This window comes from Sarcophilus harrisii, chromosome 1 (genome assembly GCF_902635505.1).
Source record: "Sarcophilus harrisii chromosome 1, mSarHar1.11, whole genome shotgun sequence".
Taxonomy (NCBI): Eukaryota; Metazoa; Chordata; class Mammalia; order Dasyuromorphia; family Dasyuridae; genus Sarcophilus; species Sarcophilus harrisii.
In genome coordinates, this window is record NC_045426.1 from 570,222,745 (window position 1) to 570,294,833 (window position 72,089).

General features: G+C 33.5%; 1 protein-coding gene across 1 annotated transcript; it reads right to left on the bottom strand.

The window, feature by feature from the left end:
* Positions 1–6,131: 6,131 nt before the first annotated feature.
* TMEM64 (transmembrane protein 64) lies at positions 6,132–39,491 on the bottom strand. The gene is made up of 3 exons (XM_031946961.1): positions 38,656–39,491; positions 18,023–18,178; positions 6,132–8,559 (listed from the first exon to the last, which is right to left on the bottom strand). Exons 1-3 carry the CDS (start codon positions 39,448–39,450, stop codon positions 8,368–8,370), a joined length of 1,143 nt encoding a protein of 380 aa, XP_031802821.1. The 5' UTR covers positions 39,451–39,491; the 3' UTR covers positions 6,132–8,367.
* Positions 39,492–72,089: the final 32,598 nt, after the last annotated feature.

The window sequence follows — 72,089 nt, forward strand, 5'->3', positions numbered from 1 at the left end:
TCTTGTGATGTTCTTTTCTTTTCAAAAGTAGTATCTCCTGTCTGTCTCTCTCAAATTTGTCTTTGTCTTTGTCTTTCTTTCTCTTTCTCTCTCTCTCTCTCTCTCTCTCTCTCTCTCTCTCTCTCTCTCTCTCTCTCTCTCTCTCTCTCTCTCTCTCCTTTCCCCTCCCTTTGTTTTTTGGTGAGATTTTCCAAGTAAAAGCTATGATACTGGGAGATAGACAACTGACTATCAGGGATAGAGAATTATACTTTATTCTGAACAGCAAAGTTCTAAATAAACATTTCCCCTGCAGGATTACAATTATATCCACCACACTTAAAGGAACTGTTAGAAAAGGAAGGTTCCTGTGTTTCTCCTTCCCAACAAGTGGCCAAGTATTGGGATTTGGAGGGAGATATAATTATATAATGCCATAAAGTTCAGTTACACACACACACACACACACACACACACATACACACATATACACATGAACTAATTCTTACAACAATTCACTATGGTAGGTAATTTAATATTATTATTTCTACTTCACAGATACGAAAACAGTTTTAGACAAGTTAAATAAATCTTGAAAGATTAAAAAAAGAGGAATCTTTTCATGATTCCACACCTTTAACTAAGTTCAAGACACAGATCCTTAAATGAACTACATTCCCAATCTACTAAAATTGTGTACATGATTGCTTAGTGACTATCAGCATCTTTGAAAATTGAATAAGAATGGGGACTACTTCCAGGAGTGGGAACCAATATGGCGGAGTAAAGTCAGGAAGCTGCTCCAGCTCTCTCACCTTCCCTCACAAACCACATGAAACCAAGTCTCTGAATAGAGTCTGATGGAATGAAAACCCTCTCCAACTCAAGACAGATTAGGGAAAACTTCAAGAAAGGTCAGTCTCACTGAGGTAAAAAGGGTGTTCCGTCCAGATCAGGCAGATTCTAGCAAAGCCGGTGAGAGGGTCTTAATCATAGCAAAATCAGCAATTGAGACCCTCAGTCTTGGTTCAGTAGAGGAGCAGACAAATGGGACAGCCTCCAGTCCCAGTTCAGAAGGCCAACCCTGGGCCACCAGGCTTTTCCTGGAAAGAGGATATAAAACTGCCCTCAGCAAACACAAAGGGGCCCCTGTGCTCAAAGGATCAGATCTGCACAGAGCCCTCTTTACCCCAGGAGCAGAGCTCCAAGTTAACAGTAAAAAAAAAAAAAAAAAAGAAAGAAAGAAAAAGAGGAAATACTAAACGGAAAGAAAATTAGCAAGAAACAGAAAAGAATCTTGACCATAGAAAGCCACTATGGTGACAGGACAGACCAAAACAACGAGGGCAAATTGTGCAAAGAAGAAAATTCAAAAAGTGATATGAATTGGTCTCAAGCCCAAAAGTGCTTCCTGGAAATGCTCATAAAACATTTTAAAAAGCAAATAAGAGAGATAGAAAAAAAATGAGAAAGGAAATGAAAAGTATGCATGAAAGGGTCAACAGGAAAAGAAATGAAAATTAGATAAGAATGAAGCTACCCCAATTTTCCTAATTTTCATAAAAGGGATTAATTAAAACTGCAAACACTTGGTCAGTAAACAGCATTCTCTAGCACTGATGTTTTAAGTATTATTCCAGAATAATCTATCAGACTTATTTATCATTTTGTTTCCAATTGTAAAAAATATATTAACTAATAATGAAACAAATTCAAATAAACTATATATTTTATTAAAAAGATTACATATAATAGATTTATTGTTATACTGAGTACCAAAGGGAAAGACCAAGATAAATAATAACATAGTTCTTATTCTCAAGATTTTACAATCTAGTGGAAAAATCAATATTTTTAAAGTTTTAAAGTAAGGAAATACCTATTAGTGGTAATTACTGAAAAATGTAAGATTTATATGAACTGATACATAGTGAAGTAAGCAGAATTAGAAAAAATTGTGATATCAATATTATAACTATGAATAATTTTCAGTAGTTATAGAATTAAATGAGTCAAACCAGAATGATTTATAAAATAACACTGTAATAAAGAACTTTGAAAACTAAAAAATATGATCAAAAGAATGACCATGCATGATTCCAGAAGCCCTACAAAGAAATTAGCTATGCACTTGAAAATTGCAAAGGATAGTGGGATAATAAGCACACTTAAGCAATTTGAGTGGAGCTGAGAAATGGTACAGCCATTTTGGAAAGCAATTTAGAATTGTGGAGCAACTAAAATACTCACATTCTTTGACTCAGTTTTCACTACCAGCTTATATCCCAAGGAAGTCATTGATAAATTTCTTATTATGCATTAAAATATGTATAGTAGCATTTTTTATACCAAAGAATTCCAAACAAATTACATGTCCATCAATTGGGAAATGGCTAAACAAATTGAGATACATCAATATAAGGGAATATTGCTGTGCTACAAAAAATGATTTATGAAATGAATACAGAGAAGCATATATTAAGTTCTATATGAACTCACGCAGAATGAAATAAGTAATCAAACAAAATATACGGTGCCATCAATGTAATTATTAAGAATTACACAAACAAAAAAAATCAAAAGTTAATGTATTAAAACTAAAAAGATCAGGCATAACTCAAAAGACATGAGTGGACATTACTAACAAACATACCCCTTTTCATGGAAATGGGAGGTCAATGTGTGTGGAGATGGAAGGTCAATGAATGTTACATGTTGTACATGGTATTGAACTTTTTCTACTGTTCAGTTTTCAATGATAAGTTATGCTTATTTTTCTTTTTTTGTTTTGTTTTGAAAAAATACTATGTTATATGGGATAGCTTTATGGAAAGGGAAGAGATACTGTGGAAAATTAGGACAATACAAAAATCAAAGAACTTCAATAAAAATTAGTTTATGCAGCAATTCAATGTGTGCTCTAGGGTACTTCATGAGCATTTTTAACTTGAAAACATTTTATAACTATATGCACCTAGAGATAAGTAACAAACATCATACAAGATGTACTGATGATTTCCATTAGTTCAAGCAAAAATCTACCCACAGGGTCCATTTAGCTGGCTCATGATCAGAGTAAAGTTCAAAGGTTCTTCAGTCCTTGAGACTACTGTTAGATCAGAAAATAGTTTAGCCTTACATGACCTAATAGTATATAAAAAGGCATGATGCTTCAAATCTGTATATAAAGATTCCTTTTCCCTTCTTTTCCAATTTTTTCCTAAATGTCAAATCACTACTTCTAATAAGTTTCCATTTTCAAACACTGAAAGAAAATTCTACTTTCCTTTACTATGAAATAAACAATGCTGCCAAGTAACAAAATTTATGCATATATATTCTGGACACTCGCTTTCCTTTATCCTAAAGACAAATAGAAGAAAGATCTGGAAAATACTTGGAAAAGATCTCGAAAATATTCCTAAGAATTCCTACTGGAGGGGCAGCTGGATGGCGCAGTGGATAGAGCACCAGCCCTGAAGTCAGGAGGACCAGATTTCAAATCCTGCCTCAGACACTTAACCAGCTTCCTAGCTGTGTGACCTTGGGAAAATCACTTAATCCCAATTGCCTGGAGGGCTACAATTCACCTACAATTGGATTGATTCTTTTATCCTTTTAAAGTGAAGCTGAGGTAGCCGGGCTGCTTCAGACACTTAAGTGGGAGACTATAGGCAAATCATATAATCTACTGAAGAAAGAAATGACAAACTACTCCAATATCTTTGCCAAGCAAACCTCAATGATAACAATGGCGTGTTATGGTCCACAGGGTCACAAAGAATCAGACATAAAATTCCTAGGCTTCAAATGAAAAATAAAGATAAAATTACTTGGGTCTTAAGAATACAAAAAAAAATTTACAACTTTTTTAGGGAGCAGTACAGAACAGTGGAAATGGCACTGGTTTTCTCATCAAAAGGAGCTAGTAGTTTGAAATCTGTCCTGGACACTTACATTATAATGTATGTTTGTTTGTTTGTTTGTTTGTTTATTGTGGGCAATTGGGGTTCACAGCTAGGAAGTGTTAAGTGTCTGAGGTCGCATTTGAACTCAGGTCCTCCTGACTTCAGGGCTGGTGCTCTATTCACTGCGCCAACTAGCTGCAACATAGTGTATGATTTTTGAGTTTCATCATTTTTTCTCCTTCGTCCTGGTTTGTCATTTGTATAAACATAAATCTTACTCCTATGCATTTTTATATGCAATTAAAAATATTTTTCTGAGAAGGATTCATAGGTTTTACCAAATTACCAAAGGATACCAGAACACAAAAAATTAAGAATACCTGCAGGGATTTAAAGGCAGGAAAAAAGCAAAACTTAGATATCAAATTAAATTGCATAAAGTTAAAGAACTGTTGGTACTTCTTTTGTTTTCAAATTCCACCCACAACCTAAATTTGCCTGTTTTCTGAACTTTATCACCTTCAGAAAGATTGAAAACTTATAGGCTACATCTGTGTGCTGTTTGATCCATATTATATTTTGTTCAGTAAAATTATTTTTCAGTGGTTTGAGTATATACATATATTGTCATTCTTAACAAATCATCAACTCTTTGAAGGGAGTGTCTGACCTTCTAACAGTCCCTTCAAAATAACTCTTTTAATAATTCCCCAGTGAATATCTTCTCTGACCTCTTTCCCAAGGAAGTTCAAATGAAGGTAGTTAATAATTGAGCTAATCTATACCAATCAAGAGATTGTTTCTTGATTATAAAATTAATCATTACCTCTTCATTCTTATTCCACCCATGTCCCCAACTAATCCCCTCCCTTTTAAAAAAAGAAAAACTTAGAAAAATATAACAAATCATTAAGATTCTTGACTCAACAATGAACTCAGCACCAGAGAGAATTGCCTCTATTAGTCAGGATACATCCATCTTTGCAGTTGTTTGAAAACAGAACTGTGAAACATGCTTAGAATTCGAAGTCAACTGGATGGTACTCAAATGGGTTTTAATTATGTCTTCTTTAGGCATAAATATGACAGGATGATTCCACATTCAAAATAGATGGAAAATTCAGGGGGGAAAATTAACTCAGAAAGGTAATTGCAGCTATAAGTTTAAGCAGGCTAACATACAATCCAAAGCAATTTCAATGGATATAGATTTACAGAAATAAAGGTAAAAAAGAAAAGACCTTTTTTACCTTCACCATTTTCAGAATTTAAAACATTAGTGACAATTTTGATCACTATCTTTATATAACAAAATGAATAAACAGGAATTAAAATAATGGGCCTCTCTAATTCTAATAATACTTAGTTCATAGATTTGTTTTTCTATTGGGCCCAATATGCCCTCCATTAAAACTTTCCCTTGCCTCTTATCTATTAGAATACTTTCTATAAAAATTACTCTTTCATTTAGTAAGTGATCACAAAAATAGAGGATAACATATTCTTTAACTCCTCTTATTTATTCAGTAATAAGTAGTTAATATGAAAAAACTAGCTTAGACCTAAATAATTAAATTGCAAATTGACTGCATATTCATGGTCACTAAAAAAACAAAAGCATTAATACCTTATTTTTTTGATGTTCATAATGAACTATTAGGTCTATTAAAGACTTACCTGCTTACAGCATATTATCTTCAGCAATGAGAAAATCTTTTCAAGTAGCCATTAATCAATTCAGAGATTTTGTGCTTGAATTTTTAACTGTTATTATGTTTGTCCAATAAATATATAATCTTATTAGAAACTCTGGGCTAACTGTAATAAAAGCAAGATTTCACTATTCCTATCTTAATGGGATTTTTTAAAGATTAAAGCAAAAACTATTCTTAGTTGTTTTCATTAAACTCTGCTATATAATAATTTGTTTAGTTGTTTCAGTTGTGTCTAACTCATCATAATCCCATTTGGGGTGTTGGGCACTTCCTTTTCTGACTCATTTTATAGATGAGGCAACTGAGGCAAACAGGATTAAATGACTTGCTGAATCCAAGGTTGCAGGTATAATAAACACTTATTTAACTATTATCCACATACTTGCTCTATGCTATGGAGCTTGAAAAATATCTTGCTGTGTTCATCAACATAAAATATAAAGGGTCTGGATTCGTGCAGAGGATAGAAACAATGAAGTAAAAAATAAATTTAAGATTTTAAAAATATTCAACCCAAGCTATTTCTTCATTAAGGAATCTGAGTGAATTTATTATATAAAATTATGATTGGCAGGATACAGAAAAAAATCTTTTTAAATGTACATTACTCTTTAATCTGTACACAGTATTACAAGTACCAATCAAAATGCAACTGGAAGAAATTATTTCAAACTACCAAAAACTTGAAGTTACTCAAGTTACAAAAATGTAAATAAATGCACTTCAAAATACATACTTTGTGAATTTTTAAACAATTTGCAATGTAAACAATTGTTAATGTAATTGTACCTTTATTTACTCAAAGAAATCAATCAACAACAACCAAAAAAAAAAAAAAATGGTTAAAATCTTTTACCAGCTCAGTCAAACTAGGGCATAATTTATGGCATAATGTCACTCACACCTGTTGAATAAACTCACTTTTTACTAAATGATTTTGTATCAAATCATAAAAGAACTTTCTCTTCTAATAGTGATTCAGAAAATAGAAAATAAAAATCAGAAGCCAGTTTTGTATTCTGTACGCTTCTGGAGCATTTGCACTGATTGTCTTTTAATTTCACTATTAGCTCTATCCAGTTTTGTTTACACATTCATAAGATCCAAAATGGGAGAGCTATATAACATATGAACCATTAAGTAAAACTGAAATTGGAAAATGGAAAAATATCAAAATTATTAAATGCATCCCCAGAATTAGGCTAGAATCTTTGCCTCTAAAATATTCTTTTAGAATCTAAGTCTGTTAAATCAGTGGCAAAATTTTGGCCTTAAAGGCCAAAGAAAAGGAGGCACTGTCATAAGACTGCTGACTCATCACAGCCAATAATATAAACCATAATTTTAAGTTAACACAAAAATATACAATCACTTTGTAAAAAGCAAATTATAAATTCAAAATCAAGCTAAAATATAAGTTGATAAACAGGTAAGAATGCATATCTACTGTATAAAAACATGTCTAAAAACAATATATAGTATCTACACTTGTAAGTGATATACACAGAATATACTAAATTCAGGCTACATAATGAAGAACCAAGACCCCGTGTTTATTCCAATTTCACATTTCAGAATTCCTGAGTGTCTTACCAAAACAAAACAAATAAACAAATAAACAAACAAACAAACAAAAAACTTTGTTCTTTAAAGAGGAAAGTATCCCCAAATTTGGACATGTAACTTAGTAATATAGTTATTTTTTAAAGCTGAAATCTGGGGAAAATATACTATAAAGTTTATTTAAAGCTTAATTTTACATGAAAAAAGGCATTGCTTTTATTTTTAAAGGCCACCTGTGTTATATGTATAGTATTAGTAATTCCAGCGTTTTTAAAGGGAGAAATTTCTCCTTTTTTTTTGAAAGCCTAATTAAATATATTTTATAAACTAAAAAGAAAAAAATAGGTATCTTTAAAAAAATTTTTTAAGTTGAATTGCAATGCAACAGCCCTTTTATGAAAGAACTTGTGAGGGTAATATGTCACTATAACACAATTAGATCATGAGTTTCAATTCCAACATTTTTGAAGTCATATACTCCATCAACTATTCTATAGCTTCCCTTTTGCTTTGCATATTACACAGTGTAAATAAAAAAGATATCTTAAGAGCACTTCAGTCCCACAATGTAGGATATAAGCTTGTGTGAATATGCATAAATGGCCCTGCAATGATTTGATGATATACAAAAATACATTCAACCAAAAGTCAATGTCTGTTTTTTAAAATAAAAAGGGAAGGGGAAGCCAAATGGTCCCATAATATATAAAATACTGTTTATCAATTCCAGAAATATTTCCAAAGCAAAGGACATTCAAGAATATTGTACACTAAATTGCATACTTTTATGGTTTTTTACCAATAAGAAAGATACATACAGTTATTCACAGATTTATAAATTAAAAAAAAAACTATGAAGAAAAATAAAGGGCTATTTCTCTATTTAAAAGATACACAGAAATAAAATAATTTTAAAAACAAAACAAAAAGTCACTAAAGTGCATACCTACAGGCCCAAACAGGCATAATAAATGGTAAAAAGGTACAGTCAAAATTACATCTAGATTTAAACTCTACCCTTTAATGGTCTTCCACCTAAAAACTAAAAAATCCATTGTGCAATTTAAGAACTGGTCAGCTGGTTGTGCCATAATACAATTTTAATTTTAATTTCTAACCTGACTTTGCCCACTACTAAAGTAATTTCTAGGCATATAGCAACACATCAGGTTCTTAATAATTATATACATTTTTTGCTGAGCTCAGACAATATTGATTCCACCTCCAGAAAATGCTAGAGTCCTCTTGTTGAAGAATGAAGAGCCACTGGTGTTTGGTTTATTGCCTTTAACAATGGAGGTTTTCAGTTCCATTTCACATGCTACAATTGCTGCATTCAATTCCACTTGAGCTCGATGTACTACATAAAACATGAGGCCTATACTTATAACAATCTGTGAATAAAAGAGAAACATTAAGAATTGAAAATAATGCTTATAAGGAAAATACTCAAAATTTTTAAATACTTAAATTCAAATGAGAAATAAATTTTTTTCAACAAATGGTTTAGGTGGGGTTTTTTTATACTATTACAGAAGAATTTTTAAGGGGGAAAATGGACTATTACTTAGTAGCTGGCACAGTAGAATAGACACAGTAGTGTGCTGGCCCTGGAATCAGGAGGCCCTTTCAAATACAGCCTCAGGAACTTATTAGCTATATGGCCCTCAATAAGTTACTTCACCTGTTTGCCTCAGTTTTTCAACTGTAAAAATGAGAAGAATAATACCACCTACCTACAAGAGTTGTTATGAGGATAAAATGAGAAAACATAACAATTTACAAGGAAATAAGTATAATTCATCATGTTGTTATAACTGTTGATATATATTCTCATCTTTCCTTAACTGCTTTCCTTGAGAGTACAAACACAATTCACAAATTATTGTTTTTAAATTGTAAATAAGACATACAGCTCCCTTTTGCCTATCCAAATTATGCATGTTTTATACATCAATAAGCATTTATTAATACCTACTATGTACCAAGCTCTGGGCAAAATGCTAGGAAAACAATTTTTTTTTTTTAAATCCATGGAGTTCACAGTCCAAAAGGAAGAGACCTTGCAAACAACTTTATACAAATATCTACATTGAAAAAATTGGAGATAATCACAAAAGAAGGCACTAGCAAACAAGGAGTGGTTAAGTGGCTTCTTGTAGAAGTTAAGATTTTAGTTAGGGTTGAGGGAATCCAGGGAAGCCAGGAGACATGCCTGAGACAGCAACAGAAAAGTCAGGAAGAGAGGAAAGTTTGAGGGGGAAATCAGGAGTTCACGTTTGGACATGATACATCCTGCAGATTTTGGCATGAGATGCCAATTTTCGGTTGGAGCTGTGAGACTGGACATCAGAAAAGAGACTGAAAGACTGAAAGAAGGAATCAATAAAGATCAATAGACCTAAAAATGATCTGCAGGGAAATGATAATTCAATCAGTGGGAGCTGACAAAATCACCAAACCAAAACAGTACTAAAGGGGGGGGAAAAAAGGGGAGTCATGACTCAGCTTTAGGACACATCCACTGCTACTGAAATAGCATCCCCAATTTAAATTGTTTTGCTATGCTAAAAATTTTTTTTCCTATAAGGAATGGTGTATTTCTATAAGTGAGGAGACTTTTTAAAACTATATTTTGCTATTACAATTAGTGAAGGCTAGACATGATTAGATTAAATTCTACATCTAAGATGTGTAATGAACCACAAAAAATGGTTTAAGTTTTTCAAAGAAGGATTAAAACTATGAAATCAAGAAAGTAACCAAATTTTATGTGAGATATCTGAAAATCTAAGAATACATTTGGGCCACTACATTAAAGTATTTGTGAGAAAGCCAGAAAGAAATAATTACTAAAAACCATGAGAATCACTAAGAAATCAAACCAAACTGATTTCATTTCCCTTTTTTTGAAAACCTTTTTAGATTGTTGAACCAGATAAACAACACTGTCACAAAATCTTCATTTAAAACTGGATTATAGTCATAAATTTAAAACTGGAAGGATCTAATATAATAGTCATTTCACATCTAAATCCCTCATCTTACATATGAGAAAGAGGAGCCTCAGACAAGTTCAGTGATTTACACAAAGTCATACAAGTTGTAAGCAAGAATACAGATCTTCTAACTCTAAAGTCTGTGATCTTTCTAGTATTTCTCAGGATACCTTTATAAGAAAAAAAAGGCAAATGTGAGCCATCTGTGAACTTAGATCAATCAGAGTGTCTAGTGGGCTATCAGGTTCTGTTTATTCTAACCTGTATTTTGATCAACTATCAGGATGAAATAAAGGATTATCAAAGTTAAGCATAACATGCTGATAGCTAGCCTGAAACAATAGATCAAAATGAGAAGTATAAAATTTTACAGAATAAATTAGAACTGCATTCAAGCAAAACAAACAACAAAAAATTGTAAAAGGTAGAAAATACGGGTATTTTAATAAGTGTAATAAACATGGAAAAGAGGTTTTAGTCAACTACAGACTCATGCAGAGTCACAAGAGTATAAGACATTTAACAAAAGAATGAATATTTAAATAGTACTGACAGAAGCAGTCATCAGATGAAGAAAGGTTTATTATGTGCCAGTCAAACAAAACCTGGGATATTATATATAAGTCAAAGTTCCATAAAGACGAAATGGAGTACATCCAGAAGAAGAGGACTTCTAAGACAAATAATAGGATCCAAAAGTCAGATTATTAAAAGCAGACAAATTTAAGGTATTAAGGATATTTAACCTAAAGAAAAGAAAACATGGGCCTGAAGGGGAAGGGCAAGTTAATGGCTCTTTTAAAACATTTGAAGAACTATGATAGAAGAATTATACTTATTCTAATTTTAGAAGATAAAACTAGTACTAATAGGTAGACATTATAGAGATGAAGATGTCTCCTCAAAAAACTTCCTAAAGATTTCCAAAACTAGAATTACCTACCTTATAAAGTTATGAATTCTCACCCTGGACACATTTCAAGCAGGTATTAAATAAGTTTTTGTTAAGAAATACGGTAAGAAAGCTTTACTTTCTATATTAAGTAAAAAAGATAGGACTAGATGACTACCCACATTTTCAAATAAAATTTCATTAGTCTTCTACAATGAAGTGAGAAATAGCTCATTTACAGAAATCCCTACTTGCAAATGGACTAGGTACCATACAGCTAAACAAAATTGATTTTCATCAACTCTAAATTGACCCATAAAACTACAATAAACAAAACAAGGTATAGGAGGCCATTAAAAAAAATACAATGAATTAGAATTAGAAGGGAAAAGCAGTCTCTAAACTTCAGTCATTTAATAGTTGAATTTTCTCATTAAAACCATTTCATAGCTTTTAAGTCTCCATTTTCTACAAAAGGTTAATAATATATTTTCACATATACATAATATGATACATAATATAAATAATTTATAAAAAAACAAAGCACTTCCTACATAATAATCTGTGATGTAGGTAGTATAAATACTATTTTCTCATTTTAGAGCCAAAGAGACTGAGGGTCAAGGATTACCTCTACTTCCAATTGGGATAGAAGCTAACATATAAATCCAGGTCTTCTAATTCCAAGTCTGGTGCTTCTTCTATTTGTTGTGTAATATAATTTAAACATAATAATAATGGTATTATTTTAATTATAACACTGTTTCAAAGGGAAAATATATTTAGTTTTAACTCAAAGAATACATCTGACCTTGGAGAAGGCACTAGCATAGCAACACAGTATTAGTTACTTGTTAGTTCTCTTCATCTAAGGAAGAAACATTTCTCTAGATCAATTACCTCCTTGTGTTCTGCTTTAGGGAACAATAGGTAAACTGTCCCTAAGGGGTAAAGAGGTGCTAAATGGCTCTTATTCCATAACTGAATCAGATTCTAAGATTTTGCCAAGGAGGTGTCTAGTTAAAAAGTATAATTAAAAGGGTTGTTTATCCCGCTAGTCTGAAATCCATCTATAATTCTAATGATTTTAAATGGTCCTACCGAGCTGAATTTTTTTTTTCTGAACTTGGATACAGCCAATAGTTGCCTTTATATTTAAGAGAAATATAAACTACAGAAGACATCCATTGTGCTTATAACTGTATTGTTCTGATTGACCTGGTAAATAAATGTATACACTTCAATATTTGTGTTGATAGTAGGAGAACATTTAGCTTACAATGTAAGCTAGCTTACAATGAACATTAGGCAATTCCTCAAGCTACCAATTTTTGTATTGGTTTATTTTCAGAAATTACATATGTATATGGTATAGATATTTTAATGGATATTTTATTTATTTATATCTCTATGTAGATATAATTTCAACAATACAAAATATAATATCGTAGAGGGCCACAGATAGTGAGAGAACTCTGGGTAAGGTATATGACCCTTCAGCCCAGAGGTAACCTGCTGCAATGTCTGGTTTGGCTCCCCACCTCCCTTTGATGTTCTCACTCTTCCTGAGAAGTCAAAGAGGGTGTGACCTCTTGTATTCTACTTGAAGCCAGGGATACTTATAGTAAAGAGAGGCATTTTCATATCAATAGCAGAGTGCTTATAGTTAGCACTTGCTCAGTGTGATGTGGTGATGTAATGGTTCTCTAGCTGGCACAAGCTTAGTGTGCTATAATGATGTAATCGTATCACAGTATTTAAGGGCTGAAAGAACTTGAAATAAACAGACTATCTTTGACCATCCTTATGGGTCTGCTGCCTTCTTCACTCCTCCACAAAGACCAAGGACTTTGCTTGGTCCCAAGATCCTCCAGAGAGCTAGTCTGGACAGTATTATTTTGGCACCCCAACCTGAGAATTCTAGAAGCTCATTACATTTTGGTGCCCAATGTGGGACTCTAAACATGAGGCCCTAAACATGAGGTCCTACACTTAGCAGCTCGAATGATTCGATAAGTGAATTCAATGGAGAAGTCACCATCAACCAGAGATAGGGTAAGAATAAAAATAGGCAAGTGGGAAGATTTGGTAAGGGCTACATTAGTCACTTTAATTTTTCAGCCCAAAATGGGGCAAATACTAAGAAAAGAGCCTCCCCCATCCCAGGGAAGTATGAAGCATGTGTAGTTAGGTTAATAGAGAAACAAGGGTTTGTTGGTAACTCAGAAGCAGATCACTGAGCTCTTAAATATATTAGAATGCACACTACACAATATAATAATGTGTTTACAGATTACAATATTTTATGTTCCTGGAACATAAAGGATCTTATAAATGTTTATTGGCTGACTAGAATGCTATATTTCATTAAAGCTTAGTTTTTGTTTTTTTTTGTTTTTCTCTGAAGAATTAAGTCAATTTTGTTGGGCATATTAACTCTCTAGAGCCAAATATCCTAGACAATGAAATCAAATGGGCCTTTCAAAGCACTGCTAACAAGAAGCCCAGTGGAGGTAAGAGAATTCCAGTTGAGTTATTTAGAATCCTGAAAGATGATCCTGTGCAAGTGCCATACTGAATAATCTAGCAAATTCTGAAAATTCAACAGTGGACAATGATCTTAAAAAGATTAGTTTACATCCCAATCCTAAAAAGAGCAATGTCAAGAAAGATTCAAATTACAAAAAATTGTGCTCATTTCATATACTAAGGTTATACTTAAGTTTCTGCAAGCTAGACTTCAGCAACATATAAACAAAGGAGTAGCTGAAATATATATTGATTTTCAAAGAGGCAGAGGAACTAGAGATCAAATTGGCAACATTTGCTGGATTATGGAGAAAGCAAGGAAGTTCCAGAAAAACATCTACTTCTGCTTCAATGACTAAATTAATGCTTTTGACTGTGTAGATCACAATAATATGACAAGTCCTCAAACACAAGGTTGTACCAGATCATCTTAGTTGTCTCCAGAGAAACCTGGATGTTAGTCAAGAAGCAATGGTTAGAACCAAACATGGAACAATAAATTGATTTAAGATCGGAAAAGGAATATGACAAGGCCATATAATCACCCTATTTAACATATATGGAGAGTACATTATGAAAAATGCCAGGTTGAATAAATCAAAAGCCCAAATCAAGGTTGCTCAGAAAAATATCAACAAGCTCAGATATGGAGACTAATGGTACTCTAATGGCAGAAGTTAAAAAAAAAAAAAAAAAGTCTTAAGGATAAAAGGGCCGAATGTAAAAGTTGGCTTGAAATTTAACATCAAAACGACAACAACAATGAAAACCCAAGATCTTGGGAATTGGTCTCATCAATATCTGGCAAATAGAGGGAGAAGAAATGGAAACAGTATCAGATTTTGTATTCTTAGGCTCAAAGATCATTGTGACAATGACTGCAGCCATGAAATTAAAAGATACGTGTTTCTTGGAGGAAGAGTTTAAGGCAAATGTGGACAGCATATTAAAAAGCAGGGACATCACCTAGCCAACAAAGGTCCATAAAGATGCAAAGCAATGATTTTTCCAGGAGCAATGTTTGGCTGTAACAGTTGGACTACTTGAAGACTTCAGAATCAACACTTTTGAATTGTAGTGCTGGAAAACACTTTTGAGAATCTCTTGGATAGCCAGGAGGTTGAATGAGTCAATATTTAAAGAAATTCATTCAGACTATTCATTGAAAAATTAAATATTAATGCTTACATACTTTGGCTAAATAATAAGAATACAGGACTCACTGGGAAAGATTCTGATGTTGGGAAAGACTGAAAGCAAAATAAGAAGGGAACAGCAGAGATGAGATGGATAAGCAATGAACATAAGCTTAGACAGACTTCAGGAGATAGTGGAGGACAAAGTCATCTGAAATGCAATGGTCCATGGGGTCAAGAAGGATCAGCCATGATTGAAAAAACAATGTTAACTCAATTATATAACGGTATCTTTTGCCTTTTTAAGTATCATGTTCCTATTCTCTGTTCTATTATAGCAGTCACTAAATCTTATGTGATCCTGATACTCCTCAGTAATGAGTTTTCTGGTTTTCTTTCCTCAAATTTCTCCCCATTCTAGTCCATCCTATACCCAGCTGACAAATTAATTTTCCTAAAGCACAGATCTGACCATGTAACCAGTCAATTCAATAAGCTCCAGAGGTTTCTTATCACAATCCGGATCAAATACATAATTTTTTTCTTGGTATTTGAAATCCTTCACAAGCTGCTCCATTCCCTCCCTCCACTCAAGTCTTCTTACACTTTAACATACGTGACACTGACTTTTCTGTTCTTTTCACAAGACATTCCATTTCCAGACTACAGGAATTTTTACTGGCTGTCGCTCATACTTGGAATACTTTCCCTCTTCATCTCTGCCTCCTGGCTTCTTTCAAGTTCCAAATAAAATATCATCTTCTGTAAGAAGACTTTTCTGATGCCCCTTAATTCTAGTGCCTTTCCTTTACTGATGATCTCTACTTTATCCCAAATATATCTTCCTTCACATGATTTGTTTTTGTGCTGTCTCTCCTACTGTGAGCTTCTTGAGAGCATGAACTGTCTTTTACTTTTCTTTGCATCCCCATTGCTTAACAGTGCCTAGCACATATTTGGCACTTAAATGTTTGTTGACTGATTTGACTCTTGGATTTGACTTCTCTTTTCTGCCACAAAGGATGCAAGAGTCTTACTATTTTGAAGAATAATATTAGTAAGAAAGCATTGTACTGCCCATCAGGAATTGGATAACATTTAATTATTTGTATAGCAGAATTTTTATGAAGCCTTATTTTCTGCTTTATATGTTATCTAGTGAATTTTAAGACTCCCTTTATCTCTAAGAATTATGCAAATAATAGTTCTAACAAACTCTAATTTCAGGCACTAAGTAAGGAGAAGTAAAGTTTACTCTTCAAATCACACACCTGTGGTCTGTAATTTGCTGCAGTCCTTTCAAGGCAAAAAAAAATAAAAACTGAAAACTTGTTTCAATTATACCTCTTAATGAGATAAAAAAGACAAACAGCAATTATACCTCAGAGGCATTTTGAATGTTTACAGTGACTAGTGATGAACTATGGCAGAAGACTGAGAGAATACTAAGTACCGGGGGAAGAAAAAAAAATTTTTTTTAAATCAACATGCTTTACTTGGTTCAATGAATAAATATTCTTTAAGTTTCTCTTTGAATATTTGGACTAAGTCTGAACTTCCATTTCCATTGGAACCTCCAAGTGTTTTCTTTTTGTTTTTCTTTTCCTGCCTTGGTATCCACCTTGGATGATTTCTAAGGAAACTGTAACATTTTAATTACCCCCCTCATCTAAAGTCTGCCAGTTTTCATTCAGCTTCTGATATTTTAGGGAATCACAACTCTTTGCAAATAATAAACATCAATCCTTTCAAGCTGTTATAGCTCCACTGAATAAGCCTGAATAGAAATGCAACAAATAAATTCTAATTTACAAATACTACAAGAATTGTCAGCCAATAAAGAATGAAAAATTCTGACCAGAGAATAAGTTATAGATGGTTTAGTAATCTTTTTAAGACTGAATAATATATAATTCTAAACATAATTGAATTTTTTTATGATTCAGAAAGGTATTTCTAAATCTTGTAGGATCTCAAAGACATGATCAACTAATATTAAATTGTGGATAAGTAGAAAATACAATTAATGAGGATTTGTTTTCCATGTATGTAAATTCTAGTAGAATATATCAAATCATATAATAACAAACTCTAATCCTAAAGTCTCATTTTGCTTAAATGAAATGAAATTCTGTAGAAAATTATGATACTCAAATAACTATAACAAAAATTCCTGCTTCAATAACAAGAATTTCTTACAAAATTAACACATCATTTTGACTAAAGTTTTAATTAATATACAAATGTAAATATCCCAAGACCTTCTTTTATATCAGAAGCACAAATTAACTGGCTCCACACTTAATTATCACATTTTCTGATATCAATATAATACTGAGAATTTATAAAGCTTAATACCAACTATAAATTTTCAATTATTGTTTCTTCTGTTCAATTGATGTCTATGTCAAAGCCACAAATCTACAAATGTCATTTAAAAGTTACTGCTACAGTTTTATTAGCTTATCCTATCAACTATTCAATTTGGATAAGCCTCAGGAAATAAAAGTTATCATCATCAAATGACTTTCTGACGAACTCTTCCTATGTGCAACTTAAAGATAGTTAAATTTACTTGTTCTGTTAATTGACAATGAATTGCAATAAAGTTAAATTAAAATACTGTTATTTTATTTATTTAATGATACTATCAAAGATAGTGAATAGAGGGATGGATAACCTACCTTTAAGTCAACAAGATATGGGTTCAAATTCTGCCTCTCTGTCACATACTAGAAGTGTGACCATGATCAAATCACTTAACTTCCTTCTCCAGTCAACTAAGACTAAATGCAGATCAACTACAGATCTACATTGATAGAAATAATTTCCACATTTGGAGGAGTTTCTTTGCATTACCACTACCACTCTTCTTCCCCCATATTCTCCAAAAAAAAATCAGTAGTATCACCATAATTTATGGAATGAAAATTGTTCTAAAGATTCCAAACTAGTTGCATACTCATGGTAGAACTCCAACTGGAAATGGACTGAAATACATTATATACAATGAATATTGTGATGCTTCCCAAGACTTATAAGAAAATACAAATGTAAATAGAACTCCATCAACATCCAACTGTGGTCTTTTGTTTTTCGTTTTTATCCTCAAGGAATTTGTTGAGATATAGAAGCACATATAAAATGTATATATTATATGAGGTTTAAATATGATTTCAATTAAAGTAGCATTACCCAAGCAAAAAGCAAAGGGGAAAATCTGTCAAATCATTTTTATTGAAGTGCCAAATTTTTTTTTAAAAATCAACATTAAAAAGATCAATTATTCACTCCAACTTACCTGTAAACAAAAAACAAAATAGCCACTAAAACTCTGCTCTGCGATAACATCTTCCATTGTACGTAAGGTGGTACCCAAATAAGAATTCAGGAGCTGAGTAGGAAGTAGTCCAACTGAAGATGCCATCAAATAGTTGGGTAATGAAAGGTCTGTAATCTAGAATAGTAGATTAAAAAGGAGGAATGCATTATTTAATATCATTTTGATTGAATAAAAACTTTTCTATAAGATAAACTAAAATATCTTCATATAAAAATATTTGGTTTCTTAAAAAAAACACAATGGTTGTATAAAATATACAAAAACTTTACTATTCATTTAAACTCTAACCATCTTCATGTTTCCAGTAAAACTATTATAAATATCTAAGTTTAAATAATTAGAACATCAGGTAGTATATGATGGTGAGTAACTTCCTTTAACAATGTATATCAGCATCTTCACAATTTCCACTCTTGGAAATTTTAAGTATAAAGTTTATATTTAAACTAAAAGTTTAAATAAGTAAAATACCCAGAGTTATATAGCCTTTTTTTGTCAGAAGCAAAACTTGAACCCACCTCTTTTTCTTGACTTGAGAAACCAGCTTTCTATTCACTAGGTAACACTACCTCTCAATTAATAATTATATTTTAAAATAAAACTTGTGTACATTGCTACAAAATGTAATCCAAATAAAAGGAATATGAATGTTATTAGGCTGTATATCATTTAATACTAAAAGTTATAACATAAAAAATCAGATAAAAAATTGATGTTTTAAAATTCTAAAATATCAATAAGCAAATTTTTAGTTAACACAACAGAAGTGATTATAACATACAGTTAGCATTCATCTATGAAACCAACAATATCCAATTGAATAATATTTACAATAGATTTCCAACACTTAAAAATAAACTCTTCAGTAAATACCATAACATAAGAATGACAATCAAGGAACAACTGCTGAACCTTTAAATTTGATCATCTGACCAAAAGAATCTTTGTTTCCCCTCATCCTCTATAGTTTGTATATCTTTCTCTTTTGAAAAACTTAATATGAAATATTTCTTAAAATTTTATTTCTTCTAATCACTAAAAATGAATTGGCCCTATTGTCCAGACTTCACCTAAGAATTAATCCTTATAGTTAAAATGTTTACATAGATGACTGAAAATAACACCCTGCATGATTTAATATGAAATGTGTGCTCACATTCCTTCTCCTAAACATACAGCCTATCAAATTTTTCTAAGGTGATTTAAGCTGAGCTCTTTCCAAAAATACCACATCTCCAAAAGACTAAATATCTGCTGTCTCAAGGCCAGATATCCCAGATTACCAGGTTTCATCAAGTGAAAAAAATATTTAGACATTTTGTGCCATGGAATGGGTAAAAATACAAGGGTCTTCAATTTTGGGTGACCACCTTTCACTGCAACTAATGGAAAATGTAAAATGATGAGGACCATTTATCAAGCAACCTAGAAGAGAGATTAAAACACATTAAAAAAAAAAAGGAATGTAAAGTAGGTCAGAAGTATATAAAATATATTTTTTAAAATGATATGTAAAGATGAAGATGGGAAAAAAATTTTAATTGATCTAAGAAGGTTTCATAGGAGTCAGTTTATATAAGTAATAATTTCACCAAAGCTGTACAAAGGAATGCATTTGAGATATAAGAGAATGTCATGACCAACTAGAAAATCCCAGAATCTAAATTGGTATGATTTTTCAATGCAAATTTATCCATAACAGAACAAAAAGCTCTTTTAACATATATGCTGAGAACTCTAATACCTAATGAAGAAGCCCATTTCACTTGGGAAAATTTCTATCATGTATTTCCACCTAAAATACAGCTCTATAAAACAATATGCTGTTATCAGTCTACATTGTTATGCTAAGCTAAAAGAAATCTAATCTTTCTTCCATAATATCTGGAAGGGGAGGGGGAGATTAGTTTCCCTATAAGCCTTTTCTTCACTCAGGCCCTTTAATTAATATTGTGACATAGTTTCTGATCATCTCACCATCCCTCACTCACTGCCTCTTTAGTTGGTATAGTTTGTCAATAGAATACAAATACAAAGTAATAAATGACCATAGTGACCTACAGTGTTTAAGAAACCCAAAGACCCAATTTTTAGAGCAACCCACTATTTGACAAAAATTGCTAGGGAAACTAGAAAACAATTTGGCAGAAACCAGGCATAGAGCAACATCTCATACCATTTACCAAGATAAGATCAAAATGAGTACATGATTTTGACACAAAGGGCAATATATGCAAATTAAAGGAGCATAGAAAAATAGATCTATCAGACTTACAGATAAAGGAAGATTTTACAACCAAGCAAGAAATAGAGGAAGATCACAGGAAGTTTAATGAATAATTTTTATTACCTGAAATGTAAAAGTTTTGACAAAAACAAAAATACATGTAAAATTGGATGAACAGCAGAAAACCAAGAAAGAATTTTTGCAGCAAGTTTCTCTGATAAAGGCTTCATTTCTCAAATATACAGGGAACTAAGTCAAATTTATAAAAAAAATAAGCATTATTCCCCAATTGATAAGTGGTCAAAGGATATGAAAAAATTCTCTAATGATTAGAGAAACGCAAATTAAAACAACTCTGAGGTACTACCTTACATGTCAGATTGACTAAGATGACAGAAAAAAGCAAGGACAAATGCTGGAGAAGATATGGAAAAGTAAGGACACTGATGTATTGTTGGTTGAGTTGTGAACTGGTCATTCTAGAAAACAACTGGAATATGTCCAAAGGGTTACACCATTGTGTATATATTACTTTGACCCAGCAAAAAAAAAAAAAAAAAGTATCCCTATATACAAAGATACTAATAGCATCTCTTTTTGTGATAGCAAAGAATTAGAAACTAAGGGGATACCTTTCATTTGGGGAATGACTGAACAACATATGATATATGACTGTGACAGAAAACTATTGTACTATAAAAAGTTATAGGCAGGATGGCGTCAGAAAACCTTGTAAAATCTAAATTAATTGATGCAGTGAAATAAACAGAAAAGATCATCGTACTCAATAAGAGCAACTGTAAATCAAGTCAATTGTGAAAGAGTCTGTTATTCTTATCAATATAATGGTCCAAGACAATTCCAAAGGACTTGAAAATGGTGAAAAATATTATCCACCTCCAGAGAGAGAAATAATAAATTCCAAGTGCAAATTAAAGCATAGCATTGGTTATATTCTTTATTTTTCTTTTTTTTAATAACATGACTCATATGGAAATGTTTTGCATGATTTCACATGTATAATTGATATCATATTGCTTGCCTAATGAGAAAGGATAAAGAGAATCTGGAACACAAATTTTTTTTTTTAAAAAGTTAATAATAAATTGTGTAAAAAAGAAATAAGAAAAATGAGGAGTATGAAATTAAACACAAATCCTCATATATTGAAAACACAGCAAAATAGAGGGGACTATTTCCCATTTTGGAAATTAAGCTTTTTTCATTAAGCTACTGTTTTATCTTTCTTCTCTACCTCACTGCTAAACTTTGGAAAAGCTATCTATATTAAATCTTATCAGTAACCACTCTTTCTTCAACTGTAATCTGTTTTCCATCATCATGATGTAATCCATCATCCTATTGCCTATCAAAAATTAAGGCCTTCTTCAATGACTTATTTGACCAATTTTTTTATTTCTCATCCTTCTTAAGTACTCTGAAATTTCTAACATGAGAAATCACTGTTTTGTACTGTATGCTCTCTCTTCCCTTGGTTTCAGAAACATTTATTTCTCTAACTTCTTTTTTTGCAAAATCTTCATAATCTTCCGGATTTTATAAATACAAGGGATAATTTGGCTGCTATACTCTTTCACTTGGCATCCTCATTTTTATACCACTATGTGTCCATCTCTTCTTCCATCTTCAACTAAAGTATTTCTCTATTTAGAAAGCCCTTTGGTACTTCATAATTAATATAATTAATTTCCTACATTCATAGGCTTGGATTATCTTTCACTTTTCCATATCTCTCACATGCCATATACAGTCATCAAATCCAATCAACCCAACTGCTGAAATTGTCTCTTCTTTTCATATTTCAACCAAGTACTCGTTATCATCAATGGCATAGACTACAGTAACAATCACCTAAAGGTTTTCCAACTTCAATCATCCATCCCCAATTTTTTTCCACAAGCTGTTTCCAGTATTTGTTTTCCAGGATTTGTTATTTAGAGATTTAGTCATGTCATGTCATTTCACTGCTCAAAAATCTTCAGCAACATCCTATTAATCAAAGCCTGTTATAATCCAACTCCTTCCTACATATATTATTTTTGCATTTGATCAGTTTTTTCCTGGTACTGATACTTGGTACTATTCTATCTTTCTATTCATTATCTCTCTCTTCCATTCTTTCCTTGATTAAGTAAAATTCAATTATTATTTCTTGAATATATTCTTTTGATTCTGTGGCCTTGCTTACATTGTTTTCCTAAATCTCAAGCGTCTCTCCCTCTCCCCCTCTCCAACTTGATCTGTTGAATTCTTATCCATCCTTTAAAGTCCAAATTAAATATTTACCTGATTTAGAGGTTCTTAACCTACTATTCCTGAATTAAAATATATGTGTGTGTGTGCATAGATAATTACATTTCAACATAACTGGTTTCCTTTGTATTCATTCAAAAAGCATTTATTAAGCACCTAGTATTTGTTAAGCACTGTAATAAATGCTGGTGATAAAGAAAAAGTTTGCTTTTTTCTAACATGAAAGAGCAAAAAGAAAATAGTTATTGCTCTCAAGAAGTTCAATGGAAGATATTACACAAAGAATTATGAAAAATAGTAAAAGTCTAAATTCTGAAAAATAGGATAAACTGAAGGTAATCATGTGGCAGGAACTAAAATGAAGAGTAGAATCAGGAAAAGTTTTTGTAGAGGGCAGGATTTTAGATGGAATTTGAAAGAAGCTAGAGAATCTAGAAGGAGAGGATTCCAGGAACCAGGGCCAGCCAATGAAAATACAAGGATGGAAAGATGGAAGTATCATGTGTGAAAAATAGCCATTGAAGATAGTATCACTACTTCATTGCCAAATACAGGGAGGAGAGTATAGGAGTTGGGAAAGGCAGGAAGGAGATGTTATAACAAGTTCTGAATGCTAAACAGAGGATTTTATATTTGCTTCTAAAGACTAAAGGGAGCCGCTGGAATATACTGAATGGGGGAATAACACAATCAGACTTTTGGTTTAGAAGATCAATTTGGCAACTAAATGTAGGATGGACAGAAATAAAGACTTGAGACAGGGAGACCAACCAGAAGGCTTCTACAATAGTCCAATCATAAGGAAATGAGAATCTGTACCAGGATGATAGCAATGTCAGAGAGAAAAAAGGTATAAAACATTAAAAAAGGTATAATTGAGAGAAATTGGCACTAGTTACACATGGGAGGGAAGAGAGTGAAGAATAGATGATAACACCTTGCTAGCCTAGGTAACTGAAAAGACAGGGTTACCCTTGACTGTAATGCAGAAGTTAGGAGATGATTTAATTCAGTTTTAGACATGATGAATTTAAGACATCTATAGTTTAAAATATCAAGCAGTAGGAGATGTGAAATTGGAGGTCAAGATAAAGGTCATAGGTGGATAAATAGATCCGAGAAACACCCACAGAAATGATAACTGAAATTGTGGGAGCTAGGGGCAACTAGGTAGCACAATGGATAGAGCACTAGCCCTGAAGTCAGGAGAACCCGAGTTCAAATCTGCCCTCAGACACTTAACACTTCCTAGCTGTGTAATCCTGGGCAGGTCCCTTAACCCCAATTGCCTCAGCAAAAAAAGCAAAAATAAATTGTGGGAGCTGATTAAATCATCAAGTCAAACAGAAGGAAAAATTATTTTATAAATTTAAAAACCTTATTCTGAGAAGAGGTATACTGCTATGTGTCAGAAAAACAAGTAAAAAAATATAGAGAGGTAAAATGAAGAATATTTTTCAATCTACTCCCTGAAGGGGTAATGGGCAGAATTGATTTTTATGAAGCACAAAATGTTAAACAATTTCATAGAACACCTACCTGATCATGCTCTCTGTTCTTCAAGATCCTGAAATGTAATATGGCAAGCTAATTAGGTCATTTCTACTTCTAATGCTAAATGCTATCATCAATTTTTTTGCAGCAAAAATTATATATTATGCTGGAAAATATGGTTTAGAATCTAGAAAGTTATCATTCCATGATGAACATTAACTTCTAAGAAGGGAATCAGAAGATGTTGGATATCAAGTATAGAATTACATCATTTAAAAACTATCTTAAAAAGCTGTAGATAAAGAAGTCATTTCTGAATCAGATACTTGTATGCAATCAGATATTCAATTAGTAAGAGAAAATAAAATAATTTAAAATAAATACACAGATATATACATCTGTAAATATACAGTTGTAAAACAAGTATACAGAAAAGATACTAGATGACTGAAGATTATCTAACAGGAGCTATTTAAATAGCATGACAACTCTTAAAAAATGAAAAGGATAAAAGTAAAGACACTATCATTACTTCTTAGAGAAGTTTAATTGATGCAAAAGGGTCAAAAGGAAACCAAAAGGGCATGGAAACCTTGGCCAGCAAGCACTTCACCTTCATGAAATGGCCAACAATGATATCAATAACACAAACTTATTTGTAAAAAAACAAAAAACAAAAAATCAGCACTAAGGAGGAGAAGAAACTGAGCAATATCATCTCAAAACAGAGAGGCAATTATGAAGAAATAAGTTTGTATAATCTTGGCATGAGAAGATCAAGCTAGATCATCTTGAAAACACAATTAAAGAAATTTCAAGTCAGAAGGAACTAGAGTTTATCTAGTTCAACCTATATCCAAACAGAATTTCACTCTACAATACTCCCAAATTGTAAATGAAATCAGAGAATAACAGTCACCCATGCTTACAACTAACATGTCATCCCCCAACTCCTCACTCTCTTGTGGCCCCCCCCTCCATGTCTAAACAATTAACACAACCTCTCAATTCTACCTTCACACTCTCTATTACATAAGCTTCCTTCTCTCCTGACATTGCTACCACCCTACTATAGGCTCTCTTCAACCCATTCTGGATTAGTGCAATGGCCTAGTAGTAAGTCTTCCTGATTTCAATCACCTCCTGTTTTTCTTCATCCTCCCCTCAGCTATCAAACTGATATTCCAGAAACACAAGTTCTAACAATGTCATCTCCTAATTCAATAAACTCTAGTGGGTCCATTTCACCTCTAGAATCAATTTTTAAATTCTTAGACATTCAAAGCCCTTTACAAAGCCTGCCTCTTATCTTCTTTACAGCTTTCTTAAACATTGCCTACCAGCCCACTATCCCAATGCAAAATGCCACAGAAATAGACATTTTATAGTAATTATCACTAGTAAAACAAAACACTAAGCCTCTACTACCTCATTATGCAATACATGAGTTAAGAAAAGAAAATAGTACTGAGAAATAAATAAATGCAGAAGAATATATTGTTAAAGGTATTATAATTTTAAAATACCTAGAGATCAATTTTCAAGATCTCATAGACTAAGATTTTTAGAGATAGCACCTTTAATAAGGGACTCAAGACAGAACTATATGATTACTTTCTCATTTTAGTAAAGTCTAAAAGAACATCCTAAGAATAATCAAAAATATTTTAGTTAAAAGGAAAAGAGTGAACTCTCACAGACTACTAAAGCAGACTATATCTTGAAAGTAACATTATTCAGTGAAAAGTATAAACACAATGGTACTCCACTATATTATTCATTTTTAAAAGTACTTGACTCATTAGAATATAATCCCTCCTTTAAATCTCATCTCAGTATTATATTAAAATTATATCAGCTTCTATGGTGGATGGAAACAAGTAAATAACCTTATTCAATGATCTGAGTATTGATTTGAAATAAGATGTAAAATACAAAATGATATTTTCTCCAAGTGTTCATCAGTCTGGGGAGATACCCTAAGTAAAACTAAAATAAAAGAAGATTCTGTCATTGATGCTAATAACTACCAAATGTTCCAGAAAAAGAAAATATATTATACTATCATAGAATCTCATAGTTCTACAGAGATGATGGAGCCCAATTTGTACTTAAATAAGAATTTCTCCTCTGCTTAGACTTTGCTTGAAAACATGAAGTGAAGAAATTTATTGCATCTCCCAAGGTACTTCTACTTTTGGATAGCTCTGATTTTTAATAAGTTTCTATCTTGTTGAATATCATGGTGAAATCTCCCTCTCCATAATTTCTACTCATTATTTTGAATGCTGCCCTCTGGATGATCAAAGAAGTAAAAGCCCTTTTCCAAAAGAGGCAATATTTGTCTCTAATTGAAGCCCTAGTAAACTACTATAAGTTTCTCAGCAAAACTCATAACAATGCCAAATAAACTCAAAACAGAATGAATGAAAATTCTTACTCATAATAGTACATGAAGTTAGAATAAGTTGGTTGGGTTAGTCTATCAATATATTGATATTAAACAAGCAATCTTAGTGGCTTAGACTGACAGATTGACTGAATCATGTTTGAGAAGTTAAACCAAGCTTTCATTGATTTCAAACTACACACTACCAAAAAACTAACATTACCCAACAAATTTACATAGAAATGAATTATGGAATATTGAAACTTTAGAAGAATAAAAACCACAAGCAACTCAAAAATCACAAATAGGTACAGTATGTAGCATGTTATCAATGAAAAATTCTTGTGTACAATTTTTTTAATGCTTTTTGGAAGCATACATGGCTATGAAAGAAAGAAGACTGCTCATAAACAAGGAAAATCAGAGATAAACTGAGTAAGTTACTATGATAATCTTTTTTTTAAAAAAATCTAGTGAGTTAGGTGGATTGGCAAAAGAATACAGGGGAAAATTGCACAAGAAATCAAAAGACATGGAGAAGCTGGTATCTATACATGGTAGGTGTTCAACAAATGTTTATTGTGTTAATGAAGCCAGTCTTTATATGGTTAAACCACAGATCCATTTTATCGTGAAAATATTCCTGGACCTAGGATTTTCTAGGGAAAACATCCCTGAATCTAGAATCTACTGGAACAAAAACACTGAAATTACAGCACAGGTTATGTCTCTCATATACTGTACAATCCTCATCATAGGGAATAAAATCTACTCCATTGGAGTTGATACAATGATCAAAGTTTCTCAAATGAAGGTTGTAAAGTTAAGATAAAATGTAGATTACTGTTCACTGTCATAAGATAATAAACACAGTAAGAATATATTAAATTCTTAATAAATATTTTTCTATTCCATACACTCATCCAAGTCATAAGGAACTGATTCACCGTATTACATGAGAACAAGTAGAACCTAACAATAATAGTCAATAACTCCATAAAACTATTTAATTTTCCACAGGAGAAACATCCTGTTTCATCTCTGAATATGATATTTAGGCAGCTGGCAACAGAAAATTTTCAGCAGAGAAATCTCTATCTTTAGATCTCTCACTGTTCAATGAGTCACTGAAGTTACAGTCTGCTATCTTTCAGGACACACAAAAAAGCAACAGAATGATTTGTAAGCACCTCTAGTTAAAAACTTTGTACAATTATAAAAGTGGGTTTACTCATTTTAATAAACTTAGTTCATTTTACATAGAATACCTAAATACTTAGACAGCAAAGCCCGTAAGTTCAAATGTTTTGAAAAGTATAATGCAATGTACAACTATAAAGTGACATTATTAAAAGTTCATGGAGGGGTGGAGCCAAGATAGAAAAGAGAAGCCAGGAAGTTGTGTGTGCTCTCCCCAATTTCTCTGGAAAACAATTTTAAATCAAGCCTCTAAGAATTTTGGAACAAAAGAATCCACAAAAAGATGGAGTTAAAATAACTTTCCAGCACAAGGCAACTTAAAAAGACTTCAGCAAAGATCTGTTTCATTTAGGAAAGAGGAAAGTGCAGGCTAGTGCAGGTGGTGCCCAGGCAAGCCAATTGGAGGTTCTCTGCCACAGTACTGATCAGGAATTGAAGACCCGCAGGTCTGGCTCAACAAACAAGTGGAACAGCAGCCTAGTTGTGAGGCCTCCAGGTCCAGTGCAGCAAACAAACTGCCAGCCCTGAAATTCTGGGCACAACAAGCTTGAGGAGGCTGGATAACCTAGCACAGTGGGCAAGCCTTTAGGGCCCAGAGACACCGGTGACCAGACCCCCTCTGGCTCCTGGGGCAAGAAACTTGGGACAGTACCCCTTGGAGTTCAGCTTTCAAAAACGAGCAAAAAACAATGAAAGCCCTGATCATAGAAAACTATTATGGCAACTGGGAAGATCAGAACACAATGAAGTCTCAAAGGAGAATATGAATTGGTCTCAAGCCTAAAAAGTCCTCTTAGAAGAGTTTAAAAAGAATTTTAAAAATCAGGTAAAAGAAAAAAAAGGAAAGAAGGAAAATTGGAGGGGGAGGATGAGAGCTATGCAAGAGAATTATGAAAAAAGAATAAATACATTGAAAAATGAAGCACAAAAATTTGCAAGAAAATAATTCCTTAAAAAAATAGTTGGGGAAAAAAAATCCACTGAAGAAAACAACTCATTTAAAAGAATTGGCAAAATGGAAAAAGGAGGTAGAAAAGTTTACCAAAGAAAACATATTCTTAAAAATTAGAATCAGGCAAATGAAAGCTAATGATTATGAGACATCAAAAACTAATCAAACAAAATCAAAAGAAAAAAAAAGAAATGTAAAATGTCTCATTGGAAAAGTAACTGACTTGGAAAATAGATTCAGGAGAGAGAATTTAAGAATCACCAGACTACTTGAAACACCAGACTACCATGATTTAAAAAAAAAAAAAAAAAAGAATGAAAGAAAGAAAGAAAAAGAATTTAGACAGCATCTTTCAAAAAATTAGGGAAAACTGCCTTGATATCCACCAGAGGGTAAAATAGTCAAAGAAACCACGAATCACTTCCTGAAAAAGATCCCCAAATGAAAACTCCAAGGAATATATTAGTCAAATTCCAGAACTATCAAGTCAAAGAGAAATTACTAAAAACAGCTAGAAAAAAAATTCAAATATTAAGGAACCACTATCATTATTACAAAGGAATTAACAGCTTCCATATTAAAATATCTGATAGCTTAGAATTTGATATTCTGGAAGGAGAAAACAAAAAACTTGGATTACAACCAAGAATCAATTACCCAGAAAAACAGAGCACATTCTTTTAGGGGAAAGATATACATTTAATGAAATGGAAGACTTTCAAGCTTTTCCTATTAAAAAAAAAAATGAGAAATGAACAGAAAATATGTTCTTCAAATACAAGAATCAAGGGAAACATAAAAAGATAAACAAAAAAGGAAAAAAAAAAACAAAAGAAACAACAACAATAAAAAATACAAACATGGCATTCAATAAAGTTAAACTGTTTACATACCTAAATGGGAAAGTGGTACTTGTCACTCTTAAAAATTATATACCCTAATTAGAGCAGTTAGGAGGAGTGTGCTTAGAGGGTATGGGTATAAGCTTTGATGTGATGATAAAACTAAGGAATGAAAAAAAAATTATACTGGGAGAAGAGGAAATGAGGAGGTAGAATGGAATAAATTATATACATCAAGAAACATAAAGACCTATTATAGAACACAGAAAGATGAAAGAAGATAAGCATAGCTTGAACCTTACTTTCATTGGATTTGGCTCAAAATGGAATAACATACATTCAGGCAGAGAAATCTGGAAAAAAAAAACTTATAAAACAGATAAACCTTAGGTTAACCTGATGAGAACAAGAAAAGAAGAAAAACAAGTTACTAATGAAAAGGGTCAATTCACCACCAATGAAGAGGAAATTAAAGCAATAAAGATGGGCTCTTTTGCCCAACTGTATAGCAATAAATCTAACAATCTAAGTGAAATGGATGAATATTTACAAAAATATAAATAACGGAAGTAGAAATAAAATAATGCCCTTGTAGAAAAAGAAATTGAATTAATTTATTAATGAACTCCCTAAAAAAAATTAATAATCCTCCAAGGCCAAATGGATTTATAAGTGGATTCTACCACACATTTAAAGAACAATTAATTCTAATACTATATAAACTATTTGGGAAAATAGGCAAAGGAAGAATTCTACCAAATTCCTTTTATACCAAAAAAAAAAAAAAAGTGCCAATACCTAAACCAGGTATGTTTTTCTCAAAACAGAGAAAGAAAATTGTCAAGCAATTACCCTAATGACTACTGATGCAAAAAATTAAATAAAACAATGTTAAATAAAATGTTATAAATAAAATAAAATAAATATATAAAATAATAAATAAGAATAAATAAAATAAAATAAATGTTAAATAAAACAGCAATTTATCACAAGGATCATATAGTATAAGGAACAAGGATTTTATACTAGAAATGCAGGGGTGATTCAATATTAGGAAAACACTATCATCATAATTGACCATATCAATAACAAAACCAACAGAAATATCAATAGATGCTAAAAAAAAAAAAAAAGCTTTTGACAAAATACAGCACCTATTTCTATTAAACACTAGAGAGTACACAAATAAATGGAATTTTCCTTAAAAAGATAAGTATTATCTATCTAAAACCAAGAGCAAGAATTATCTGTACTGGGGGAAAGCAAAAAGTTTTCCCAATAAGACCAGAAGTGAAACAGGATGCCCATTATCATCACTATTATTCAATATTGTACTAGAAATGTTGACTTTAACAATAAGAGAAGAAAAAGAAATTGAAGGAATTAGACTAGGCAATGAGGAAACAACATTATCACTCTTCACATATGATATGATGATATTCCAGCAAATCAACTAAAAAACTACCTGGAATAATTAACAACTTTAGCAAAATTGCAGGTTATAAGACAAACCCCCTAAAAAACATTAGCATTTCTCTATATTACCAACAAACTCAGAAAGAAAAGATAGAGAAATTCCATTTAAAATAACTTTAGAAAATATAAAACCTTTGGGAACTTACCTTCTAAGACAAATCCAGGAACCATATGAACACATTTACAAAACACTTTTTATGCAAACTATATGAACACATTTACAAAACACTTTTTATGCAAATAAAAGTCAGATCTACACAAATGGAAAAATCAGTTCCTCATGGGCAGGACAAAATAAAAGAAAAATGACAATTCTACCCAATTTAACTTACTTAGTCCCATACCAAACTATGAAAAATTATTTTATAGAGCTAGAAAAAAAAATAATTTATCTGGAAGAACAAAAGGTCATGAATATCAAGAAAATTGATGTAAAAGAAATTGTACCAGATCTAAAGCTATGTTATGAAGCAGAAATCATCAAAACTATTTGGTACTAGCTAATAAAAAGAGTGGTGGACTAGTGAAATAGATTAAAAACAGAAGGAAATGATTACAGTAATTTACTGTTTGATAAACTCCAGCTTCTGAGACAGGAACTCAATATTAGACAAAAATTGGTACATAAACTTAAAAATATTCTGACAGAAAGTCATAATAGACCAACATCCCACACCATACATCAAGATAAGGTATCTCACACTACATATGAAAATAAGGTCAAAATGGGTACAGGATTTATACATGAAGGGTGATAGTATAAGAAAATTAGGAGAACAAAGAATCATTTATCTGTCAGAACTATGGAGAAGGGAAGAATTTATTACCAAAGAAGAGATAAAGACCACTGTGCAATGCAAAATGAATATTTATATTAAATTTAAAAAGGCTTTACACAAAACAAATGCAAGATTAGAAAAATTGCAAAAAGATAGATTTTACAACTACTATTTATGATAAAAAGCCTGATTTCTAAAATATATCAAATTTATAAGAATACAAGTCAGTCTTCAACTGATAAATGGTTGAAGATATGAACAGGAATTTTCAGCTGAAAAAATTAAAGCTATGTAGTTGATAAGAAAAAAATTATCTAAATCACTACTGATTATGGAAATGCAAATTAAAACACTGAAGTAGCATCTCACACCTCTAAGACTAGCTAATAAGACAGAAAAGGAAAATGATAAGTGTTGAAGTTGTAAGAAAATTGGGAGGATAATACATTGCTACTGGAGTTATGATCCAACCATTCTGGAGAGAAATTTGGAACTATGCCCAAGAGGCAACCAAACTAACTATACATATTCTTTGATTCAGCAACTCCACTAGGTCTGTATCCTAAAGAAATTATAAAAAAGGGAAAAGGACCTATATGGACAAAAATATTTATACCATTTCTTTTTGTGATGGCAAAGAAATGAAAAATGGCTGAACAAGTTTAAGTATATGAAAGTAATGGAATACTATTGTGCCTTAAGAAATGATGAGCAGGAAGATTTCAGAAAAATCTGGACTGAATTACATAAACTGATGCTGAGTGAAGTGAGCAGATCATGATCAACTACAATACCCTTAGCTCTTAGCAATACAGTGATCCAAGACTATTCCAAGAGTCTCATTATGGAAAATGCTATGCACATTCAGAAAAAGAACCACAACATCTGAATGTAGATCAAATCATACTATTTTCATTTGTTTTTTGTTTTTATGGCTTTTCCCTTTTGTCCTGTTTTTTTTCCTTTCAACATAACTAATCTGGAAATGTATGATATGATATGTACACATATGATAGTACCCATATAACCTGTATCAGATTGCTTGCTGTCTTGGGAACAGTTTAGAAGCGAGGGAGAAAAAATTTGAAACTCAAACTCTTATTAAAAATGAATGTTTAATTGTTGGTGGAACTGTGAATACTTCCAATCATTCTGGAGAGCAATTTGGAACGATGCTCAAAAAGTTATCAAACTGTGCATACCCTTTGATCCAGCAGTGTTACTACTGCTTTGTTTGGGGTTATATCCCAAAGAGATCATAAAGAAGGAAAAGGGACCCACATGTGCACGAATGTTTGTGGCAGGTCTCTTTGTAGTGGCTAGAAACTGGAAAATGAATGTATGCCCATCAGTTGGAGAATGGCTGAATAAATTGTGGTATATGAATATTATGGAATATTATTGTTCTGTAAGAAATGACCAACAGGAAGATTTCAGAAAGGCCTGGAGAGACTTACATGAACTGATGCTGAGTGAAACAAGCAGGGCCAAGAGATCATTATATACTTCAACAACAATACTATATGATGACCAATTCTGATGGACTTGGCCATCCTCAGCAATGAGATCAACCAAATCATTTCCAATAGAACAGTAATGAGCTGAACCAGCTACGCCCAGAGAAAGAACTCTGGGTGATGACTAAAAACCATTACATTGAATTCCCAATCCCTATATTTATGACCACCTGCATTTTTGATTTCCTTCACAGGCTAATTGTACAACATTTCAGAGTCTGATTCTTTTTGTACAGCAAAATAATGGTTTGGTCATGTATATTTATTGTGTATCTAATTTATCTTTTAATATATTTAACATCTACTGGTCATCTTGCCATCTGGGGGAGGGGGTGGGGGAAAGGGGAAAAGTTGGAACAAGAGGTTTGGCAATTGTCAATGCTGTAAAGTTACCCATACATATAACCTGTAAATAAAAGGCTATTAAATTTTTTAAAAATGAATGTTTAAAACTATCTTTAAATGTAACTGGAAAAAATAAAATATTATTTACCAAAAAAAAAAAAAGTTAACCTAAATTATAGTCTCAGTTCAATTAAACTCAAATTCATTCCTTTCAGCAAACCACATGAGTTCTTTAACCATATAATTAAAATGCAAATTTGTTGAGCAAAAATTGTATAAAGTAGCTTTAAAGTACTTGACATAATGCATTTGGCTTTATAAGAAGTTAACCTAAAGGAACTGGATTTCTTTGGTTTAGAGAGAGCTAAGTGGCATAGCAGAAAAAGTACTGGAGTTTGAGCAAGGAAGACATGAGATCAAACAAAAAACTGTGACCTCTTGTCATATTATAACCTTTCTCATTCTCAATTTCCTCATCTGTAAAAACTAGGGATAATAATTACACCTACCTCACAAGGTGTTACAATGTAAATAAAATGCTTTGTAAACTAACTTTCTTGAAGAATATAAAGACACATCACATGAAAAACAGTTGAGACTTGTTTTATGGCCCCAGAGAGCATAACTAGATCAGTGAAGGCAAAGAAGCAAGTTTAACGTATGGACACGAGATCAAATATTTACAGCCAAAAAATACCCTCAGAAGTCATGTAGTCCAACCCTCTCATTTCATACTAACGAAAATGAGCTCCAGAGCAATTATGTGATTTTTTTTTTTGAGAGTAGAGATGGGAATAAAATAGTTCCTCAACTTCAAATCTAGTATTCTATCCATTACATAAGAAAAAAACTTCCTCAAAGTAACAGGTAATCAAAGTGGTTCTGTTAAAAATTTGGGAATGAATGTGCACCCAGTCATCACTGATTCCTTTAAGCTAAACATTCATAGACCTGTTAGGAGAGCACCACAGAGTCAGAGAACTCAAAACTCAAGTCCTGGCCTCCTACTCATTACTACTGTGTCCCTAGTTCACTTGGTCACTTAACTTCTTTGAACCCTGGTCTCCTCATTTGTAAGAAGATCTTATCTGCCTCATTGAATTGTAAAAGTGAGTGCTACATAAATATGAGTTTAGATCATTACTATCCATTTCATGTAGCCAAATCAGGTGAAGAGGAAAGCATTTCAATAAAAACTTCAAATTTTCTATTTCAGAATACATGATTCTTAGCTAGGATTTGATACATGATTCCAAAGTTCGATTTATGTTTTTAATTCTGACGACTAACTTATATGAAAGTAGTCTGCCTATGCAGCTCAACTGCTAGAGATTCTTCATCATCCATCCTTAATTTCCAACCTATTCCCCACTTTTCTCACAGTTTAGGGAGCTCAAAGCTCAGAAGAATCTGGGTAAATCTAATGGTCTTCTAGATGTACATTAAATATGTTCTTGAAGGCTTTGATGTAATGTAATAACTATTTTTGACATTTATTTAGAAAAAAAATCTTCCAAGTTCTCAAACCGAGATGACAAATGTATACTGCTAGGAAATTCAAAAACATGACTGTAACATTAGGAATTGAAATATCATACAATTTTAATTATCTATCCTCTTAAGATGTTGAAGTATTTTAGTTTTTCTATACAGATGTATGAAAAATTAAGTATTCTCTCAGAATCTTGGCAAATTATGATTAAGAGAAATTATGATTAATTTTCAAAGGAACATATTTTAACAGATTTTTCTTCCATAGCTCTTGCAGTCTTATTAAATATCCTATCAAAATTTTTTCTCTTATCAATATTAATGATTTGTTGTATTAGATTTTGCAACTTCCAATAGTCAAAGAAATAGATTAAATCAGAATTGACATTCTTCAAAGGTTTATTATGATAATCTTGTGAGAAATATATACATCATTTAATACAAAGAATAACTGTTGTTTATCTTTCATTTCAAAGAGGATCATGGCATCAGGAAGGTGATGTCATGACTTGCAAGTGAACTGAATTTAAGTGAGGCAGGGCCATGCAAAGTCACTAGTCTCACTCTTCCAGAGCTATCTGGGTCTAATGGTAAGATCTTTTCCAGGTCTCAGTTTGAAGCAATGTGCATTTAGTGATTCAGGGTAGATAAGAAGGAGGTGGTGAGGAAGACAGAGAGGGAGGAAAAAGAAAAGACAATTATGAAGGAAACAAAAATCAATGTGGAAGGGAAAATCTTTCCAGTTTAAATAAAATATTCAAGATTGGAAGAGAGGGAGAGGAACTACTTAAAACAAAAAGAGGACTTAGTCTTTTAAGGGGGATGAATTCATGCCTCTCCAAATGGCTTAGTCTAGATAAATTCTGAGTTTCCTTCTATCTCTGGCATTATAAGATTTCAATCTCCCCCTTCCCCAATCTCTTCCTAGCTATCCTGTTACTTATCAAAGCTGTTGCTGAGGATGCCTCTCGTAGCCCTTTTAAGTCTTTCCAATCTCTCCTGGGTTAGAAAATCCAGATGTCTTTCTCTACTAAATAAAAGTTAAAACAGAAGAAAGTATCATTTTGCTCCAAAGCATGGATGGCTAAATTTCATTTCTAAGTTATTACTGCCCTTTATTCATGGTTTTAAACACTACTTGAAGTTTGAAGTAAATATGCTAATACTTAAGACTACTGAAACACAAGCCACAAGAACAGAAAGTTGACACACTAAATGATTATGTTTTTTAAAGTACCATACAAAATAAACCACGCTTTTATTACAAAAAAAACTCATTTTGATTTTTTAATGGGAAGAATTATCATTGTGGAGGAAATATTTCGAGTATAAACTTTAAGAAAACTATAATACTTCCTATAATATAATCATATGCAAATAAAGTTATAAACATATATCAAGCGTTGGTAATCTTTCAGAAAGGAAGTTTGATGATTCCTTATTTTTAACAGAAATAGCAGCCAACAAAGTGTAAAAAAGCATTAGTATCCCTTCTCTTTCCATCCTTACTCTACTTTAAAACATTTTACCATAAAATGTGGTATTGAAAGACCACCAACTTTGAAAGAGAACCCAGTATTCCCACACGCTACCCTCCTATTTAATACCTGTAAGACCTTAGGCAAATCACATTAACTTTTCTCTAGGCCAAAGTAAAATAAGGTTGTATTATAAAGGACTTTTAAAGTTTTTTCTTCCTTAAAATGTCTGATCCTGCAATTGTCTGGGGATAACAGCTCCTTTTAAAAAGTAAATCTGCATACTAAAGTCTACTCTACTTCTTTATTCACACTTTAACAAGAATTTTTTTTTAAGTCTTCTTAAAATCTAGTGAACACTCAAACTCACTGGATGCTTTTCTGACAACTAAACTCAATCTCTTTTCTTCTTAAAGACCATCCCAATCCTGTTTCTTGTACTCAAGGAGATAAATAGGTTTAAAGGGCTTTCTAAAAACAAAAAAAATCTTGCCAGTAAGAGTAAGCAAAGTACTTCACAAAGGACTTCATCTATTTTGCTTAATTCATAAGAGTTTGAAAATAGTATTTTTAGTAAATATTTTAAAATTATCTTTTTTAAAAAAAAAATCATTGATGAGCAGGGATAAAGACACTCTTGAAGTTATAAAAACCATCAACTAATGTTTCAACTATTTTAGATAAGTAATTATTTAAACTGTTTTAAGACAGGATGAAAGACAAGAAAAAAAAAATGACTACCAATAACTAAACTCACTCCCAGTACCTCTATCTACACATTAAATAAAAAGACCTATATTAATGTTCTAGATTTCACAGTGGATTGATCATGAGGTTTGGAATCTGGTAAACCAGATCTTTACTATCTGTATAACCTAATGTAAGTTAAAGTATCTAATTTGGTCTCCTCAAATAAAAAAAAAAAATAGGGGGAGGGAGTGATAGTACCTACTTCATATGGCTGTAGAGAAGCTCAAAAGAGATATTTGTCAAAGTACTTAGCACAATACCTGGTACAGAGTAGGCACTATAAATGCTAATTCGCTTTCCTTATTCCTTAATCTCATTTTGTCCTGGAAATAGCCAAGGGTTCTTCACGGGTAATGAAAAGGGAAAGCAACCTCTAAAAAATCCTTCAAGTAGACTCAGTTGGTGATTGTTTCTATTTTTATTATCTAAAGACCAGCCAAACCAAGTATAAAGTTGATTACAACTTTTTCAAACAGAATAACTCCCCACAAACATCAACTAAAATGTAGAGGAGCTGCTCTGTGTGTCAGTTGAAAGAATACTCCCAATGATTAAATAAAAAGTAATTTTTAAAAATAATGAATATGAAAAATTAATATCATTCTTACTTACAGACTTGATATAGATTCCACCCAAATATAGATAGGTGATCTATACTACTAAGGGTGTCAGGAATGAAGCAGAAGAAACTCCAAAAATGTCAAAAATTATCTTTTACATTTCTAAATCCAGGAATAAAATGCGCAGAAGACAAATACAGTTAGAGGAGGAGACTAATTCAGGGTAGAGCAGTCGCAAAATAGATTAGGGGCCTGCATACAGCATAAATGTATGGCTGTCTCCCCCCTCAGAATGCAATCTCAAGAGCAAACACCGTTTTGTAGTGCCAAAGGTTGGTGCAGTGCCTGCACATAGGAGGTACTTTTAAAAGGCTTACTGACTTGAAATCTTACAAATATCCTCATCTTACATGTAGTAAGGAAAGTATGGCTTCTAAGAGCTTAATGAATTATCCAAGGTCAGTTAGCTAGTTAGTGGCCAAAGGCTTCATTCTCAACTCCCCGTCCCAGTCAATAAGCCTTTCTTAAGCACTTCCTGTCAGGTACCGTGCTAAGCAAAAACTGTATCACAATGATGCTTTTGGTCTATCACTTCCATTCCTAACTCCTTAATAGAGGGTGTTCCAAAATCTTTAGTGCCGTTTTTAAACTTTATAATGAAGACTTTTGGCCAAACCTGCACATTCGCCTGCAAGGAGGAAAGTTATTTCGATTCTTCTTTGGGGGTACCAGTAAATACTCAAATGCCCACTCCCCTGGGCCAAGCGCAAAATGAAGATAGCCCTGCCTCTATGCGGGAGTAGGGAGAAGAACTCACCGAAAACACTGCATTTTGGAGGCCAAAAGGTATGGGGGTGAGCCGGGCCAGAGCCACCACTTTTAGGCCACTGCCCCCTTCCACGACTCGGATGACAGCGCTCAGCTTCTCACTGCCTTCTATCTTGGAGGCGACCCAGTGGGCCAGCAGCTTCTTGCAGACCACGTGCGCAATGAAGGTGCCGATGAGGACCCCCACCACCATGAGCCCCATGCCCAGCACGAAGCCGTACAAGTATCCGGCGGCCACATTCAGCACGATGTAGCCCCAGCCGCAAGGGAAGGAGACCACGATGAAGCCCACCACGAAGAGGAGCACGCCCAACAGGCTGTCCAGGCTCTCCACCCACAGAAGAAGATGTTGCAGATAGTGGCGGACCAGGGCCAGAGAGAAGAAACAGAGGGCGGCCAGGGCGCAGACCAGCAGGAAGCTCTTGCACCAACAGGTGCCAAGGAGGCAGCAGTAGCGCCAGGTCCTCACCTCGGCGACTGCGGGGCCGCCGCCGCCGCTGCAGCTGTTGTTACTGTTTGCGGGATAAGAGCCGCCCGGGGCAGGAAGCTCCAAGTCCGACTGCAAACTGTTGCGCTCCGGATAGGGGCTGAGGAGCGTGCCCGCGGCCCCGGGGCTCTCGCCGCCGCCGCCGCCCCCCCGAGGGAGCCGGTCCACAGGGTCGCCGCCTCCTCCAGCCCTCGGCGGGCCCCAGCGGGTCAGCACCTCCTGCCGCCGGCTCTGCAAAGCCGCGTATTTGAGGAGCCTGGGGAGCAACTGGAGCATGCTCCCGGCAGAGCTCCACATGCCGCTGCCGGCGGCCGCCGCACACCCCGCCCCCCACCCCAATTTCACCCCCGAAAAATCCCGGCCTCTCAGCCTACTCGCCCCTCTGCTGCTCCGGGGGCCGCGAGGCAGAAGCAGCCGCTACTGCGACTCATGGTCCCCTCCTTCCCGCCCCCCCTCCCGGATTTCCTCGCCCTGCAGTCCCCTCCACTGAAGAGAAATCGAGCCAAGAAGCTAAGGGCTGGACCCACCGCCGCCGCCGCCGCCGCCGCGGCGTCAGACCGGCCCAGCAGGGAAACGGAGCAGTCCCGGCGCACCCCCCGCCCCCGACCGGGGCCAGCCCGCCCCCCAAGGGGGCCGGGCAAAGAAAAGAGGGACGGGGCGCCGTCAGGCCCCGCCCCCGTGACGTCGCGTGCTGCCGACCCAGCTGAACTCTTGGGGTCGGGAGCAGAGAGGTGGGAGGAAAGAAGGAGGGGGGCGCCTACTGGGGACCAGCCCCTGAGAACACTAGGCGGGGAGCGCCGACGGAAGAGGAGGAATCCCGAGCGAGTGCCTAGCCGCCCACTCCCCATGCCCTCCCGCCTTGGATAGAGAGAGGGGGGAGTCTCAGCGATTGGGTGGGAAGAGGTGAGGGGGTGAACGGGGAGAGCAGGGCGCGCGCGCGCCCCCTCTAGCAGAACGTTTCACCGCGGTGCGCGTGCGTGAGTGTGCGCGTGCGCGTGCGCGCGGGGGGAGTGGGCGCGAGCCCTTCGGGCCTTGGGAGTGGGCCACGCGCCCTTCACGTTTAACTTGAAGCTATAGTGGTACTTGGCTCACAGAGTCCGGCGAGAAGCTCCTGGAGTGTCGGTTGGCTACACGCTTGCTTCTAGGGAAGGGGAAAGGGGATCGCGGCCGTTCCTGGACCGTTAACCCAAAAGTTGATGAGGGGGTGGGACGGGGGCGGAACGCTCTGGGGAGTGCAGTGCCACCTCACCTCTCCGATCTGTAAATGGCCTTGGGGGGGGGGGGTTGCGCATCAGCCCTAGAGGGGGTGGAGTAATGATGGCCTTCGGCCCGGGAGGGGGCAGGGCCACTGTCTGCCTAGGGACAAGCCGAGCTCCTTCCAGTCCCGAGGAGGTGGGCAGAAATGCAGTAAGTTTACTCAGCTGCTCCCGGGCCTCGGTATTTCCCTAGGACTTTCCATTCCCCAGAAACAAACAGATAATGGCCCACCTTTTAGTCCCAGGGGTTAATTATCTAGTTTGTGGATTTCCCAGGTTCTTTGTTCTCTTGCTTCAACTCACCGCTTTTTAAACTCTGTAATTACTTGTGGGCATTCATGCTAAGTTTAGTGGGTGGGAAAGGTCGCTAGGTCAGGAAATGAAAATACATCGGTTTTTCAAATTTTGTTGTTTTATTCAACAAAAATTACAACTTTCCCCGAAATAATGTTGGTCAATTGTGATGTAGGGGAGGTTCTGTGGTTTAATGGGGAGGAGAAGGAAACAGATTTTTAGCACGCACCTGTTATATAGGCAAGGTAGTGTTCTAAATACTTTATAGAAATTTTTCTTGAGCCTCACAACCTTAGTAGGTAAGGTGCTGTTATCCCCATTTTTACAGTAGGGGAAACTGAGATGCAGAGAGATTCAAATAACTTGCTAGAGGAATGACTGAGACTGGCTTTGAGCTCACTTCTGGATTCCAGCCCCTAGCAGCTGTCCACTGTGTTCCTAACTGCCTCTGATCAGAAGATCATTGGCTAACAATAGAGACCCCAGGGGATTCCATGATGAAATACCTGTCTAGATTCAGTAAAAGGATAATGGAAGATATTTGGGAAATAAGGCATATATTTACAGACACAGGCAATATATTTATTTTGTTTGATCATACTGGTTTGAAAAAAAAGAATTCTTTTAGGAGAGAGAAATTTAGGAAATTGCACATTGGGAGGAAAATTTAAAAAAAAAAATATATATATATATATATATATATATATATATATATATTTGGAGAGAAATTTAGGAAATTGCACATTGGGAGGAAAACTTTTAAAATATATATATGTATATATATATATGTATGTATATATATATATATTAGGAGAGAAATTTAGGAAATTGCACACTGGGAGGAAAACTTTTAATATATATATATATATTTGGAGAGAAATTTAGGAAATTGCACATTGGGAGGAAAACTTTTAAAATATATATATATATATATTTGTAGAGAAATTTAGGAAATTGCACATTGGGAGGAAAACTTAAAATATATATATATATGTGTGTGTATATATATATATATATTAGGAGAGAAATTTAGGAAATTGCACATTGGGAGGAAAACTATATATATATATATGTATATATATATGTATATATATATTTGTAGAGAAATTTAGGAAATTGCACATTGAGGAACGCTTTTAATATATATATATATATATATATATATATATATATATATATATATATATATATTAGGAGAGAAATTTAGGGAATTGCACATTGGAAGGAAAACTTTTAATATATATATATAAATGATATAAATATATATAATATATATATATATATAAAAAGACTGGTCTTGGAGCTGCAGAATCGGAAAGCAGTTTTGAAGTAATCTAGTCCCTAGTTTCTTAAACTATGTATCCGGACCCCATGTGGAATCTCGTAACAATGTGAGGGTTGTGAAATTGAGTTGTATACCTATTTTATATATTTCTATACCTGGGTCACTCAAACATTTCTTGGATGAAAAGGGGTTGTGAGTGGAAAGAGTTTAAAAAGTCCTGATCTAGTCCAATCCCTATATTATTAAGAATTCAGACTATGACATCCCTAAACTGTTCATCCATTCTTCATTTAAAGATCTCTGGGGTCTGAGAACTCAGCTCTTTTGAGGCTGTCCATTCAAATTTAGTTCCTTTTTTTCGGAGCCAAAAATCAGTTTTCTACAATTTACACTCAATCTTCTCCTTTGCCTTCTGAGATGGAATCTTTATGGTGACACTCTGGCCTCAGGTTTTTGTTTTATCTGTAAGATAAATACATCACAGTGTGTTGTTAGGAAAATAGTACTTTGTAAATCTCAAAGTGTTATACAAATGTAAATTATTTTAGGAAGCTAAGTATTTAAGAAATTTCAGTGTTGAATTTATATATTTTATAAATGTAAGTTTCTCTATGGTTAGCACTTATATAACCTTTAATTCTTGCAAAACACTTTACATATGTTAACCCCTTTGTTCCTCACAACAGCCTTATGAACTAGGCACTATTATCCCCATTTTTCAGATAAAGAAATTGAAACACAGGGAAATCAAGTAACTCACACACTCACTTAGTATGTATCTGGAGCAGGATTTGAACTAGCCCCCAAGTTCTACATGCTATCCATTTTTACCTGTTTGTAAACTAAAGCTAGATGTATATATTTTGGTCACAGTTGTAGTAGAAGCAAGTGTTGAAGTTTATTAGGAAAATGAATTAGATATTAGTTTGAGAAATTCTGTCTCACATCTTTAACTAAAATACTATGAAATGTCTTTATGATAATATACTTCAGGTGTATTCTTTCAGCTTAGGATATTGGTGTAGCAATCAACATCTCATATCTAATCAGATTTCCAAAAGCTTTAAACTTTCCCCAGAAAGATAAAAGCCATAAAATATGTAAATTTCTCTTTCAAATATTGGGCCCTGGAAGGCTACCTGCCCAGAATCCAATTACCTTGGTTGGTGGGAAGAGAAAAGCCTGGGTAATGAGGAATTACAAAAGAACACTGCTGGTCTTCCCTTTGATCATTGAATCTGTAAATAGCAGGTTTTAAACATTCCCTTTCCAAGAAAGTAAAGCATTTAAGTAGTAAGTTTATTTGTAGAACAAGAGCTTTGTATTTGCAACTGGTTACCAAAGTTGAAATTAGTATACCTTGTGACCTTTTGTGAAATTGCTAACCAAGTTTCACCTCGTAACTATATCTAAATGATGCCTGTTCAGCTTAACCATTTATTTATCCATTCAACAGATTTAGTATGCACTTATTAAGCAGGCTATATGTGAGATACAAAATATAGTAGGAAGACTACCAATCCCTTCTTGAAAGTCAAAGATCTGGGTCCTGATCAGAATTATTTTGTTTTTCTATCCAAGTTTTTACTTCTTTTATTTCATTCCCTACAACAAACTCTTTCCGACTTCTCCCTTTTACTGGGCTCTTCCTCTACAAATTGGACATAGATGAATTGAGTTCTGATTCATAAGTAAAAGGAAATGATAGGCTTGAATTTGTGGAGAAAAGGGAAAAAATATTTCAATCAGATAATAAAAAATAACAGCAGTTGTATCTTATAATAGAAAATAGTAATAGACTAGTTTTACAAAGTAATAGAGAATTTTAGATATGGAAGGGGAAGATTATCAGTCACAATGGCAGTAAAAGCAGGGAAAAAAAGGTCTAATTTGTTGCAATTAAGTCACGTGATTCAGGAATCATAAAATGTAGCAGCAACTAGTAAAATTTGCAGATCTATTTAGATTTATGACAAGCTATTTCCATTATGCTGGCTCACTACCCACATAGCTCCACACATTTCTTGATTAGGGGAGGTGAAACACTACATCCATAAAAGCTGTTCTGAAAAATAAACAGAGCAGTATTCAGAAAAATCTTTAGTACCTCCTAGTTAGTTTTATTTTCTAATTTTGATCTTTTACTAAGCAAAAAATAAAATATAATCAAAACCACAGTTACTTATGTAAAATGAATACAAGGTGGCATAGCTTGGTGGAAGGAAGGAGATTTAATCTCATTATTTGGTAATCAGGTCAATATTTAGCTCGTAAATAGAACAATGGCATGCTATTCCAGCAGTCATTCTTTATGAAAAACAACTATAAATTTCAACTTTAGGGACAAACCATTGAAAAACTATTTAGTGGGAGAGTTTTAGAAGTCATATCCACCTTCAAGTAGTAGCAGTCCATGAAGCAATTGATTTTACCAGTACTATTCAAATAAAAATTCTTTTCGATATTGCCTTATATTTCTCCTCAGCTATTCTTGAAAAAGTCACCTACCCGACCTTCCCTTCTTTCACCTGCTTCTAATGCCTCTCCATCATCTTATCATTTATTAAAACAGTTTGTCTTTCTTTAATTGCCCCTTCTAATGACTTTTTCTCAATACTCATCCTTCTTGACTTCTCTGCAGCATTTGGCACTTGACTACACTCTCCTGCTGGATAATCTCCCTGGGAGTTTTGGGAACCCGTGCTGTCTCTTGCTTCTCCTACCTGTCTTACTTTCTCAGTCTCTTTTGCTGGATCTTCATCTGTCATGTTCACTAAATGTAAACCCAAACATCTTCCCTGGGCCTTCTTTTCTTTTTTATACTCTCTCCCTTGCTGATCTCATCAGCCTAATTGGTTTAATTATCATTTCAATATAGATGACTCATAGACCTGTATGTCCTATATTATGCTCTCTTCATATAACTTTCATATAACCGTCTAATGGACATTTTAAATGAAATGTCCCATTAGTATCTCAAACTCATCATATCCAGACTTTCTTATTACAATTGAGGGAGTCACCATCCTTCCAATCACTTAGCTTCACAGTTATTTTCAGCTCCTTACTATCATGCAAGTACCCTATGTAGTCACTTTCCAAATCTGTTAGTTTATTTCTTCATAATGCCTCTAGGACATATCCACTTCTTTCCATTCACATAGTCAACAATATAGTTTAGGTTAACCTCATATTTCTCCTGGATTATTTCAGTAGTTATCTAATTGATTTCCCTACTTCAGATGTTTCCCACTCCATCTTTCATACTGCTACCAAAATGTTTTAAAAACATAACATTTTCCTAAAACATTTATAACCCCTATAGACATTTAATAAACTCAACTTTCAATTATCTACAACATCAAATAAAAATTTCTGTTTCACATTAAAACCTTTATACAAGTTAGCTCCTTCTTATCTTTTTAGTCACCTTACATATTGGGCAGCTAGATGGTAGTGGATAGAGTGCCAGGCCTGAGATCAAGAAAATCCGTCTTTTTATTAAAGCTTTTTATTTTCAAAACATAGGCATAGATAATTTTCAACATTCACCCTTGCAAAACCTTGTGTTTTCAAACATTTTGCTACAAACATTTTTTGCACATATGGATCCTTTTCCCTCTTTTATGATCTCTTTGGCCCAATAGAAACACTGCTGGAACCAAAGGTATGCACAGTTTGATAGCCCTTTGGGCATAGTTCCAAACTGCTCTCCCGAGTGGTTGTATCATTTCACAACTCCACCAACAATGTAGTAGTGTCTTAGTTTTCCCACATCCCTTCCAATATTCGTCATTATCTTTTCCTGTCATCTTGCCAATCTAAGAGGTATTAGTGGTACCTCAAGAGTTATGTTAATTTGCATTTCTCTGATCAATAGTAATTTAGAGCATTTTTTCGCATGATTAGAAATGGTTTTAATTTCTTCATCTGAAAATTGTTCATATCCTTTGGCCATTTATCAATTGGAGAATGGTTTGAATTCTTATAAATTTGAGTCAATTCTCTATATATTTTTAAAAATGAGGCCTTTATCGGAATCCTTGAATATAAAATTTTTTCCCCAAAAAATTCATCTTCTTGAATTCAAGCCTCATTTCAAACACTAATTGTGTTAAGGAAATTTTGAACCATATGATTGAAAAAAGAGTATGGACTAGTCATAGAATGAGCGACAATTTGTAGTGTGCTTTCTAGAGCCCCCAAGTTGGGGTGACAAAGCATATCATCGCTTTCTAGAGCTCCCACATTGGGGTGATTGAAATATCCTGCCTTTTAGAGCCCCCAAGTTGGGGTGACAAAATATACTGTGCTTTCTAGAGCCCCCATGCTGGGGTGCCAAAAATGCACCATACAGACTAGCTCTCTGGAGGACCTCGGGACCAGCCCAAGTCCTTGGTCTTAGTGGAGGAGTGATGAAGGCAGGAGTCACCATGAGACTGGTCAAAGATGGAGTCTGGAGTCTGAGATTGAGCACACATTCTCCTCTCCAGTCCTCTCAGCCCTAAGTACGATTGCATCACTACAGCACACTGAGCATGTGCCAAAAGTAGAACCATTACATCACCATATCATACTAAGTATATACCAACGAGAATGATTACATCATTACATCATACTAAGTATATGTGAACTAGAGAACAATTATCTCAATCACACTGAGTAAACACTATGCTGTAAGTATCTTTGTTTCAATTATACCTTCCCTACTATCTACAATAATTGGACAACAAAAAGTAAGTAATCTATCTTAAGTGTGATGTAAACTGGCAAAACTATTTCATTATTGTGTATTTGAATCCCCAGTGCCTAGCACATAGTAAGGACTCAGATTGAAAGTGTTTTCTAGGGGCAGCTAGCTGGCTCAGTGGAAGGAGCACCAGTCCTGAAGTTAGGAGGATCTGAGTTCAAATTTGACCTCAGACACTTAATACTTCCTAGCTGTGTGACCCTGGGCAAGTCACTTAACCCCAATTGCCTCAGCAAAAAAGAAAAAAAAAGTGTTTTCTAGTCCATAAACTGCTTTATAAATGTGATTTATATTGATTAATTCACTGTGAAATATTGGGAAGATATGGATGAGAATGCCCAGCTTAGAAGGTACTGAGAGGGGAGAGTATTCATATGGTGAAACCATGGATCATTCAAAATAGGAAATATAAAACAAAAACATCTCTTGAATTTTTACTTCCATTGTTTATAGATATAGAAATAGATTCTCTTTGGCAGAATGCTTGTCATTAGACATAAAATAGTTGCATTAGACAAGGAAAAAAGAGCAAGTCAGCAAAACTGGCCTATATATCATCCAAGTCAGTATCTGCTTGGTTCCACATTCGTGGTATTTCACCTCAAACCCTATTTTCTTCTTTGCAGAGTCAAGATTGATCATTAAAATTATACAGTGGTCAGTTCAGTTTGTATTGATGTTGGGTTTTTTGTTTTTTTATTTTCATTGCTGTAATATGTATTTGTTGTTTTCCTGACATTGCATTAATTCATACAAATCTTCCCAGTCTTCTCTGTATTCTTCATATTTATATTTTCAACATGGCAATATTCCTTTATGTTCACATGCCACAGTTGTTCAGCATTGTACCTACGCTCCTACACTGTTAAAAAAAAATTATTACAAATATTTTGGTCTATATGAGACCATTATTGCTTTCTTTGATTTGACTATTATTGGGATCCCTGAATCTAAAGTGTAAGAAAATTTTAATATTTTCAATAAGATATTTACATTTTCATTTTAACTGCTACAGTCTTCACATTTGTTTTCTATTAACTATAGTAACAATTTACCTATTATACCTTGCCTAAATCTGACTATTAAACATGGGTTTATTTCTTAAAAATGCCAACCAACCTATCAAAATTAAGGACATGTTTGAAGCTTCCTAAAACAGATTTTTAAAAATGCTGATAAGAAAATTTAAATAGTACATTATTTATTTACATTTTTAAAAAATAGGTGAAAGAGGAGATTCTTTGCCTCAAATGCTACCTCAGATGCCTTAATCACTGAATGGATGTGGCCCCAGTCAAACTGAGACCTCTTAAAGACCTTAGATTAAAAAGTCCAGGGTCTCCCACTGTATCCAGGGCCATCTCCAGTCATCTTGAGTTATATCTTATCTCTGGATCAGATGACTCTGGAGAGGAAAGTGAGACTGGTGACCTTGCACATCCCTCCCTCACTTAAATCCAATTCACTTGCTTGTCATGGCATCATCTCCCTGATGTCATGGTCTCTTTGAGAACAAAGGACAAACAACAAGACAATAAATGAGTAATTAGAGAAGAGGCTAATGCTGAAGATACCAGTATATAGATATTCCTAGTAACAAAAAAATTAAACAAACAAAAAAGTAAAAAAAAAAAAAAAAACTTATGTATTGATGAGAGAAACAGAGGTGACTTCTACTGAATTTTATGAAATATTTGCATGTTAACATTACTAACCAGAATATGGCCCTGAAAGTTTTGGATTTTATTTTTTAAAGGCTTAAATGGATTGAAGCCTTTTATTATTTTTTGTTTTGTTCTTTCAAGGCAATTGGGTTTAAGTGACCAGGTCACATAGCTAGTATAAGTGTTTGAAGCCAAATTTGAACTCAGTTCCTCTTAATCCAGGACTGATATTCTATCTACTGCACCATCTAGATGCCTCCCTCCTTTTATTATTTCTTACCTTAATTATTTCAAATACAAATTTGCTTCCATCTTGTTATATAAATGACTTTTGTTTGTTCATTCTTTTAGCCTGCTTTCTGACTGCACTTTTTGTTAAAATTAGATTGTGCACTTCTGAAGAAAATGTCTGAATCAATCCTGCTATATACTTACCTTTTCTGTGTATATTTTTATTTGAACAATAATTTCATTGGAAAGGAGGAAACATGGTTAAATCAAGGTTTCCTTTCTAAATGTAACATATTTATATTATATATATACATATACATATCTATCATGTAAATGTATACATACATACAAATATGTAGTATATAGATATATGTATACATTATTAAGACATATCTATTTTAACTATTCTCTTTTCCAAAACTCTTTGCACTTATCTTCAAGTATATTCCTATGCAGCTTTTCAGAGAGGTTAATGCCCATCAGCCTCTCCTAGTACAATCTCATATGGTACTTTTAATTCTTCTGTATTAGTAAAGACTTATGCCTATCAAAGATCAGACAATAAGTACGATGTGTATGTATTGAGACTTTACTTTAAAATCTAATATTTTGTTTGTCTTGATACAAAACATTTTTAAAAAGATAAGCCTTTCTTTTTACAAAAGATTAAACTTTTTATAAAGAATGAATTTAAACAATGTATTACTTTGCCAGGCTTAATGAACAAAACCATTTGTATATGCAACCTTTGTTAGTAATCTTTACCACAATAAAAGGATATAATTTTTATTGTTTTACTTAAAAGACCCCCCCACAATTAAATAAATAATTAGGTTGACAATAGAAACAAAAGCAAAGGCATAATTTTAGTATCAATGAATCTTTTAAGACTATATTTACATTAATGTAAATAGTATTGATATTAGAGGGATGTTTTGGGTTCTTTTACTCATTTTTAACGGAAATGCAAAAACACCAAAAATAATTTCATATATACATAGCAAAACATAAGAGAGGATTCAATGAAAAATCATGAAATTCCATTTCAGTTCACTTTAGAAAAAAGAAAATAGTATGTGATAAACACTACACATTGTTTTCAAAGCCACCCTGCTTATCTGTGCTTCTTTATAAGTTGGTTTTGGGGTTTTTTTTTTTGGTTCTCTGAAATGCATTTTTAATTTTTTCTCCCTCCCACTCCAGGGAAAATTGCAAAAACAAATATATTTATGTAAAACCATATTGTCCATACTTCTATTTATCAGTTCTTTCTCTAGGAGTGGATAGCGTCTTCCTTCATGTATCCTATTTAGCTAGTTGAGTATGATACTGAAGATGAATTAGTCATTCAAAGTTGTTCTTCAAAAAAAATTTCTAACAAGTTTCACTTGCTGCTTGCTGCTCCTTTCATTTTTCATTATTTTCATGGCTATCTTTCCATATTTTTCCCAAACTCAACCAGATCATTATTTCTTATAGCAAAGCTACGTTGGGTTGCCACCCCATCTGGGGTCACATACCTGAATGTGAAGGTCATGAAAAATTTGACAACAGTTAAAGGTTTCTGAACTAAGGACCAAAAATTAATTCAAAAATCAAATGTTTAATAAATCCAAGGGGTTTCTGCCATTGTCCATGTTGTATTGGAGAATTGTGCTGCAGCCTTGGTTCTGAACATACAACATGCGTACTTTGCACTGCACATGCACGAATGCTGCCAGAAACACCTCAGCTCAGAGATAAAAATTTCTTGTGTGAAAAGGTGTCACAGGTGGAAAAAATTGAAGAAGTCCTATTTTATAGCACAAATAGTAACCCATCACAATTATATACCAACTTGTTTAGCCATTCCCCAATTGAAGGACATCTATCATTTTAGTCATTCTGATAGGTATAAGCTTTCTCAAAGTTGTTTTTCTAATCAATTTGTAGTTTTCTAATCAATATTGATTGAGAGTATTTTTTCATATTACACATTACAGTTTTTTTATTTCTTTATCATAAAGCTACCTGTTCATATCATTTTGACTATCAGTTGGGCAATGACTAATATTTTTCTTTGTATATGTAAGAAATGGGACATTTATCTAAGAGACTATAAGCTTTTTTTCTAAATTTTAGAATCTTGGCTACCTTAAACATTAACGTAATCATTTAACTATAACACACCTCATAATGCTTTTTATCTCATTCATTTATATTAATATTAGCTAAAATATGGTAAAAATAAGAAAATCCTAATTAACAAGAAAAATATTCACAGAAGGTAACAATTATATAACTTTAAGCTAATATATATGTGTGTATATAACATATATATGCACATACCTTTATATATCAAAAATTTTCATTTGTTTATTTCATTTAGCAATATTTTCAACAATAATACATTATAATCAATGTAGTTTAATTCACTTCAAAAATATTCAATGCCTGTTGTATGTAAAGCACTGTGGTAAAGTGAAAATGTCTGGAGAGAGAGCAATAAAAAATTCAAATAAGAAAGGTCCCTCCTGACCTTATGGAGTTTATATATATATATATAGAGAGAGAGATAATAGATATAGACATATAGACATACTATAGCTTAGTATAAGAATATGGCAAATATAAATATAATCCAGAACAATATATGAAAAGGACTTGAGAGATGAAAACAAAGTTCTGTTAATGGTTACAAAAGAAAAACATCATTACTGATCTGTGACATTAAAGAATGTTTCCTAGAAGAGATGTTTCTGAGTATTGTTTTTAAGAATGATTAAGAATTCAACAGGACAATGGGAGCCAAGAGCAAAGGCAATGATATGAATTAAAGAAAGAGGAAGAACATAGGAAAAACAGACTATTTGCTTCTAAAATGATAGAACACTGGGATTGGGGAAGCAATATGAAGGAGGTTAGATTGGAGTGGCACACTGGCTGTAAAGGACCAAGACTACTTATTTAATGGAAATTAGGCAATTAAGAAACTCATAGTTAGCCACTCCCAGAGTTCTAGTAGAATGTGGTCAACTGAGATTTGGGAGTTTGTGGGTGAATCTCACATCTATACAAATCTATACAAATCTATTTCAACTGAGCTGTTCTGCCCATGTTGATTTTATCTGTGAGCAGAGAGTAGAAACCAGCTAATAAATGTTATTTGTCTTTTTTTTTTTTGTTTGCTAGCTTGGTTACTTAATAGAGGGTAGAGACCTGCTCATGAATGCTATTTCCTTTGTCTTTTGTTTGTTTGTTTTGTTTTTTTCTGAAGCAATTCTGGTTAAGTGACTTGCCCAGGGTCACACACCCAGGAAGTGTTAAGTGTCTGAGGCTGGATTTGAACTCGGGTCCTCCTGACTTCAGGGCTGGTGCTCTATCTACTACACCAACTAGATGCCCTTCTTTTTGTCTTTTTTGTTTGCTAGCTCAGTTACTTAAGAAAGAGAAAAGCATCTGGCAAATAGTATTTAACAATTGCTTGTTGAGTGACTGACCAATTAGACCTGTGCTCTAGTTTTGTTTTTAGTATTTACTAGTCTTGACAGTTTAAAATTACACTTCATTTGAAACTTGGTTTTCCCATAAACAAAAGGAAATATTTGTATCTGCACAATCTTATAGGATCAAACATGGACACCCAATTCCATATTGTTAAACATTACTGTCATCCAAGATTATGTCCTGAGTTTTTTTCTTTTCTGTTTTGGTAATTATATTCATTTCCATGGGTTATATTATTTATACACAACTGAATACCAAGTCAATATATCCCTCCTTAATTTCTCTTCTAAACTCTCGTTGTGCATCTCCAAATACTTCCTTATGAATTAATTTGGATGTCCTATTAACATCATCCTCTTCTTCATTAAATTTTCATGAATTCTAAACACCACCATTTCTATTGAAAATAACTATTCTCCAAGTAACTCAGATTTATAAACTCAATGCCATCTTTTTTAAAAAATTATCATATATATCTTACCTTGAATTTAACAAACATCAAATAAAATGAATATTTTATATTAGAGATTTTTAACCTCTTTTGTGTGATGGACTCCTTTGTCAATCTACTGAAACCTATTGATATGTCAGAATAATGATTTTAAATGAATAAAATAAAATATATTGGATTACAAAGGAAACCAGTTATAATGAAGTATGGTTATAAAGATGTTTTTTTTTGTTTTTTTTCAATTCACAAGCTTCTTGAAATCTATCCACATATCCCTCCAGAATCTGAGGATCCTTGATTAAGAATCTCTTCTCTATTCACAGTGGAAAAGATAAGGAGGATTGTATAAAAAAAAAATTAAATCTCTATTGTATGTAGCTTGCTTTTAAAAAGAATAATAATGAGATTAAATTTGATTAAATTTCATAAACAGTTATCATATATCCTGCTCTGAAGAAGATATGAAAAACATGACATGGAACCAGAAGCCTACCACAAGCATTAGAAGCAGTTTAAGAAAATTATTGGGGAGTTCCAGGGGTGGAGCCAAGATGGTAGAATGAGGTAAGGAAGCTTTCAAGTTCTCCCAGTTTCCCTCAAAAACCACATGAAACCAAGTCTCTGAACAGATTCTGATGAATGAAACTATGCTCCAGTTAAAGATAACCTGGAAAAACTTCAAGAAAGGTCATTCTCTCTGAAGTGAAAAGGGTGTTCAGCCCAGCTCAGACAGACTCTGCACAAGCCAGTGAGAGGTTCTTAATCACAGCAAATCAGGACTCGCAGTTCTGGCTCAGTAGGGGAGCAGATCAGTTGGGCAGCCTCTAGTCACTGCTCAGAATGCAAACTCTGGGAAACCAGGCTGTTGCCTAAAAAGAGCAAGTAAAGTTACACAAGGCTCAGAACTGAACAGGAAACTTTGGAGAGCAACTTCTTTACCCACGAGCAGAGCTTGACCATAAAAGTAAAAAAATAAAAATTAAATAAAAAGAGGAAATAACAGAAGAAAAGGAAAGAAAATGAGCAAGAATCAGAAAAAATCTTGACCATACATCAATTTAGATGAGCTAAAAATGTCCACAAAGGAAATCTCAAGAGTGATATGGATTGGTCTAAGTTCAAAGAGGCTTCTGGGAACTGCTCATAAAAGACATTAAAAGGCAAATAAGAGAGGTAAAAGAAAAATGAGAAAAGAAATGAAAAGTATATTAGAGAAGTCAACAGCTTGGAAAAGGAAGGCAATTCCTTAAAAAAAAAAAAAAAAAAAAAAGTGGCTAAATGCAAAAAAAAAAAAAAATCCATTAAAAACATTTTCAAAAGTAGAATTAACCAAACTGATAAAGAGATACAAAAGCTAACTGAAAAAAATTACACATTAAAAACTACAGCAGGGCAAATGGAAGCTAATGACCCTCTGAGACATGACGTATCAGTCAAACAAACTAAAAAGAATGAAAAAATGGAAGAAAATGTGAAATATCTCATTAGAAAAACAGCTGACTTGGAAAACAGATCAAAGAAGAAGGCATTAAAAGATGGGAAAAGGTCTGTACTAGAAGAGAAGGAAAGGAAAGGTATAATGGGGTAAATTAGTCTATATAAAGAGGAACAAAAAACCTATTACAATCAAGGGAAAGAAAGGAGGGGAATGAGCATTTTCTGAAACTTGATCAAGCGGGAATAATTTAATCATTCAGTTGGCTATAGAAATGTAACCCTGTAAAGAAGTAAGAGAAAGAGGAAAGAAAAAGGAAGGGCCAGATAGAAGGGAGGACAGAAACACTTGGGGAAAAGATAAGAGAGAAGGGATGATAGGAGATAAGGTATTGGGAAGGGTGGGCAGTAAAAAAAAAAAAATACAGGGGAGAAAATAGAATGGAGGGAAATACAAAGCTGCTAATCCATAATTGTGAATGTAAATGAGATAAACTCTGCCATAAAACAAAAGTGAATAGCAGACTGGATTAAAAAATGTATTGTTTCAGCTGAAGTAAAAAAAAAAAAGATCACAGATAAAGCAAAAGTAAAAATAGATGTAATTAAAAGAGATAGAAGGAAAGTACTTCTTGAAAAAAGGTGCCATAAACAATGAAATAGTAATAATATTTAATATATATGCACCAAGTGTTAAGAGCATGCAAAATTCCTAAGCTAGTTACTGGAAGAAATAAACAGCAAAACAATATTAGTGGGGGACCTCAACCTTCCCTTCTTAGAATCAGAAAAATCTAACCACAAAATAACAAGAAAGAAACTAGGGAACTTAATAGGATCATAGAAAAACTAAACATGAGAGACCTATAGAGAAAACTGAATAGACATGGAGAGAAATTAACCTTTATCTCAGCAGGACATGGTACCTACCAAAAATTGCCCATGAATTAGGGTATAAAAACCTCACAATCAAATGTAGAAAGGCAGAAATAGTAAATACTTCCTTTTCAGACCACAGTACAATAAAAATTATATAAATAAAGGACTAGAGAAATACAGAATAAAAATCAATTGGAAATCAAATAACCTAGTTCTAAAAAATTAATGGGTCAAACAACAAATCACAGAAATAATCCATAATTTCATCCAGGAGAAAACCAACAAAGAGATAACATACCAAATACTAAAATACTAAATAAAATAAAATACTAAATAGCTACATGAATAAAATAAAGAGAAAATCAATGAATTGGGCATGCAATTAAAGAAACTAGAAAAAGAACTAATTAAAAACTCCCAATTAAATACCAAATTAGAAATTATGACATTCAAAGGAGAGATTAATAAAATTGAAACTAAGAAAACTATTGACTAACTAATAAAGCTAAGAGTTGGTTTTGTGAAAAAAATGCATACACCTTTGGTTTATTTGATTAGAAAAAAGAAAAGAAAAAAAAAATCACCAGCATCAAAAATGAAAAGAGTGAATTTACCACCAATGAAAAAGAAATCAAAGCAATAATTAGGGCTTATTTTGCTCAACTCGATGGCAGCAAATTTGACAATCCAACCAAAATGGATAAATATTTACAAAAATATAAATTGCCCAGATTAGAGGAAGAAAAAATAAATTACTCAAATAGTCCCATTTTAGAAAAAAAGTGGAAAAGCCATTAATCAATTCTCTTAAGAAAAAATCTACAGAGCCAGATGGATTCACATTGTAAGTTCTACCAGACATTTAAAGAACAATTAATTCCAAAACTATGTAAACTATTTGGAAAAATAGGTAAAGAAGGAGTCCTGCCAAATTCCTTCTGACACAAATATGGTACTCATGCCTAAACTAGGAAAAAAACCAAAATAGAGAAAATTAGACCAAATCTCTCTAATGAATATCGATGCAAAAATTTTAAATAAAATATTAGCAAAGAGATTACAGCAACTTGTCAGCAGGACAATGCACGATGATCAAGTGATATTTATGCCAGGAATGCTAGACTGATTCAATATTAGGAAAACTATTACCATAATCAGTCATATCAATAACAAAACCAACAGATATCTTATGATAATCTCAATATATGAAGAACAAACTTTTCACAAAATACAGCATCTATTCCTATTAAAAACACTAAAAAATATAGGGATAAAGGAAGCTTTTCTTAAAATAATAAGCAGTATCTATTTAGAACCAACAGCAAGCATTATGTGTAATGGAGCAAAGCTGTATGCATTCCCAATAAGATCAGGGGTGAAACAAGGATGCCCATTATCACCACTATTATTTAACATTATACTGGAAATGTTGGCATTGACAATAACAAGAGAAAATGAAATTAAAGGAATTAAAATAGGCAATGAGGAGATAAAACTATCACTCTTTGCGGATGATATGATGATATACTTAGAAAATCATCCAAAAACCTACTGGAAACAATTCACAGCTTTAGCAAAGTTGCAGGATATAAAATAAACCCATGCAAGTCATCAGTATTTCTATATAATACTGATAAAGCCCACCAGCAAGAGATAAAAAGAAAAATTCCATTTAAAATAACTATAGACAAAAATAAAATATTTGGGAGTCTACCCGTTAAGACAAACCCAAGAACTATATAGATATAATTACAAAAACTTCTTACACAAATAAAGTCAGATCTAAACAATTGGAAAAATATCAGTTGCTCAATGAATTGGGTACACAACTAAAAAAACTAGAAAAAGAACAAATTAAAAACCCCCAATTAAATATCATAGATATTCTGACACTCAAAGGAGAGATTAATAAAATTGTAACCCAAATTAATATAATGAAAATGAAAATTCTGCCTAAATTGATCTACTTGTTCAGTACCATAACAAACTGCCAAAAAATTATTTTACAGAAAAAAAAAAAAACAATTCATCCGATACAACAAAAGGTTAAGAATATCAAGGATGAATTAATGAAGAAAAGAAATACAAAGGATGGTGGCCTAGCAGTACCACATGTAAAACTATATAATAAAGCAGCAGTTATCAAAACCATTTGGTACTGGCTAAAAAATAGAGTGGTTGATCAGGGGACTACATTAGATACACACAACACAATAATCAAGGCCTATAGTAATCTACCATTTGATAAACCCCCCAAACTCCCCCTTCTGGAATAAGAACTCACTATTTGACAAAAACAAAAACACAATAATATACTATAGTTTTCAAGAGTATGTGCTTATTGAAGTGCAAAGACTTGTTTAAAAAAAAAAAAAAAAAAAGACCAAGCTGGGGCCTTAAAAATGAATTTTCCTTTATGCCAGAGTTTTTTATCCATTCAGGAACAAATAAGTGTTTTCCCAGAACTTTTTCTTATTCTTTTAATTGGATATATGAAATTCAGTTCATAATTATGTCATTATTTAAGATTATTAACATAATTTCTCACGCATGGTACATTTTCCTTGAAAAATTTCTTTGTGCAGTTACCTAGGAACTTTTCAGGATTTAGCAGATAATAGAAAATATGCTAAATGCCTGTGATAAGCAAGTCTAGGTGTTTAAAAATGCCACCCACAAGATTATACCTGATGTTAAAAGGTCAAATAAAATGTCTTCTAAATATGTATTACTTTAGTTGAAATGAACATAGCATGACTCCTTAGTAGTGCTTATTCCTTTGTGGCTCTTATGAATTTCATTAGATGAAAATGTCTTTTTATAATTAATCCATACAATTCATGTGATCCTATATGTAAATAATTACCCTTGAATGGAGATACTATTTGTGATTAGTACTTTACAAAATCCTGTGTATTCTTTAATGGGAAATTGATATTCAATATAAATGGATATTCAAAATAAGTAAGGCAGGTAGAAGAGCACTTAACTGTCCTTGGTGAATTTAAGTCACTGGGCCCAGATGAGTTACATCTGAAGATATTTTAAAAACTGACATGGAATTACCAAGCACCTGTCTGTAATTTTTGAAAGATGCTAGAGAATAGGAGAGATGGTATGAATATAGGATGACAATGGTGCCCTAATAAAAAAGAAAGAGAATTCACTCTTCAGATTATAGGTTTATGAATTTAACTTCAATTCTTAACAAAGTCTTAGAATATATTATCATATAGGATGATTTCTGATAATATAGAAAAGGGAAGTGCCACTGTGGTTTTATTAACAACAGGTCATATGAGATTAAACATTTAATTTTTGATAAAGTTAGTGATTTTTTAGTTTTTTAGAATACTTTAGATGTAGTTTGCCTAGATTTAGCAAAAATTTTGACAGACTTTCTCATGCCACTCTTGTGGAATGGTGGGCAGATATGAATTAGGCACTAGAACAATCAGATTAATTCAGAATTGGTTGAATAACTAGGCACAAAAATAATCATTAATGATTTAACATGAATATGGAAGGATATTTTCAGTTAACTGTCTTAAGCATCTGTGCTTGGTCCTTTTATATTTAACATGGCATGATTGACTTGGATGAAGACAAAGCATGTTTATCAAATTTTCAGATGACTAGTAAGATGTTGGGTAAGAGTCTGAATCTAGAAAAACTTGGCTATTTTAGATCACTGGGTTTTATCTAATAAGATGAAATTTAATAGAGATGAATGTAAAGTCTTATGTTTGAATTATATTGAAAAACTTCCTAAAAATGAGAGCTAATCAGAAGTGGAATAGATTGCTTTGAGAAATAGGTTGTTCTCCCTAGAGGTCATCAGATAAATAGGTAGATGACCACTTGTCAGATATGGTGAAAAGTATATTAATTTTCTGGAATAAGTTGAAGTATGTAGTCTCTAAAGTCCTTTCCAACTCTGAGATTTTATGACTGATTTTGTGAAAGAATTTGTGCAATTAAAACCACTTTGTGAGCTTGTATCCAGTAGTTTCCAAACTACTAGGGCTAGGGTTCCTTGGGGAGCTATGGAATGACACCCAAAAGTCTGTACCTTGACCCCAAGGCATGTGTAACCAACCAATCAGATTGGAAAGATGGGTTACATCCCACTTTCCCCTAATCCATAGCCAATTGGGCTTATCTCCAACAGAACAACAATGCCCCTTCAATATTTCTCTACTCTTTCCCCTCCCACCAGACTTACAGCAGCTGCATAGGCAAAATTCCAATTCCTTGGGTTCCCCACATCCTGTCATTTACACACACACACACACACACACACACACGGCTGTCAGACACCCTTTGATGGGAAGGCTGTGGACTTAAATGGGACCAGTAAGCCTCTCCCTCCCAACTATAATAGTTAATTTTAATGGAAGTGAATAGTATAGGAAGAGCAAACCTGTCTATCTTTTCTCTACTCAAATGACCACAAGCCTAATTAGGCCTTCATCACCTCCCACTTGGAATTATGCAATAGCAGCCTAATTGGTTTCTCTGCCTCAAATCTGTTCCTTTTACAATTCATCCTCCACATAACTGACAATTAACTTTCTTAAAGTGAAGTTTTGGCCATATTGGTCCTCTACTCAGCAAATTTCAAATGTTCCTTATTGACTTTAGGATCAAGTATTTTATCTTTTATCTCATCCCTTTTAATATATTTTTTGTGTATTTTGTAATGCACATAAAATCAGAGTACTATATGTATATATCTTATCAAAAAGTATATACATAAAATTGGAGTATATATTCAAAACTTATCTGATAAGGTATATGATAAAAGACATAGGGAGGCATGGTCCTAATCTTTTATAAAGTAGATAAATTAACATCCTTTTTCAGCAATTCAACCAAACTTTAGAACTGGAAGGATATTTTATTTGTGATCATAATCTAGTATTGTTTTTAGGAATATGGTATAATAATATTTGTATTACAGTTTAATAATCCTGACTCCCATATCTCAGGCTAAAACTTCATAGGAAATTTCATTTCATATTTGTAAAAAAAAAAAAAAGTAGACTTCCTATGTAACAAAGTGAATAGAACATTAGATCTGCATTCATAAATACCTTTATTCAAATCCAGCCTAAGATACTTATTATTGCAAATCACTTCATCTATCTTCCTCAATTTCACTATCTGAAAAATGGCAATAATAATGGCACTTAACTCTTGGGTTTCTTGTGAGGATAAAATGAAATAATATTTATAAAAGACTTTGCAAATGTGAAAATGCTACACAAATACTAGCTATTTTTATTTTTTTTATTAATAATGAAACAGACTAGGAAGGAAGAAAGGAGGGAAACAGGCATTGTGGCTAAGAGCTTTACAAATATCTCATTTGATCCTCACAACAGCACTAGGAAGTGCTATAATTATCACTTTTATGGTTGAGGAAATGGAGGCAGATAGAAGCTAAGTGATTTGCCCAAAGTAACAAAGTTAATAAACATCTGAGCTGATTTTGAATCCAGGGCTTTCTGACTCTAGGTCCAACTTTTTATCCATCTAGTTGCTTCTACTTTTCATTTTTGTTAAAAACTTGTACAGTATACTCAGATATTATAGCAATCCAAAATTGATGGAGAATCTGGTAATACAAAACTCTAATTTAAAATGGAAATAGGCCATTTTTAGTTGAAAAAAATAAATACATAAATATGCTACAGTGGATGCTGAGTCAGTGGTGTAGTAGAAAGACCTGGGTCTAAGGTCAGAAGATTTGCATTTATCTTACATTTCTGATGCTTAGAACTTATCTGATTCTGGGCAAATCACCTATCTTACCTTGTTTCCAGTATCCTCATCTGTAAAATGAGAAGATTGTACTAAAAGGTCCTTTTAAATTTTAGGTTTCTAGTCCTGTATTTGAAACTGAAAGAAGAAAATAACTATTAATAAGAGATGGGAAAAGATTGATTTTATGGAGATCTGGAAATTTTAACAAATCATAGTTGAATAAATGAATATGATTGTTAATCAACAATTACTGGTTTAATTTAATAACCTACCACATTATATAATCTGGAAATATAAATACTTCTCTTTAGCATGTATACATTACAATGATTATTTGCATTCAGCACTAGGCCTTCATTAAAATATTGCATCAAATTTACTACACTCCAGATGAAATTTTTAGGGGAATAATAAAAACATAAAGATTAGAGAAGTCAGTATTTTGAGAATAACAATAAATTTTATACTTTCACTTGAAGAAGAAAAAAATTGAGAGGGAATTCAATTGTACAATGGCCTCCAATTATTTGAAGGACAGTTTTGATGGATGGGAGTGTAGCTTAGTATGTTGCTATTTCTACACAGTAAATGGCTAAATGAATTGTCAAATATGTCCACTAAATGCACATTAAAAGACAGCTGTACAAATTTAGGACATACAAAAGACATTCCCTCTTAAAATTGTTTTTTAGATATTGGATATGTTACCAAGGAAAATTATTCAATCTTTTATTTCAGTAAAGTTTTATTGGATTAAAAGCAAGACAAAATTGTTACCTGTGATTTTTTAGATTCTTATAGCTTTGTGAATCTATGCTACTTAGACAGGTTCTATGTTTAATTTGTGTCCATTATGATTTTGGTCATAGGTCAGATTTTTCAGTCAAGAAATTACTATATGTTTGGGGAAAGTCATGACCTAATAATTGGTGGTCCTGAAGGAGTGATAAAATATAAATAAGGAAAAATGCTCCTCCTCCAAAAAAAATTCTATACTTTGTAGATGCCAAACAAAATAAAGCCAACTTCATACCTTAATCTTACTTGACATTTTGCCTGGGTTAATTAGGGGATGCTTCCCAGAGAGAAATAGGTACCTCTCTGGTGACTTGAAAATATTGAATAATAGCATCAAGGCTGATTTGAGATCTATTCTGTAACTAAAGGTTAGTATGGAAAAAGACATGATGGAAGAAAAAAAAATTGGAAGAAAAAAATGAATTAGGTTTCTTTGACCAGAATAAAATCAATATGAATAGAAAATTAAAAACTATATTACAGGATCATAATATCCTGAGCTGGAAGGGACCTTATCTGATTGGATAAGGAAACAGGCTCAGAGACAGGAAGTGATCTATCAATATTCATAGAACTCACCAATTAGGATTTACAATCTGACCTTTGATTCTAGAGATGCTCTTTTAGGTTGAGATAAATAATTTAAACTATCATAGAATACAAGAAAGAGTCATTGAAGCCAGATGAGGCCAAGAATGATAGTCATTCTTGAGTACAAAATGTTTTAAGTTATAATATTGTAGATTTATTGAATCATGATGTTTTTATTAATCCAAAACATTTATGAAGGAGATTAGCATACACAGATGTAGAGCAGGTACTTTTAAAAAAGATATTCTGCATGAAGAAAATATTATAAGCATTAGCATCTTTTGGACAAAATTTTATATGGGAAGAATATACAATTAGCTTTTGTCTGTGACTCAACCTCTAACCCTTTACTTCTTCCTTATTGCATTTTAGCTCTTCAGGTATAAAAAAATGGTGGGGGGGGGTTTTAAATGACCAAATTGGTTTATTTTCAAGATATCATTGAATCCAGGCATTTTCATGTATTTTTTATGAAAACCTTGGAAATAAATATAGGCATAGACCTAAAAAAATTAATTGTTCATAGATAAAGTCAATATAATACAAATGACAACACTACCTAAATTAATTTATGTATTTAGTGCTGTACCAATCAAAATCCCCAAAGAGTATTTCATGAAGCTAGAAAAAGTAATAATGAAATTCATGTGGTAAAACAAAAAGTCAAAAATTTTAAGGGCTATAATAAAAAAAAAAGAAGAAACAAGGTCTCTCAGTATTAGATCTCAAATTGTGTAATAAAACAGTATCCATTAAAATAAATTGATACTGGTTGGGAGGAGAGAGAAAACTATTTTTGGAACAGATTATGTACATATAGAAATAAACCAACACAGTAACATCTTCAGTCACTGGGGCAAGCACTATTTGATTAAAAAGTGCTGGAAAAATTGGAAATTAGTTTGATCAAATTAGATGTAGGCCAACACCTCACACCTATGATAAATTCTCAGGAGTGAAGTGAAAAGCTCAGTATTTATTATGTAGTCACAAAAATCAAGTATCCTATGGAATAGGCACGTGCTTACAGAAGCAAGAGCATGCATTATATCCCTATTCCTAGTCACAAAATGGCTCTCATATGTTCCCATTTACAGGGTACTACAGAGTGTGCAACTTCCTGGTGTGCCTATTATACATTTACCCCTAGATATGTTCCCTCTCCCACCCCAAACATTTTGTAGACCATTAAGATGAACTTTTGTTCCTCCAAAGGAGGAGAAAGTAATATTTATGAGATTTTTGTGCATGAGTATTCCAAGCAAAGTTTAACCATTACCCAATTAATTATATTCACTTCTTGAGCAGGACAGAACCAGTTACATCCTGTTTTATCTGGTGCTTCTGCTAACTACTATTCTGAATTTATGGATGAGAATACTTTTGTTATATCTCTCGTACCATACATCAACAAAAGATCCAAATGGCTACCTGACACAAATAAAAGAAAACATTTTAAGCAAATGAGAAAAAGAAGGAAGAATTACATAGTTACCTTAAAACTAAGAATAGAACTCAGGACTCTTAACTCTAAATACATTTTCCCCCAGCTGCTTATCTTCCCTAGTGAATTGTAATCTTCCTCAATTGTAAGTATCCTTGTTATATTTTTGAGTTCAAGTGCTAACCAAAGGCGTTCTCAAAAAGGTCCATTGTGAGTAATAACAAAGGAACAATGCTAAACAAAAATCATTTAGATTTCTGAGTTGTTTGCTTTTCTAATAAAGCATAAATTCTTAGCAGGGTAAGGGTTCTTCATTTTTCACTTTGAATTCCCGGTGCCTAGAATATAATGAGTACTGAATAAATCACTGTTAATCATTTGCTATTAGAAGGTCTTTTTGTAACCTACATGAACTATAGAGATGTGGTCTGACCACTTACCCAGAATTGTTGCATCATTCTCATAACTAGTCCAGGACAGAATCATTTTATCAAGAATTTTCCTATTCATTATAAAATAGAAAATTTATAGGACAATTAAACTAAATTATTATTTTCTTCTCATCTTTTAAATAATTCAATTTTAAGCTAGCCTTAAAGATATATGTGTGTATATCTTTATTTTTTTTCCCTTTTTCTCACTGCTTTTCTTGAATTTCTTATTTCTCCCTCTCCCTCCTCCCACTTTTTCTCCTTTCCTCTCTCTTTTGGTTCTATTTCCTTATCTTTCTCTGTCTCTCTCTCTTCTCCATCCAGTTATTATTAGTGTTAATGTCATATTTCATCTTTGTTAGATATACTAATAAGGCCTTTTGTAAGTGAAGTGGCTACTTGAAAATGTTTCCAATCAGCAGATGAATCAGTGACAACAAAAGTAATTTCTAGGGTTCAAAATAAGACCTTAGTTTTGTGGCTCAGAGATTCTAGAACTAAAAGTTAAAAGAGAGACATGTATTTGTCAGCTTTGTAAAAAAACTTTTTCCAGCTGATATTAATATGATACTTTAGCTACAGCTGCTAAAGAAAGGCTGTTTGAACTCTTTGAAGGAGTTCAAAGAGGAGGAGAGGTGAAGGTGAGTGGGAAGAACACAGACATCTCATGGAAAGGGTGATAGTTGATCTCCTATAAGTTTTTAGTAGGGACCCAATACTATAACTTTCTCCTCGAAGTCCCTTAACACTAAAGATAGATAGATAGATGAATTCAGATTATTTTATCACATATTTAAGCCTTCAGAGGAGTGATCTGATTGGTGAGGGGCCTTTAAACCATACAATATAAGTACTGTCTAAAGGATTCAGGAATGTTTAACCTGCAGAAGATAAGACTTAGGGGAGATGTGTGTGGGACACCTTACCGAAATTAAAATCAGAGACTCTCGAGGTAAAAAATTAAAAAAAAAAAAAAAAAAGGATTTATGGTGCTCTTGCAAGATAGGGCAACTCCCAACAGACAAGATGTCAATAGAGGAGTGCAAAACACAAACTGCAAAACATAAGATTAAATAGAAACCCCTCCTCCCCGTGATTTTTTCTCTCATGGTCTGGAGGAGGCCAGGCTTGCACTCTAAAGGAGGGAATCTATCCCAGAAACAAAAGAATATTAGTAAATAACAAACTCCTAATTTAAATTTCCCTAGAGAACTACTATACAAGCAGATAATTCTTGGATGGGAGAATTCTGTTACCTGAGTTCTCAAAAGCCATAATCACCTTTAAAAGAAGTACTTAAATATCAATTAAGAGGTGTGTGTGTGTGTGTGTGTGTGTGTGTGTGTGTGTGTGTGAAGTGGTAACAAGAGCAGAAATGTTAGTTTAAGATAATCGAAAACCTGCAGCTTTTTAACTACAGCTCAACTTTTTATTGCAAAGTTCCAAGTCATAATCAGGGCATAGTTTGAAGCCACATTCTCAGGAGAGGTCTTCACTCAGTTTATCCCATTCACATGATAGCTGTATTCAAGTAACTGAAAATTGTCATGTGGCTGAAGGATAAGAATTTTCACTCGACTTTAGAAGATAAAATTGAGTGAGGGATGGAAGTTGCAAAGAAAAAGGATTTAAGATGGATGTAAAAGAAATACTTTCTAATAATCCAAACTATTTAGACATGGAATAGAAAGCCTTGGAAGATTGTAGGTTCCTATTCATTTTAGAGGAAAGATCATTCTGGTTGCATTTATCCAGGTTTATTCTTCTCTGGGTCTAGTTATTAGTCAAACCAGCTTTTTCAAATAATAAAAAGAATAATCTGGTTTTTTGTTGGTTTATTTCTATATATATACATAACCTCAGACTCAATTGTAGAAATAAGCTAATAATTAAAAGTAATATAGAATTTAAGGTGAAAAGTATTTTTTCATCAATTCATATTTTATGGCTCAGGAAAACAATAGCTGGAGACTTTCTAGCTTGTCAATGCCCAACCTAAAAGGACTTGTTCACAATTGAATATAATATCCTAGAAGTAATCATTCTTAGTTTTGTTTTGTTTTGTTTTGTTTTGGGGGGGGGGGCAAGGCCAAGAGGAACAGGTAGAAGTTGCAAAGAGATATATGTATGCTTTACGTAAGGAAAAATGTACTAATAATCAGAATTATCCAAAAATGTAATGGACTACCTGATAAGGTAATAAATTTTCCTTCAGTAGAAGTCTGTATGTCAAATTAGATAAGCATTGCTAGTTATGCTTTAGAAGATTTTCTTTGTAAGATACAGTTTGAATTAGAAGACCTTTGAGATCTTTTCCTACTGTAATTCTTAAAGCAGTTTCATATTGCGTTAGTTTTCTTGGTTGCTACCATATTGTAGACTCATGAAAAGTTTGCAATCCACTTAAATCCCTCGATTTTTATGGGGGCGAATTGCTACCTACTCATACTTTATTTTATATTTGTGAAATTGATTTTTTGAAACCAAAAACAGATTCTTTAAATTTATCCCCCCTAAATTTCAATTTATTACATTCTCACTCGGTGTTCTAGTAATAAGAAACCTGTGAATCCTGTGAATCTGTCATGTAGTTATAGTGGAAAGCCATTCCTTCTGATTTTGTGTCATCTGTAAATCATATAGATAAAAATGCTTGATTGCTCAGTTTCATCCTTTGTTGATTGTTACCCTATGGAGGGAGGAGTTCCGCCTGGAACAATTCTTGTATCCCTAACCATAAATTTTTACAATTGTCCTATGTCTGTTACAGTATTAACAGAAAATAAATATAATTGCATGATATCTTTAGTTTTAGAGATCATAACCTAATGATCCTTAGTCTTAACTAATTACAAATTCAGGTATTTGGGATAGATTGCATGTATGTACTTGAATGTGCTATAGGTTCTCCCATTCATTAACTACTTTGTTAGTGATCACTAAAACCTTTTTATTTTATTTTTTTTTATCCCGCATCCTTTCTCATCTAAGGACTATTTCTTTCTCCATTTTTGTTATGGCATTAAAACCTACTATAAATCTAACTGGGCTCCCTTATCTTGCTCAGATATCCTATGAGACTTAATATACATGTAAACATCATAAACTACAATCAAACTTCATATTGATTTTCATATCAGAGTTGCACTGAGAAAAAGAGAAAATTCTAATTAGTTATGGAAACCTCTAAGCAATTTCACTTTAAATATATAACTCTCTGGAAAAAGAAATAAACCAATATTACTCTGCTGTAATCTATTATATGCAATGATACAAATAGGAGTTAAGAGTAGCTAATTTTTGCTCTCGTTTCATTATTGATACTATAACCTATTTTTTACCCTTTGATGCAGAGGTATCATTTGACATGAAGTAAAATAATTTTTAAATTTTATTCGCAAAAAACCAGTAGCATATACATTGAGAGTTAACCTTTATATTTCAGGCCTGTGTATATTAGACAAAACAGGAGAACATGGGATTATTTACATGTATTGCTGAACCATTTTGATTCTAGCTGTGACAGAATGAATCATTTTAAGGATATCCTCAGAATCATTAACAATCAAGAGTAAAACCCAATACAGTATCTACCAACCTGGAAATAATAACATATAAAATATGTAACAAAGATTGTCTTTTCTGAAGGTATGAAGATATGATATTTAGTGTCTCATGATTGTTGAATTGTTTTCTTTATTAGAAGAGACAGAGAGGGAGAGGGAAAGGGCAGGAGAAGGGAGAGAGAGATGCTTTAGTCTCCCTGATAAAATCTGAGTTTCTTCAGAATAGGGATCGTTTAAATTTTTTTTTTTATCACTGTGTCTTTAGTATCTAACAGTGCCTAAAACAAGGAGCTCCTTGGTTTATTGCTTTTTAGATTTCTTGAGAAAATGATTTTATGGTAGATTTTAAGTCAATTATAAGATTAAATAAGAAATACAACCTGCATCACTTTTTTAAACAGTGGAGCAAAGTCCTTAGCTAGGGTTACAATAGCCCAATATTACTGTTAACTGTAAAATTCAGAACCAAAGATAAATGACTAACTTGGCAAGTATGGATTATAGAAGCTTGGTAATATTTCTCATACCATACTTTCAGTTGCCTTGGCTATGGTCTACAGCAGCAACTTCCTTTTTAACATGCTGTCATATAATTCAAATCTTAGAACATTTCAACATTAAATGTAAATCATCATCATCATCATCATCATCATCATCATCATCATTAATTACTAGTAGTCTCCAAGGTTAGCCTTCCTCCTCACCCCATTCTGGACCTACAAAATATTTCAGCAATCCAGTTCACCCATAAAATTCAAAACTATATGATCCTCTGGATTCTAGGTTAGGTTCAGACTATTGCTGGTTTAGTACCTTATGATAAAACATCATGGATAATCCCAAATAGAAGAGTCATTGCATTTATTATTAAACAAACATTTGTTGAATGCATAGAAACACATTAAACACTGTCAGCTCTAACAAAAACATTTAAAATACACTTAGTCTCTAAGACACAGTACAAGAAATAATTAGGTGTCAAATGACTGAGGTTCAACAGGTAAGGAAGAATAGGACAACAATGAAGAGGACTGGCTCAGGAATCTGAGCACCTGGGTTCAAATTCCATCTCAAATTCAGAGCCTGGGCATCCTTAGGCAACACACTAGACTCAGGGAGCTTCAGCCTCAGTTTCCTTGTTTGATCTAATAGGTTTTCAGAACTGCCAAGGGGCTTATATTCTACTGGGGAGGGATGGGTATAAGGACCCCATTAACAATCCCATCTTGCTAAACAAAAAAGCTCCCAGGTGAGTTAAAAAAAAACCTTTGAATCCAAACGTGAGAATGGGACCAGCAGTCCAAAGCTCCACTTTTTGCAGACTAGCAGGGTGAATATCTCCTCTTCAATTCCTCAGGACTCTGCTTGTCCCTCAGTAGCAAAAATTAACACCATTCCCTCAACCAGGCTTTTTGCTACCTTCTCCCAATAACTACTCCATAAGAAACTTATACAAACCCACCACACTTTTCTAATTTAGGAATAGGGTACTTCATTACCTCTAATGCCCCCAGTGGGATAAAACAAATTTTATTCCAGGGCCCAGCAAATCTGACCTGATTTCCTCATTCTCCCTGACTGCCCTTTATTTTGTGAATATATGTCATTAAGTTTTGTAAATAAATGTCAATAAATCTGATTTACTTTAGTGTCTTCTTGTGAGCTGCATTCTTCCTTGTAAGACTTTATTATCCTGAGTTTTCCTAAATCCGATAAGACAATTAGCAAGAACAAAATACTAGCGTTAATAGGGAAGCTTGCTCTGAAAGAACTGATTATTGCTTGAGCTCTTTACTACACAGCTAACTGCCTAAACTGAGATTATGAGGGATTGTCCAAAATAGACTTTTTGAAACTGACTAGGAAGTCTAGAAGCTGTCCAAATTAAAACTGAGGCACATGACTGTTTTTTTCTGAATTTTGTGTAAACATCCTGTTGAATTACCTACAGTTAGGTGACCTCCCTATGCTGGAGATCCTTGAATCTGGAAAGGGAAGTTTTGCTGGCCTCGAAAGAATAAAAAAGCACTTTGCAGCCCAAATCTTCCAAACAGCCTCCTCAAATAAATTAGCTGTGATATGATAGGGAATTAAGCACACATTATTGTTGTTGCTCTAATTGGGGGCCTTAGCCTCAAGGGCTATCTTCTCTTGAATCCTTCCTTATTTTTGAAGAGGACCAATAACTTGCATTTGAATTGGATTTAAGTGAAGCAGAGTTGCACAAAGTCATTAGTCACAGTCTAGCAGTCATGGAAATCCAACGCCAAGACAAAAGTCAGGACAACAGGCAATGGCCTTGATGATCTTGGTATCTTCAAAGTCTGAACAGCTCTAAGCACTCCACAGCTCCTGCTTTATCTGCCTTCACAGCCATTGGAACAAACTGATCTCATCTGCCCATTCCACTGGGGAAAGACATCTCCTTAGCTCACCACTCATTCTGAGGTTTGTGGTTTATTCTCAACTTGCTTTAATCTGACAGTTGAGCCAGTTTTACTTAGAGCCACTGCACATGCTACAGCTTCTTGGAACCAAGAGTGAAATTTGGAAGAAAGGTAGATACTAAAGGTGGGTGGACAGCCCTGAAAAGGACTCAGCCAGAGGTACTGGCACTTTCTGAACAACCTGTACATCCCTAGTGTGGTGTGAGGAAAGCACTTATGAAGAACGGCTCTGTGTGCTTCAGAGACGCTGAAGAAGTTAGGGAAATGATGAACTGCTATAAAACTGGCAGTAATTCAGTAATTCTTCAATGTAAAAGCCACTTACACTAAAGGGCAAGACAGAGGAACTCCCCAAGGACAACTTAATAATAATTTATTTGGAGAAAAAATTAACAAGTGGTCCCTCCCCAACAAGAGGGACTCTGACCTTGATCCAGCAGAAATAAACTTGGGTGAGTTAGTGGCCCTGGAGGAGGATGATATCAAAATCTTCCCAGCAGTCACCTGCTAGGTGGCAATGAGGGCAGAAGGAGAACCAAAAGCTTAAAAAGAGAGTAGGAAATTCACCAACTTGAAAACCCCAAGTCTCATAAATGCTTCTTCTCAAGAGATAAAAGATGAAAGGAAGACCATTATTTTCCCTCCTTGTATTGTGCCTTCATCTAGACTAGCCATTGATCCCTTCTTATGTTCTTCCCAGTGTATTGGTATCAATCCTGAATCTTGACCTACTACCAAGTTCCCAATATCTTGTTCTATTTGACCAAGGTAAGAATCCTATTATAATCCATCCTTCTCTACCATGAGTGCCTAATGCATCCATGATCTCAGCAGACTGTCCTGAGTTCATTCTCCCTAACTACCCCTCATAAAGCTAATTCATTTTACTTTCTTTACCTGGTCCATTCTAAGTGCTGCTTTTTGTCCAAGTGATGGTTTGTGCATCATTCAAGCTAGCTGTGTTCTTAGAGGCAATGGCTGTCATCCAGGGATACAAATAATGACTCAGTCACTGTGCTTGTATCTCATATTCTTTACTTAGGGGATATAGAAATCAAGGGCTGAATCAGGCCTCTGTAGAGAGTCACAGACAGTGAGGGAGCTCTGAGTGAGGTATAAGACCCTTCAGCCCAGAGGAGCAGCCCAGAGGGAACCTGCTGACAATGTCTGGTTCAACTCCCCATGTCCCCAAGGGCTCCTGGCCTTCCAGAGAAGTTAGGGGGCGATGACAACCTTTGTTGTATTTGAAGTAGAGTGATACCAGGTGGAAGAGTGATACCAGGTGGCAAACTACATACAATAGCAAGTTGTTCATGTGGTCCCACATGTTCAGGATATACTTAGCACATGCCCAGTGTTGTTTTGATTACATAAGGATATATAAGGTATATATACCCTTATTTAAGGGTATAAAGTATATTAGGTATACCTAATTTTTTATTAGGGTATATAAGAGATAGAGAATTTGGAATAAAGAGCTTTGGAATAAAAGCTTAGACAAAAATAAGTGATAGATAAGGCAGATTGCTTTTGTTCTTGGTTCAGCCTAATATTAAAATGGTAGAGTAAGTTACAAAATATATAGAAGTAAAAAAAAAAACAATTTTCACAATAATAGCAACAATATTGTTAGTGATAATTTTGAAAACTTAAGAAATGTGATTAACAAGGACCTACCATATTTTTAGAGGTTTGAAGCTGAAACATGCTATTCTCCTAAAGGAAAAAATGATAATTAAAAATAAGATACATATTTGTTGGACCTGCGGGGTTTTGTTTTACTTGACTATGAATATTTCTTATAAAGATTTTTTTCCCCAGTGCGGGAGAAGCAGAAGAAGGGACATGAAATAGATCTTCACTAATTGAAAAAAGTTAGGTAAGTATAATTTAAGGAGGTAAAGAATATAATAACTAAACATATTAGGAACTTTTTACCATAGAATATTACACCTGAGAAGAAACTTGAAAGAAGCCACAGAATTTGTGCCTTAACATAGAGAAAATGAGGAGAAAATATTTTTTGAACAGAAAGGTGAATATTATAATTACCTGATAAGATAAGTGTTAATAGACTCTGCACTAAAATTCACTTAAATGTTTTTGTCCTCTGATGAAAGAGATAACAATGGAACCAATTACTTTTCCTTTTAAGAGTCG

Bases quoted from the DNA above. Each gene is read 5' to 3' on its own strand.
- TMEM64 (XM_031946961.1), bottom strand. From the start codon at position 39,450: ATGTGGAGCTCTGCCGGGAGCATGCTCCAGTTGCTCCCCAGGCTCCTC. The intron at 18,179-38,655 runs GTGAGTTCTTCT...CTACTATTCTAG, and splicing joins TCCAAAATGCAGTGTTTTCG to ATTACAGACCTTTCATTACC. The intron at 8,560-18,022 runs GTAAGTTGGAGT...TTTTATTCACAG, and splicing joins ATTTTGTTTTTTGTTTACAG to ATTGTTATAAGTATAGGCCT.